The sequence below is a fragment of the Rutidosis leptorrhynchoides genome, chromosome 6, assembly GCF_046630445.1.
Source record: "Rutidosis leptorrhynchoides isolate AG116_Rl617_1_P2 chromosome 6, CSIRO_AGI_Rlap_v1, whole genome shotgun sequence".
Classification (NCBI taxonomy): domain Eukaryota; kingdom Viridiplantae; phylum Streptophyta; class Magnoliopsida; order Asterales; family Asteraceae; genus Rutidosis; species Rutidosis leptorrhynchoides.
In genome coordinates, this window is record NC_092338.1 from 278,753,609 (window position 1) to 278,825,697 (window position 72,089).

Below are 72,089 nucleotides of genomic sequence, written 5' to 3' on the forward strand. Positions count from 1 at the left end.
GTCTTTGAAAAACGTCTCATATAGAGGTCAAAACCTCGCAACGAAATCAATTAATATGGAACGTTTTTAATCAATAAGAACGGGACATTTCAGATATCCCCCATCTTTCAAACGAAAGGCATTCTTGGAACGTTCTTCGAATGTCTTACAAACTGATTTCGCCGTAAATAGTTGTGCCGAAGAATTCTGACCGACTCTAGACAAGATTTCATCAATCATGTCTCTGGGCAGGTCTCTTAAAATATTGGGCTGTCTATCCATTTTGTGTTTTTATACTGTAAAATAGACAAGTGTTAGATTCATAAAAAAATACTTATTAATACAAGCAATTTTTACATATATCATAAAGCATAAGCACATTATATTACATATATTACACCATACGAATATAACTATATTATTCCGACTCGCTCGTTTCTTCTTCTTCGGTTTTGGTTCGTTTTGCCAAGTTTCTAGGGATATATGATGTTCCCCTAATACGAGCTGTCGTTTTCCACAACGGTTTAGAAAAACCTGGTGGTTTAGAGGTTCCCGGGTCATTGTTACAACTTAAGGGCTTCGAGGGTTGACGATACATATAAAGTTCATCGGGGTTGGAATTAGATTTCTCTATTTTTATGCCCTTTCCCTTATTATTTTCTTTTGCCTTTTTAAATTCAGCTGGGGTAATTTCTATAACATCATCGGAATTCTCATCAGAATCCGATTCATCGGAGAATTGGTAATCCTCCCAATATTTTGATTCCTTGGCCGAAACACCATTGACCATAATTAACCTTGGTTGGTTGGTTGAGGATTTTCTTTTACTTAACCGTTTTATTATTTCCCCCACCGGTTCTATTTCCTCCTCCGGTTACTCCTCTTCCGGTTCTGATTCTTCTTCCGGTTCTGATTCTTCTTCCGGTTCTTCTTCGGGAACTTGTGAATCAGTCCAATATATATTCGACTCTTCGTTATTATTAGGTGAGTCAATGGGATTTGTGCTAGAGGTAGACATCTATCACACAATATCAAACATGTTAAGAGATTACTATATCACATAATATATACATGTTAATAATATATAGTCTCCAACAAAAATGTTAAGCAATCATTTTTAAAGAAAACACGGTCGAAGTCTAGACTCACTAATGTATCCTAACAAACTCGATAAGACACACTAATGCAAATTTTCTGGTTCTCTAAGACCAACGCTCGGATACCAACTAAATTGTCCCGTTCTTATTGATTAAAAACGTTCCATATTAATTGATTTCGTTGCGAGGTTTTGACCTCTATATGAGACGTTTTTCAAAGACTGCATTCATTTTTAAAACAAACCATAACCTTTATTTCATAAATAAAGGTTTAAAAAGCTTTACGTAGATTATCAAATAATGATAATCTAAAATATCCTGTTTACACACGACCATTACATAATGGTTTACAATACAAATATGTTACATCAAAATCAGTTTCTTGAATGCAGTTTTTACACAATATCATACAAACATGGACTCCAAATCTTGTCCTTATTTTAGTATGCAACATCGGAAGCTCTTAGTATTCACCTGAGAATAAACATGCTTTAAACGTCAACAAAAATGTTGGTGAGTTATAGGTTTAACCTATATATATCAAATCGCAACAATAGACCACAAGATTTCATATTTCAATACACATCCCATACATAGAAATAAAAATCATTCATATGGTGAACACCTGGTAACCGACATTAACAAGATGCATATATAAGAATATCCCCATCATTCCGGGACACCCTTCGGATATGATATAAATTTCAAAGTACTAAAGCATCCGGTACTTTGGATGGGGTTTGTTAGGCCCAATTGATCTATCTTTAGGATTTGCGTCAATTAGGGTGTCTGTTCCCTAATTCTTAGATTACCAGACTTAATAAAAAGGGGCATATTCGATTTCAATAATTCAACCATAGAATGTAGTTTCACGTACTTGTGTCTATTTTTTAAATCATTTATAAAACCTGCATGTATTCTCATCCCAAAAATATTAGATTTTAAAAGTGGGACTATAACTCACTTTCACAGATTTTTACTTCGTCGGGAAGTAAGACTTGGCCACTGGTTGATTCACGAAACTATAACAATATATACATATATATCAAAGTATGTTCAAAATATATTTACAACACTTTTAATACATTTTGATGTTTTAAGTTTATTAAGTCAGCTGTCCTCGTTAGTAACCTACAACTAGTTGTCCACAGTTAGATGTACAGAAATAAATCGATAAATATTATGTTGAATCAATCCACGACCCAGTGTATACGTATCTCAGTATTGATCACAACTCAAACTATATATATTTTGGAATCAACCTCAACCCTGTATAGCTAACTCTAACATTCACATATAGAGTGTCTATGGTTGTTCCGAAATATATATAGATGTGTCGACATGATAGGTCGAAATATTGTATACATGTCTATGGTATCTCAAGATTATATAATATACAATACAAGTTGATTAAGTTATGGTTGGAATAGATTTGTTACCAATTTTACGTAGCTAAAATGAGAAAAATTATCCAATCTTGTTTTACCCATAACTTCTTCATTTTAAATCCGTTTTGAGTGAATCAAATTGTTATGGTTTCATATTGAACTCTATTTTATGAATTAAAACAGAAAAAGTATAGGTTTATTGTCAGAAAAATAAGTTACAAGTCGTTTTTGTAAAGGTAGTCATTTCAGTCGAAAGAACGACGTCTAGATGACCATTTTAGAAAACATACTTCCACTTTGAGTTTAACCATAATTTTTGGATATAGTTTCATGTTCATAATAAAAATCATTTTCCCAGAATAAAAACTTTTAAATCAAAGTTTATCATAGTTTTTAATTAACTAACCCAAAACAGCCCGCGGTGTTACTACGACGGCGTAAATCCGGTTTTACGGTGTTTTTCGTGTTTCCAGGTTTTAAATCATTAAGTTAGCATATCATATAGATATAGAACATGTGTTTAGTTGATTTTAAAAGTCAAGTTAGAAGGATTAACTTTTATTTGCGAACAAGTTTAGAATTAACTAAACTATGTTGTAGTGATTACAAGTTTAAACCTTCGAATAAGATAGCTTTATATGTATGAATCGAATGATGTTATGAACATCATTAATACCTCAAGTTCCTTGGATAAACCTACTGGAAATGAGAAAAATAGATCTAGCTTCAAAGGATCGTTGGATGGCTTGAAAGTTCTTGAAGCAGAATCATGACACGAAAACAATTTCACGTAAGATTTCCATTCAAAATAAGATTGTTATAGTTATAGAAATTGAATTAAAGTTTCAATATGATTATTACCTTGTATTAGAAAGATAACCTACTGTAAGTAACAAAGGTTTCTTGATCTTGGATGATTACTTGGAATGGATTTAGAAAACTTGGAAGTAAACTTGCAATCTTGGAAGTATTCTTGATTTTATGAAACTAGAACTTTTGGAATTTATGAAGAACACTTAGAACTTGAAGATAGAACTTGAGAGAGATCAATTAGATGAATAAAATTGAAGAATGAAAGTGTTTGTAGGTGTTTTTGGTCGTTGGTGTATGGATTAGATATAAAGGATATGTAATTTTGTTTTCATGTAAATAAGTCATGAATGATTACTCATATTTTTGTAATTTTATGAGATATTTCATGCTAGTTTCCAAATGATGGTTCCCACATGTGTTAGGTGACTCAAATGGGCTGCTAAGAGCTGATCATTGGAGTGTATATACCAATAGTACATACATCTAAAAGCTGTGTATTGTACGAATACGAATACTGGTGCATACGAGTAGAATTGTTGATGAAACTGAACGAGGATGTAATTGTAAGCATTTTTGTTAAGTAGAAGTATTTTGATAAGTGTCTTGAAGTCTTTCAAAAGTGTATAAATACATATTAAAACACTACATGTATATACATTTTAACTGAGTCGTTAAGTCATCGTTAGTCGTTACATGTAAATGTTGTTTTGAAACCTTTAGGTTAACGATCTTGTTGAATGTTGTTAACCCATTGTTTATTATAACAAATGAGATATTAAATTTTTATATTATCATGATATTATGATATATAATATATCTTAGTATGATATATATACAGTTAAATGTCGTTACAACGATAATCGTTACATATATGTCTCGTTTCGAAATCATTAAGTTAGTAGTCTTATTTTTACATATGTATTTCATTGTTAATACACTTAATAATATATTTAATTATCATTTAACATAATTAATCAAGTGTATCAATATCTTAATATGATTCATATGTACCTAGTAAGACGTTGTTATAACGATAATCGTTATATATATCGTTTTCGAGTTTCTTAAATTAATAGTCTCATTTTTATGTATATAACTCATTATTAAAATACCTAATGAGATACATACTTATAATAAAATCATGTTAACTATATATATAACCATATATATGTCATCGTATAGTTTTTACAAGTTTTAACGTTCGTGAATCACCGGTCAACTTGGGTGGTCAATTGTCTATATGAAATCTATTTCAATTAATCAAGTCTTAATAAGTTTGATTGCTTAACATGTTGGAAACACTTAATCATGTAAATAACAATTTCATTTAATATATATATAAACATGGAAAAGTTCGGGTCACTACATCATCGGACTCTACTTTCTTAACGTGAGCAAGGATCGCAAAACAACCCTTACGGAGTAGTTTTCTAACTTTAACGAAACGATGTTGAGTCCGGTGCAACTCTTATCGCCATAGACAATCAAGGGTTCACCATTCTCGATAGGAATTCGGATTGCGTTAAGATCACAAAGGATGTGAGATTTCGTTTTGGCTAGCCAATTCATACCGATTATTACATCGAAGCTTCCTAGTTCCATGGGTATCAAGTCAATTTCAAACTCATTACCCAAAATGTTTAACATACACCCCCGGTAATATGTGTCGGCACTCAATAGTTTCATGTTGGCCACTTCAATGGTATAAGTGGTATCTAGTGGAAGTGGTGGAGTGATAAAAGAATGAGTCAAAGTCTTGGATACAAAACTCTTATCGGCACCCGAATCGAATAAACAAGTAACATAAGTGTTGTTGAGAAGAAACGTACCCGTGACTAATTCATTGTCATCTCGGGCTTCCTCGGTGTTGATGTTTAAAGCTCGGCCACGCGTATTGGGGTTATCTTTCTTCTTCGGGCATACGTTCCTATAATGGCCCGTTTGGCCACATTCATAACAAGTGACCGTTTTTGGAGGATTGGGCCCCTTTCGAGCAACGGGGGCGGCGCTTGTGCAATTGTTGGCCTTGTGACTGACTCCTTGGCATCGGTGACAAATTAGCTTGCTACATTCACCCGAGTGATGCTTGTGACATTTGTTGCAAAAAGGTTGAGTTCCGGCATAACCCTTCTTGCCATCGTTGGTGAAAGGCTTTTTGGTGAAGGTGTTGTTGTTGTAGTTGCTTGATGGAGTGGCTTCCCATTTCCTTTTGTTGCCACCCGACTTGTCCTCGGCCTTAGGAGCTGGCACTACGATTTCATCAACCGTTTCAATCAATTGGCGGGCCATGTTCAAAGCGTCTTGGTGATTAACGGGTTTGGATGACATCACTCCTTGTTTGATGCTTTTTGGAAGACCGTCCATATAGAGTTCAACCCTTTGAGATTCGGGGTTCACGAGATTAGGACACATCAAGGATAGTTCGGCGAAGCATTGGTTGTAGGCCTTGAGATCGTTTCCGACCGCCTTCAAAGTTCTTAGCTCTTGTTCGAGTTTTCGGGTTTCTTCGCGAGGGAAATATTCTACAATCATCTTTTCCCTTAAATCGGCCCAAGAGAGGGCATGAGCTTCATCGGTACCCACCGATTGAACATAGGTGTTCCACCAAGTGAGGGCAACACCGGCGAAAGTGTGAGAGGAGTATTTGACCTTGTCTTGGTCCCGAAAACCACTTATGCTAAAGACGGCCTCCGTTTGTTTGAACCATCGAGTAAGAGTAACCGGTCCCCCAGTTCCATCATAAGTGTAAGGTTTGCACCCCATAAAAACCTTGTAGGAGCACCCTTCGCTAGAGTTACCGGCTCCTTGGTTGTTGTTGTTGTGGTTGTGGTTATTGTTGTTGTTGTTGGTGGAGTGATCGGCCATGGCCGCCTCTACAGCGGTGGCCACCATGCATTGTAGTGCTTGTTCGGTGAAAGGACCCGTTCATATACATTATAAACGATTCACAATAGTTGATTACATTGTGAGGTATTTGACCTCTATATGATACATTTTACAAACATTGCATTCGTTTTTAAAAGACAAACTTTCTTTACATCGAAAATTGACAGGCATGCATACCATTTCATAATATCCACTATCCAACTATAAATTGATTTAATAATAATCTTTGATGAACTCAATGACTCGAATGCAACGTTCTTCGAAATATGCTATGAAAGACTCCAAGTAATATCTTTAAAATGAGCAAATGCACAGCGGAAGATTTCTTTAACACCTGAGAATAAACATGCTGTAAAGTGTCAACCAAAAGGTTGGTGAGTTCATTAGTTTATCATAATCATTTATTTCTATCATTTTGATAGACCACAAGAATTTCATTTCCAGTTCTCATAAATATACGTCCCATGCATAGAGACAAAAATAATCATTCATATGGTGAACACCTGGTAACCAACATTAACTAGATACATATAAGAATATCCCCTATCATTCCGGGATCCTCCTTCGGACATGATATAAATTTCGAAGTACTAAAGCATCCGGTACTTTGGATGGGGTTTGTTAGGCCCAATAGATCTATCTTTAGGATTCGTGTCAATTAGGGTGTCTGTTCCCTAATTCTTAGATTACCAGACTTTAATAAAAAGGGGCATATTCGATTTCGATAATTCAACCATAGAATATAGTTTCAATTACTTGTGTGTATTTCCTCAAACATTTATAAAAGTGCATGTATTCTCAGTCCCAAAAATATAAAGGGTAAAAAGGCAAATTAAACTCACCATACTGTATTTCGTAGTAAAAATACATATAACGTCATTGAACAAGTGCAAGGTTGGCCTCGGATTCACGAACCTAAATTAATTATATATATTTATGTGTTGGTCAATATTTGTCTAACAAATTAGGTCAAGTCATAGTGTACCACAATCCTAATGCTCGAGACTAATATGCAAAAGTCAACAAAAGTAAATTTGACTCAAAATAATTTCCAAAAATCTATACATGATTAATATATAGTTTAAATATCGTCGTTTTATATTTTTAAATATTTTTAAAAGATTTATTAGAGTAAATAATATAATTTATTTATTAATAAATAAAATTTTATATTAAATTTATATAAGAAAATATACTTTTATATATATTAAGTAATAAAATTTATAGGGTTCATTTAATATCATAAAGATAATATGATAGGTATTATTAAAGTAAGTTATTACACATAGTAAAATATGTTTGTATCACATATTTATTTGATAAAATAATATCTATAATGATAGTAAGTAAAAGTTGTATTATTTTGTAATAATAATTATTATTATTATAAAAATATCAATATTTATAATTACTAAGATGACATTATGATAAAACGATAATTCTAATTATGACAACTTTAATATTTACAATAATTTTTAATATTATCTTTAAAATAATAATTCTATTTAAAATAATAATAATAATGATATTTTATAGTAACAATGACATTTCTATTAAAATGATAATTTTTGTTAAAATGATAGTTTTAATACTAACGATACTTTTAATAATAATAGTAATGATAAAAATAATAAGAACGATAATTTTATCTAAATCAATATCTTATAATATTTTAATTTCATCATGATACTCTTACTCATTATTTTCTAATCGTTTCGTTTAATAGCTTTTAATCGTCTTTTATATCATGTTCATAATAATGATAATAATAGTAATCAAAATAATTAGGTGTTACAAATATTAGTTTTAATTACACTAATATTAATAATGATAGTTACTATAACATTATTAACGATAAAATTAATAATTATCTTAATGATAATATAGTAATAATAATAATAACAATAACAATAACCATTTTTAAATAATGATATATATATTAATAATGATAATAATAATAATAATAATAATAATAATAATAATAATAATAATAATAATAATAATAACAATAATAATAATAATAATAATAATAATAATAATAATAATACTAATAATAATAATAATAATTGGATAATAATAATAATACTAATTATAACTTTAACGATAATAATGATAGTAATAAAAAAAACAATTTTTAATGATAAATACCTTTTATTGATAAAGATAATAATAATGATAATAATAAGATAAAACTAGAACGACGATAAAAATGACGATAATAATAATCATTTTTAATAAAAATATCGAAAATTCAATTGATTATAACTTCTAATCCGTTCATCGAAACCATTCGATATCTAAAGGAAAAGTTCTTAATTTTTCGATAGCTTTCCAAGGACATGCATATCTTATACCTTATCTCAACCGCAAGTGTAACTAATTCAAGATTCAACCTAACCTGTCTAAGGGCAATATCAATAGTACAATCATGCATAATCCTAAATACTCGAGCACTAGTCAGGGATACACTATTTGTAGTGACCCGAACTTTTCCATGTTTATATATATTAATTGAGATTGATATTTACATGATTAAATGTTTCCAACATGTTAAGCAATCAAACTTGTTAAGACTTGATTAATTGAAATGTGTTTCATATTGACAATTGACCACCCAAGTTGACCGGTGATTCACGAACGTTAAAACTTGTAAAAACTATATGATGACATATATATGGATATATATATATATATATATATATATATATATATATATATATATATATATATATATATATATATATATATATATATATATATAGTTAACATGATACTATGATAAGTAAACATATCATTAAGTATATTAACAATGAACTACATATGTAAAAACAAGACTACTAACTTAATGATTTTTAAACGAGACATATATGTAACGATTATCGTTGTAAAGAAATTTAATGTATATATATCATATTAAGAGATATTCATACATGATAATATCATGATAATATAATAATTTAAAATCTCATTTGATATTATAAACATTAGGTTAACAACATTTAACAAGATCGTTAACCTAAAGGTTTCAAAACAACACTTACATGTAACGACTAACGATGACTTAACGACTCAGTTAAAATGTATATACTTGTAGTGTTTTAATATGTATTTATACACTTTTAAAAGACTTCAATACACTTATCAAAATGCTTCTACTTAACAAAAATTCTTACAATTACATCCTCGTTCAGTTTCATCAACAATTCTACTCGTATGCACCCGTATTCGTACTCGTACAATACACAGATTTTAGATGTATGTACTATTGGTATATACACTCCAATGATCAGCTCTTAGCAGCCTATGCGAGTCACCTAACACATGTGGAAACCATCATTTGGAAACTAGCATGAAATATCTCATAAAATTACAAAAACATGAGTAATCATTCATGACTTATTTACATGAAAACAAAATTACATATCCTTTATATCTAATCCATACACCAACGACCAAAAACACCTACAAACACTTTTATTCTTCAATTTTCTTCATCTAATTGATCTCTCTCAAGTTCTATCTTCAAGTTCTAAGTGTTCTTCATATATTCTACAAGTTCTAGTTACATAAAATCAAGAATACTTTCAAGTTTGCTAGCTCACTTCCAATCTTGTAAGGTGATCATCCAACCTCAAGAAATCTTTGTTTCTTACAGTAGGTTATCATTCTAATACAAGGTAATAATCATATTCAAATTTTGGTTCAATTTCTATAACTATAACAATCTTATTTCAAGTGATGATCTTACTTGAACTTGTTTTCGTGTCATGATTCTGCTTCAAGAACTTCGAGCCATCCAAGGATCCGTTGAAGCTAGATCCATTTTTCTATTTTATAGTAGGTTTATCCAAGGAACTTAAGGTAGTAATGATGTTCATAACATCATTCGATTCATACAAATAAAGCTATCTTATTCGAAGGTTTAAACTTGTAATCACTAGAACATAGTTTAGTTAATTCTAAACTTGTTCGCAAACAAAAGTTAATCCTTCTAACTTGACTTTTGAAATCAACTAAACACATGTTCTATATCTATATGATATGCTAACTTAATGATTTAAAACCTGGAAACACGAAAAACACCGTAAAACCGGATTTACGCCGTCGTAGTAACACCGCGGGCTGTTTTGGGTTAGTTAATTAAAAACTATGATCAACTTTGATTTAAAAGTTGTTATTCTGAGAAAATGATTTTTATTATGAACATGAAACTATATCCAAAAATTATGGTTAAACTCAAAGTGGAAGTATGTTTTCTAAAATGGTTATCTAGACGTCGTTCTTTCGACTGAAATGACTACCTTTACAAAAATGACTTGTAACTTATTTTTCCGACTATAAACCTATACTTTTTCTGTTTATATTCATAAAATAGAGTTCAATATGAAACCATAGCAATTTGATTCACTCAAAACGGATATAAAATGAAGAAGTTATGGGTAAAACAAGATTGGATAATTTTTCTCATTTTAGCTACGTGAAAATTGGTAACAAATCTATTCCAACCATAACTTAATCAACTTGTATTGTATATTATGTAATCTTGAGATACCATAGACACGTATACAATGTTTCGACCTATCATGTCGACACATCTATATATATTTCGGAACAACCATAGACACTCTATATGTGAATGTTGGAGTTAGCTATACAGGGTTGAGGTTGATTTCAAAATATATATAGTTTGAGTTGTGATCAATACTGAGATACGTATACACTGGGTCGTGGATTGATTCAAGATAATATTTATCGATTTATTTCTGTACATCTAACTGTGGACAACTAGTTGTAGGTTACTAACGAGGATAGCTGACTTAATAAACTTAAAACATCAAAATATATTAAAAGTGTTGTAAATATATTTTGAACATACTTTGATATATATGTATATATTGTTATAGGTTCGTGAATCAACCAGTGGCCAAGTCTTACTTCCCTACGAAGTAAAAATCTGTGAAAGTGAGTTATAGTCCCACTTTTAAAATCTAATATTTTTGGGATGAGAATACATGCAGGTTTTATAAATGATTTACAAAATAGACACAAGTACGTGAAACTACATTCTATGGTTGAATTATCGAAATCGAATATGCCCCTTTTTATTAAGTCTGGTAATCTAAGAATTAGGGAACAGACACCCTAATTGACGCGAATCCTAAAGATAGATCTATTGGGCTTAACAAACCCCATCCAAAGTACCGGATGCTTTAGTACTTCGAAATTTATATCATATCCGAAGGGTGTCCCGGAATGATGGGGATATTCTTATATATGCATCTTGTTAATGTCGGTTACCAGGTGTTCACCATATGAATGATTTTTATCTCTATGTATGGGATGTGTATTGAAATATGAAATCTTGGGGTCTATTATTATGATTTGATATATATAGGTTAAACCTATAACTCACCAACATTTTTGTTGACGTTTTAAGCATGTTTATTCTCAGGTGATTATTAAGAGCTTCTGCTGTCGCATACTTAAATAAGGACGAGATTTGGAGTCCATGCTTGTATGATATTGTGTAAAAACTGCATTCAAGAAACTTATTTTGTTGTAACATATTTATATTGTAAACCATTATGTAATGGTCGTGTGTAAACAGGATATTTTAGATTATCATTATTTGATAATCTACGTAAAGCTTTTTAAACCTTTATTGATGAAATAAAGGTTATGGTTTGTTTTAAAATGAATCCAGTCTTTGAAAAACGTCTCATATAGAGGTCAAAACCTCGCAACGAAATCAATTAATATGGAACGTTTTTAATCAATAAGAACGGGACATTTCACTATTAGTATGTGAAAGTTAAATTATGAGTACTCACGTATCAATATTGAGATTCAATATTGCAAGAAAGGTACGTAGACGCAACGGAAATGATAAACACTATATTGACCTCACGAGCATACCCATGAACCATACTCAATCACCTCCATAGCTATAACCCATAATTTCCTTAATCCTATCCTACTCGAAAAACAATTTCGAAATCACTCGGACAGCACTCCGTCGTAATATTTTATGTATACTAATAATATCTTGAAATAATACGGAGTAAATATATATATGTAAATCGATTGAGAGAGTTTAGAGAAAAATATTTTTAAGTTTCTATGAAATAATGAAACCTATTGAATTCTATTTATAATAGATTTTTGAATTATTAAAGTGAATTATTAAAGTATGAATTATTAAAGTGAATTATTAAAGTATGAATTATTAAAGTAAATTATTAAAGTATAAATTATTAAAGTGAATTATTAAAGTATGAATTATTAAAGTGAATTATTAAAGTTAAAGTAAAGTAAAAATAAAGTAAAGGTAAAGTTTAAGTATAGTAAAAGTATAAAACTATGTACGTATAATACGCGTATAAATATATATAATATTAATTTAAATCGTTATATATATTTAATAAAATAAAATATAAATATCGTTATCTTTATCATACTAGTTAAGTAATGAGTTGTCAAAAGTGGTTCTAGATATTTATAAAAGTTATATACGTTTTAATAATAAAGTTCTTTTTAAACTGAAAACGTTTTTGTACGTTTGAAACTAAATAGATCAATCGAGTCTTTATGAGATTCAATCTTCCACTATCCTTTGTCTAGTTCTCAATGATTGACAATTTGTTCTTATTTATAAATCACTTTACCATTTTCCGAATATTGTTAAAATGGAAAGATTTCTCAAATCAACGTGGGCCTTTCAACAGAGACTTGTAATCATAATTCAATATATCTGATAATTCAATCATTTGATCTTATCTTCTAATTCCATTGATAAATATTTTGAAACAGATACAATCATATAAAGTATTTAATCTAATATTTTGTTTACGTTTCAAGTTATAATATATATACACATATACATATATAATCATATTCGTTTAATGGTTCGTGAATTGTTGGAACTTGGTCGAGGTTGAATGAATGTATGAACATAGTTTAAAATTCTTGAAATTTAACTTAACAAATATTGTTTATCGTGTCGGAAACATATAAAGATTAAAGTTTAAATTTGGTTGGAAATTTCGGGTGTCGGAAACATATAAAGATTAAAGTTTAAATTTGGTTGGAAATTTCCGGGTTGTCACAGTACCTACACGTTAAAGAAATTTCGTCCCGAAATTTGAGTGGAAAGGACGTGAATGGTAATAAGTATGTTTTCATGATGCATACGGGCTGAAAATTAGAGTTTTATCATCAGCGAATAATTTGGATAAACAATCCATTTATATGAAGAGTACGAATGAAGCTAACATAGAAGAGTGAAATGAGTAAGTGTAGATTCATCTTATCAGTTGACGTAGATATGATTGATTCCCAGATTTCAAGGGATTTGAAGAAAATCTTCTTAATAAGATTTGACTCTCCGGTAATCAAGGGAATTAGGATCCGCTTTAAATGCGATCGTCCATTTTAATTGTTCTGTCAGAGATTTTCTTATAAATTCACCTCCTTCGTTTCCTTACAACTCAAACCTTCTGTTGATGCATTTTATGCAAGTCCCTAGACATCTACCCACATCCATTACAGGTACAACAGTTTAGAGGCCACCATGATTGCTCGTTATTATCCTATCCGTGTTTGTATGTGGTTACAGGAACTACAGGAATGAGATTTAGATGTTTTACTATGTTAGACTTAGTCAGACATACGAGTGAAGCCTCACTAGTACGGCTGGCAGGCTCATACGCACGGTTGATGCTGGACTAAGTCACAATTACAACCTAAATGTGAAGACACGAGTGAGTGATCACCCGTACGGCTGATGAAGCCAACTCGTACGTGTGATGAATGAATCGTATTGGTGAGTCAACAGCAGGGGTATATAAAGTCTTATGTTCTTCATTTTAGGTTAAGCCTCTTATTTGTTACACACACTCAGATCTAGTGAGCTCCTCCGATTCTCTCTCAGTCTAAATCACCCAGGTGGTGAATAATAGCTCTAGTTGTTGATCTAATCACACTTGATTTAGTTGTGATTTGACTAAATTAATCAAAAAAAAAACTTAACCTATTCACTAGAGGGTTTGATTAACCTATTCTGCCATTGTGTGAGTTAAATCTATTGATTTCTAAGTTACTATTCATGTTTCATCACCTTCTATTCTTTCCCCCTCAACTCATATTTTAAAGTATTCATCAATATGCTCCATCCAGTTCTGATTCTCGATATACTTCTAACTTTCATATCAGTCATTCTTCTTTTTCATCTACCGCCGGAAGAATCTATTTACTTCTACTATACTCTTGGGTTTATAGTGTTTCTAGTTCTCCCGTGTCTTTATATTGCTATATGCATCGATATATATGGTTTATAATTTCTGGTTTGTCGTTGGGCTTTATATGTTCCCTTATATTTCAAAGTCTCTGCTTCTGTCTTCTATAATCATTATCATTCACAGTTAATGCTCTCTTTTATTTGCTGCAATTTATACCTCAATTTCTATTTCAGAGTTTTGTCCTTTCGTTTCTTCTTCTTGCGATTAAGCACCGCTTGTAATGGTCCAGAATTCACAGATATAAATTTCGGAATGAACATTGTTAATGTTCTAGGAGGGAAATTGTGATGGCACGATATTGACTTGTCAAATTACTAGAATACCTTGGAAAAGGCCGAATCATCAAGAAATATTTTCTTGATATTTTAGAGGTTAAATAGAATACAAGAGTCGTATAACATGGCACATGATGATGTCATGATCTTTGAATCATCACGTTCCATTTAGAAACTCAGCATGACTTACTGTAATATAATCACATTGATCAAGTGTCATTATATTATACTAATTCATGCTTCAGTTCCCAACACTACTTCAAAATATTCCTATTTTAAACTTGAATGTTTCAGAATTTAGAAACTAAAATAGTTTCTTTTATGATGTAATACAGATAGCGCGAAGAGGTAAATGATTTCAAATAGGAAAAATTAAGAAAATATCTTCAGAAATATGGAGGATATTTATAATGAAAGATATGATGATATTTTAGAATTTCTAATATCAGAGGATGATGAAGAATATTGTCCGCAGGGGTTTAGAGTCAGGAGCAAGGTATTCGTTAATGACTTCAGCAGGTACTGAATCATTTGGATCCTTTGAAGTCAGGTTCAGTCTTTGTAATTTGTCCACAGCCTCCTTCCTACTTTGCTCAATCCGTTTTCCAGTTCCAAAACTTCTCCTTTTATGCGCTTTGCCAGCACACTTCATCATTATCATCCAGCTTTTACCGTTTAAAGTCGTTTATAGTTTTTGCTGCTTCATCAGCATTTTTTCCATTTTCGGAGAACCAATTCGTAGTTCGGAGTATTTTTCAGAAACTTCACATTCGAATTAAGTCCAGAAGATAGACGTTATATATACACATATAACTGTTAGCGTAGACATGCTGCGAGATTTCAAAATACTGATTGCTAATTCCCAATGATTCGTATGGCAATTCTCATTACAAGATGCGAATGAGTAAATGATGGGGTTTCAATGAATAATTATAATGACTTTTTGGAGAGGCTAAAGTCAAAGGGTAATGAAGTTGTTGGTACATCTGCTAATAATGTGGTGGAATGTAAAAGGTCCCCTGGTAACGATGGTGTATATCTCAAGGTTATAATAAGGTTAGTCTGACTGAAAAGTCAAAGTTGACTTGCTGGAGCTGTGACAAAACTAGCTACTTTGAATAGGAGTCGCAAAGTTATTTTTTCTAATAAATGCCAAAGAATCTGACGCGGATACGTTGTTTAAACTTTTACTTTGGTTTCAAGAGTTTTTCGGGTGCATAACTGTGGGTAACATGTGGTTGGATCGTCATCTCGATTGCTCATCATTCGAAGTGTCTTCAGAAATTTTCGAAGGGTTTGAACACAGATTGTAATCGTTAACATATATTTGATATTCTAACACAGTTTTGAAGTCAAAATATAGCTTGTGAAAGATGTAAGGATCTAAGAGTGATGATTTTGGTCATATCTCAAGTTGAATTTTGAGATTTCAAAATCAGAATATGTAATTAAATTTTGAATGAGTATGGTTGTTTTGATTTCTATAAAAGAATGTATATTGTTGTGAAAGTACGGAGTATAATGGATGATTTGCTGAATCGGATTCGAAGAATGTAACATATTAATTGTGAATTTATATATCTCTCGGGTATTACCTACCCGTTAAAAAAAAAATTCACAATTAATATTTTGTACAAAAGAATTTTATTACAGTCTTTATGAAAATATATATATGTATATTTTCTTCAGATGTAACATAGATTTAATGAGTTAATGTTAAATTAAACTCATTTGATTTACGGCTGAAACTAGAATTGAATATTCCCTAAAGGCTTTAAAAAGTACATAACTTTTACGCAGTATTTCTTTAATGACATTGAAATTATGAATCAATACTTCGTTATTTGTTGATGTATGATGTTCGGTTCGTGGAATTCTTGTGAATTTCGCAAAGTACGAATGATGTTATCTGAAAAGTTTCGGGTACATCGATGATGAAAGTGTAAAATCAAATATATACTTGATTTATTATGAATTGGAATTTGTTGAATTGCGACAGAGATTGTAGTTAACGCTGGTTAAGTTGCGGCCGAAGGACGTACATTATTGCATATTTGTAATATGAATTAACCGAGTAGTTAAGATTCACACACAATAGCTTAGCACGGAAAGATTTAATTCAAATATATATATATATATATATATATATATATATATATATATATATATATATATATATATATATATATATATATATATATATACATATAATTTCTTCAGAGGGAATGAGTTAATTCTTCATAACACGTTGATACAATATACACGTTATTGATTCGTAATGATGTCCACAGTGATTCTTGAACTGACGGAGTTTGTGATGTTATCGGTGTTGTTGATTCAGATGTTGACTGTCCTGACGATGCTGGTAACGCTGACGGTACTGTTGATGCTGTTGGTAAAGCAAGTTTAGCTTGTTAATCACACACCATTTTTGTCAGGGTTTCTACTCTTCCTTCTATCATTTTTGTTCGCTTAACTGATTTATGGTTAGGGCTAGATTAGATAATCTCTAAGACTTTAGAGATTACATAATCACTGCGGAATGTTTCTCCAATGAAGTTATGAATTAATACTTCGTCAGTTATTGTTGTTGGTACTCCTTGGTATCTATGGTGCGTATGACGTTGATGCTCGTAGGACAGATTGTGAAGTTGAGGTTTACGACGCGGTTTTGGTTGGAGGTGGTAATGGTACTGTTGGCATTGATGATGGTGGTACTGGTTATGCTGTTGATGCTGCTACTGGTGTTTGTAATCTCTGCACTATATTCTCTAAAGCCACTACCCGAGCGCGAAGCTCGTTGACTTCTTCTATTACACCGGGGTGATTGTCGGTTCAGACGAGCAGATAAATAAAGTCTAAAATTTGATGTAATATATAATCGTGACTAGATACTCTGGAAATGAGCGAGAAAATGGTGTTTCAGACAGGTTCGCCGGTAAGTGCTTCAGGTTCTTCGTCAAGAGGGCAATGTGGTGGATGGAAGGGATCACCTTCTTCTTGTCTCTAATGATTGAGGAGGCTATGAATCCATCCCCAATTCATCCAGAATAGGTGATGACTGATTGGTTGATCTATTCCGGTCACAATGCTTTCGGAGCTTGAATGGGATTCCATTTCGGAATCTGAGTGAATTGAACTGATGACAAATTCCATTTCGTACGATTGGATGAAGGATTTTTTTTTTCGATATGAAATGATTTTGGCTAACGGATGGTATTTTAATTACATAGAATATATATATATATATATATATATATATATATATATATATATATATATATATATATATATATATATATATATAGATCAAAAGATTTCGTAGATTATGGAGGACTTTGCGGGATATGTCAGGGAAAGTTTAAAGTAACAGATACGATAAGATATGATTTAGCAGATATGCTAAGATATGAATTTTTTATATACACTATTCATGCAATCAATGCAGCAAGACGTGTCTTAGACTAAAAATGATAAGCAGGTAATTTTCTGAGGATGATAAGTAGTTAATTTTCGACACAAAATGATAAGCAAAACTTTTGATATGCAGACACGGTCGAAGTCCAGACTCACTAATGCATCCTATCGACTTATCAGTTAGACACACTAATGCAGACCTGGTTTGCTAAGACCACCACTCTGATACCAACTGAAAGGACCCGTTCATATACATTATAAACGATTCATAATAGTTGATTACATTACGAGGTATTTGACCTCTATATGATACATTTTACAAATATTGCATTCGTTTTTAAAAGACAAACTTTCTTTACATCAAAAATTGACAGGCATGCATACCATTTCATAATATCCACTATGCAACTATAAATTGATTTAATAATAATCTTTGATGAACTCAATGACTCGAATGCAACGTTCTTCGAAATATGCTATGAAAGACTCCAAGTAATATCTTTAAAATGAGCAAATGCACAGCGAAAGATTTCTTTAACACCTGAGATTAAACATGCTTTAAAGTGTCAACCAAAAGGTTGGTGAGTTCATTAGTTTATCATAATCATTTATTTATATCATTTTAATAGACCACAAGAATTTCATTTCCAGTTCTCATAAATATACGTCCCATGCATAGAGACAAAAATAATCATTCATATGGTGAACACCTGGTAACCGACATTAACTAGATATATATAAGAATATCCCCTATCATTCCGGGATCCTCCTTCGGACATGATATAAATTTCGAAGTACTAAAGCATCCGGTACTTTGGATGGGGTTTGTTAGGCCCAATAGATCTATCTTTAGGATTCGTGTCAATTAGGGTGTCTGTTCCCTAATTCTTAGATTACCAGACTTTAATAAAAAGGGGCATATTCGATTTCGATAATTCAACCATAGAATATAGTTTCAATTACTTGTGTCTATTTCCTCAAACATTTATAAAAGCGCATGTATTCTCAGTCCCAAAAATATAAAGGGTAAAAAGGCAAATGAAACTCACCATACTGTATTTCGTAGTAAAAATACATATAACGTCATTGAACAAGTGCAAGGTTGGCCTCGGATTCATGAACCTAATTTAATTATATATATTTATGTGTTGGTCAATATTTGTCTAACAAATTAGGTCAAGTCATAGTGTACCACAATCTTAATGCTCGAGACTAATATGCAAAAGTCAACAAATGTAAATTTGACTCAAAATAATTTCCAAAAATCTATACATGATTAATATATAGTTTAAATATCGTCGTTTTATATTTTTAAATATTTTTAAAAGATTTATTAGAGTAAATAATATAATTTATTTATTAATAAATAAAATTTTATATTAAATTTATATAATAAAATATACTTTTATATATATTAAGTAATAAAATTTATAGGGTTCATTTAATATCATAAAGATAATATGATAGGTATTATTAAAATAAGTTATTACACGTAGTAAAATATGTTTGTATCACATATTTATTTGATAAAATAATATCTATAATGATAGTAAGTAAAAGTTGTATTATTTTGTAATAATAATTATTATTATTATAAAAATATCAATATTTATAATTACTAAGATGACATTATGATAAAACGATAATTCTAATTATGATAACTTTAATATTTACGATAATTTTTAATATTATCTTTAAAATAATAATTCTATTTAAAATAATAATAATAATGATATTTTATAGTAACAATGACATTTCTATTAAAATGATAATTTTTGTTAAAATGATAGTTTTAATACTAACGATACTTTTAATAATAATAGTAATGATAAAAATAATAAGAACGATAATTTTATCTAAATCAATATCTTATAATATTTTAATTTCATCATGATACTCTTACTCATTATTTTCTAATCGTTTCGTTTAATAGCTTTTAATCGTTTTTTATATCGTGTTCATAATAATGATAATAATAGTAATCAAAATAATTAGGTGTTACAAATATTTGTTTTAATTACACTAATATTAATAATGATAGTTACAATAACATTATTAACGATAATACTAATAATTATCTTAATGATAATATAGTAGTAATAATAATAATAACAATAACAATAACCATTTTTAAATAATGATATATATATTAATAATGATAATAATAAAAATAATAATAATACTAATAATAATAATAATAATAATAATAATAATAATTGGATAATAATAATAATACTAATTATAACTTTAACGATAATAATGATAGTAATAAAAAAAACAATTTTTAATGATAAATCCCTTTTATTGATAAAGATAATAATAATGATAATAATAAGATAAAACTAGAACGACGATAAAAACGACGATAATAATAATCATTTTTAATAAAAATATCGAAAATTTAATTGATTATAACTTCTAATCCGTTCATCGAAACCATTCGATATCTAAAGGAAAAGTTCTTAATTTTTCGCTAGCTTTCCAAGGACATGCATATCTTATACCTTATCTCAACCGCAAGTGTAACTAATTCAAGATTCAACCTAACCTGTCTAAGGGCAATATCAATAGTACAAGCATGCATAATCCTAAATACTCGAGCACTAGTCAGGGATACACTATTAGTATGTAAAACTTAAATTTTATGTACTCACGTATCAATATTGAGATTCAATATTGCAGGAAAGGTACGTAGACGCAACGGAAATGATAAACACTATATTGACCTCACGAGCATACCCATGAACCATACTCAATCACCTCCATAGCTATAACCCATAATTTCCTTAATCCTATCCTACTCGAAAAATAATTTCGAAATCACTCGGACAGCACTCCGTCGTAATATTTTATGTATACTAATAATTTCTTGAAATAATACGGAGTAAATATATATATGTAAATCGATTGAGAGAGTTTAGAGAAAAATATTTTCAAGTTTCTATGAAATAATGAAACCTATTGAATTCTATTTATAATAGATTTTTGAATTATTAAAGTGAATTATTAAAGTATGAATTATTAAAGTAAATTATTAAAGTATAAATTATTAAAGTATGAATTATTAAAGTGAATTATTAAAGTGAATTGTTAAAGTTAAAGTAAAGTAAAAATAAAGTAAAGGTAAAGTTTAAGTATAGTAAAAGTATAAAACTATGTACGTATAATATGCGTATAAATATATATAATATTAATTTAAATCGTTATATATATTTAATAAAATAAAATATAAATATCGTTATCTTTATCATACTAGTTAAGTAATGAGTTGTCAAAAGTGGTTCTAGATATTTATAAAAGTTATATACGTTTTAATAATAAAGTTCTTTTTAAACTGAAAACGTTTTTGTACGTTTGAAACTAAATAAATCAATCGAGTCTTTATGAGATTCAATCTTTCACTATCCTTTGTCTAGTTCTCAATGATTGATAATTTGTTCTTATTTATAAATCACTTTACCATTTTCCGAATATTGTTAAAATGGAAAGATTTCTCAAATCAACGTGGGCCTTTCAACAGAGACTTGTAATCATAATTCAATATATCTGATAATTCAATCATTTGATCTTATCTTCTAATTCCATTGATAAATATTTTGAAACAGATACAATCATATAAAGTATTTAATCTAATATTTTGTTTACGTTTCAAGTTATAATATATATACACATATACATATATAATCATATTCGTTTAATGGTTCGTGAATCATTGGAACTTGGTCGAGGTTGAATGAATGTATGAACATAGTTTAAAATTCTTGAAATTTAACTTAACAAATATTGTTTATCGTGTCGGAAACATATAAAGATTAAAGTTTAAATTTGGTTGGAAATTTCCGGTGTCAGAAACATATAAAGATTAAAGTTTAAATTTGGTTGGAAATTTTCGGGTTGTCACATTCGGGAGTTACACGGTGTGGCACACGACGAGGAGGTATTGTTCCTTCAAAACAAAAGAATACCGTTGGTTAGTATTCTAAATAATACTAACCGTGATATGGAATAAAGATAGAGAGAAAATTATCCTTGACTCGCCTCAAATTCTTTATGTTAAAATGTCAGAATGTTCAAATGAGTCACCGTAATATAATCCCGGAAATTATATTACCCTAATTCATGTGTGCATTCGACATTACTTCATATAGTCAAAGTGGCGCGTCACTCAAATTAAACAACGTGAGATTAAGATAGAAATAGAATAGATATGAGTAGGAGAGTTCGAGTATAAATGCACAAGTAGTCAAGTAATTCCTACTTCAAGTCTATATGCCGGTTGTAGTCTAGACTCACCAATGTACCCTATGACTTGGGGTCGACACCAATGAACTCTAAATCCCTACAACCAATGCTCTGATACCATCTGTAGTGACCCGACCAAATCATGTTTGACGGCGCCGTCTACGTAGGTCCCATTACATGGTCATAAGTCTTTAAGACAAAGTTTGACCGAAAATATGTCGCATTCATTTCATAAGTGTGGATGTTTCAAAGTTTAGAAAAGTAGTTTCCATAACTAGTACATAACGATGTTTAAAGTACGAATGAAACACGTGCGACACAGTTTAAAGTAGTCAAAAGACGCTCCACATATGCAAGTATACTCGACATCCAAAGCAAGTATCAAAAAGAATGTGCGGAAGCATGTATCACCTAATGTTCAAGGACCTGAGAAAAACATAGAAATCTGTCAACGAAAACGCTGGTGAAATCATAGGTTTAAGTAAGTAAGTGTGTAAAAGTAAGTCGAACCACAAGATTTGCATTATTGATAAATAGTAATACATTCTAAATGTTAATATTCACGAGCACCCAATTATCAAGGCTTAACATTTCCTTCCATAGTACCCCATCACAATAGTGTTAGAACATACACTGTTTCCCGAAAATATATTTCATCTGTGGACGGTAGCGAACCGTCCGAGATGAGGGTTTGTCAAACCCATATGGCCATACAACATAAGTTCACGCCTACACTTACACCCTGCAAGTGTAACTAATGATAATCGAATTAAGGCTTTCGTTCTAAACTCGTATGTAGAATGTTTGTTTTCATGTATTTGTGTTCACTTAGTTAAAAAGAAACGTTTATGTTTTCTCATCCCAAATATAAGTTCAAAAAGAGTAAAAGTGGGACTATGATCTCACCTTGGGCGCAAGAGTAAATAAGTACTTCGACAAGTGACGTGTGCAAAGAACAATGCTAGTCTTGACCTAAACAAATAGGTTGTATCAATAACGATAGTCACGATTGGTCAAAGATGTTCAATTAGTCATATGGCTCGTTACGACTTGATTATGTAGCATGTGAAACACATTGTCAAGTTTCATGCAAGATACAAGTAAAGAATCATGTTAGAAAGATTGAATAGTCACTTGGTTAAGTTTGACAAAAAGTCAAACTTTGGTCGGGTCAAAGTCAACGAAAAAGTCAACATGTTCGGGTCGGGTCCCGAACTATTTTTCTGAGGTTAGGAGTCATATATAAGCATGTTAGAACAAGTTACATACGAATCGGAGGTCCACAGGGTGCCAAACATTTTTCATAAAATTGACATGTTGATCAAAATCTGAACACGGCTTATGTCTGTAAGACCCAAATATTTATTGTACATAATGTATTTATGGTGTACGATGCGTGTATGAAGTGTACGTATTGCTTGCTCGAACGCCGAAGGAAACTGGATGTTGTCTGAAGTGACAAGGTGTGTGCGTATCTTTTCAACCCCAAATAAATTTTTGTTGATGTTTCAAAGCCTTACCATTGGAAAGGAAATCTTATTACGTTTCCAACGATATTTGATTCATCAAAAACGGAGCTACGGGCAAAAAGTTATGGCCAAAACAAGTTTCTAAAAACTGACCTGTAGGTTGGAGCGGTGCTCCACCTTTTGGCGCGGCGCGCCGAACCCATCTGATGCAATTTTTAGCTTTTTTAAAAGGCTTAAATGAGGGGTACTTTGGTCTTTTCATTTAGGGTCGGTTTAGGGTCACCAAAACTGATCTAGAACTCCATTGGAGCTCATTTTCACTCATCAAACACTCTCATCTTCAAACCCTAGAGTGAGAGGAGAGTTTTAGAGAGAGAGAGCTCCAATTGGAGAAGAAGAAGGGTGTTTCGGGTCAAACCTCGGGTATTAAAGTTGTTCTACTCGTCAACGGCATCATTTTGGCAGTATTGGTAAGTTCAAACTCCGAACTTCATCTTTGTAATTTGATATCCAAGTTTAGTGTTTTGAACTAGTTAGTTATAAAACCCATTTAGGAGGTGAAATGGGGAATTGTAACTAGTTATTGTTGATGTTGGTGGGTTTAGGGTTGGTTAATGATTTAACCATGTTATGTTTAAGGTTTGTATGTAGTGTGTAATCTCTAGTATTAGTGATTCTAGTAGTGTTGAAACTCTTTTGGGTATGTTTGGTTGACTAACTTTGACTAGAGTCAAAGATTAGGGTTTGGTGATGATTATAACCCAATTGTCGATTTAATAAGGTTTATAAACTTAAAATGGATTAAGTTGAAGCATAGAACCGAGTTAAATATGAAAGGACCCGTTCATATACATTATAAACGATTCACAATAGTTGATTACATCGCGAGGCATTTGACCTCTATATGATACATTTTACAAACATTGCTTCGTTTTTAAAAGACAAACTTTCTTTACAACGAAAGTTGATGGCATGCACACCATTTCATAATACATCCAACTATAATTGACATAATAATAATCTTGATGAACTCAATGACTCGAATGCAACGTCTTTCAAAATATGCCATGAATGACTCCAAGTAATATCCTTAAAATGAGCTAATGCACAGCGGAAGATTTCTTTAATACCTGAGAATAAACATGCTTTAAAGTGTCAACCAAAAAGTTGGTGAGTTCATAGGTTTATCATAACAATCATTTCAATATATTAATAGACCACAAGATTTCCGTTTATAAATATATGTACACTCGCAAGTGTATAAAAGTATTCTATAAGTTGTAGGCACCCGGTAACAAGCCTTAACGTTCATGTTTTACCCTCTGAAGTACACCAGATCAGGTGTGTTTAAAATAACCTTGAAGTACTAAAGCATCCCATAGTGAGGATGGGGTTTGTCAGGCCCAATAGATCTATCTTTAGGATTCGCGCCTACCGTACATTGACAAGTAGTTTAATGTTACCAAGCTAAGGGTATATTTCTGGTTTAAACCCACATAGAATTAGTTTTAGTACTTGTGCCTATTTCGTAAAACATTTATAAAACAGCGCATGTATTCTCAGCCCAAAAATATATATAAAAAGGGAGTAATGAAACTCACCATACTGTATTTCGTAGTAAAAATACATATAACGTCATTTAACAAGTGCAAGGTTGGCCTCGGATTCACGAACCTATATTAATTATATATATTTTTATGTTGGTCAATATTTGTCTAACAATTTTTGGTCAAGTCATAGTGTACCACAATCCTAATGCTCGAGACTAATATGCAAAAGTCAACAAAAGTCAACTTAACCCAAAATGACTTCTAAAATTTATACGTGTTTATTATATAACTTAACTATAGTCGTTTTATTTATTTAAATATATTAATTAGATTTTATAATAATAAAAGTCATTTATTAATAAAAATTTATATTAACGTTTATATATGATAAAATATACTTTTATATATCTTAAGTAGTAAAATTTATAAAGTTCACTTAATATCGTAAAACTATAGTGGTAAGTATTATTAATGTAATTATATTACGCGTGGTGTAAAATATCTTTGTATCCCCTATTTATTTGATAAAATAATATTGATCATAATAATAATAAGTAAAAGTTGTATTATTTTGTAATAATAATTATTATTATTCTATAAAAAATAACAATATTTATATTTACTAAAAATGGTATTATGATAAAATGATAATACTAACATAATAGTAATAATGAAATTTTATAATAACAATGATATTTCTATTAAAATAATAACGACGATAATAATAATAATCATTTTAACAATAATACTAAAATTCAGTTGACTATAACTTCTAATCCGTTCATCGAAACCATTCGATATCTAAATGAAAAGTTCTTAATTTTTCGCTAGCTTTCCAATGACATGCATATCATATACCCTATCTCAGTAGCATATGTATCTAATTCAGGATTCAACAAACCTATCTAAGGATAATATCGAATGTACAAGCATGCATAATCCTATATACTTGAGCACTAGTCAGGGATACACTATTGATATATAAAAGTTAAGTTATGAGTGCTCATGTATCAATATTGAGATTCAATATTGCAGGAAAGTACGTAGACGCAACGGAGATGATAAACACTAGATTGACCTCACGAGCATACCCATGAACCATACCCATCACCTCCATAGCTATAACCCATAATTTCCTTAGCTTCGACTCATTCAAAAAACTATTTTGAAATCACTCGGACATCAATCCGTCGTAATATTTTATGTATACTAATAATATCTTGAAATAATACAGAGCAAATATATATATATATATATATATATATATATATATATATATATATATATATATATATATATATATATATATATATATGTAAATCGATTGAGAGAGTTTAGAGAAATTTATTTTCAAGTTTCTATTAAATAATGAAACCTATTGAATTCTATTTATAATAGATTTTTAAATTATTAAAGTGAATTATTAAAATATGAATTATTAAAGAGAATTATTAAAGTGAATTATTAAAGAGAATTATTAAAGTGAATTATTAAAGTATGAATTATTAAAGTGAATTATTAAAGTATGAATTATTAAAGTGAATTATTAAAGTTAAAGTAAAGTAAAAGTAAGTAAAGGTAAAGTTAAAGTATAGTAAAAGTATAAAAACTATGTATGTATAATACGCGTATAAATATATATAATATTAATTTAAATCGTTATATATATTTAATGAAATAAAATATAAATATCGTTATATTTATCATACTGGTTAAGTAATGAGTTGTCAAAAGCGATTCTAGATATTTATAAAAGTTATATACGTTTTAATAATAAAGTTCTTTTTAAACTGAAAACGTTTTTGTACGTTTGAAAATAGATTAATAGAATATTATGGAAACCAATTCTCCACTAGCTTTTGTCTAACTTTCGTAAATGACACTTTTTATTTTTATTTATAAATAGCTTTACAAATTATTCCGAATATCGTTAAGAGGAATAGATTTTCTCAAATCATAGTGGACCTCTCAACAGAGACTTGTAATCATAATTCAATGTTTCTGATAATTCAATCATTTAATATATTTTTTTTTAATTTCGTCGATAATCATATTGAAACAAATACGTTCATATAAAGCATTATACGTTTAAATACTTTGTTGACATTTTCAATTTATAACATATACACATATACATACATATTCATATATGTTCATTTAATGGTTCATGAATCATTGGAATTTGGTCGAGGTTTAAATGAATGTATAAACATAATTTAAAATCCTTGAGATTTAACTTAACAAACATTTCTTATCGTGTCAGAATAATATAAAGATATAGTTTAAATTTAGTCGAAAATTTCCGGGTCGTCACAGTACCAACCCGTTAAAGAAATTTCGTCCCCGAAATTTGATAGAGGTCGTTATGGCTAACAATGAGAATGATATTATGACGTAACGATTATGAAGTTTTATCATGTCTAAGAAGTATGGATAAAATAATTCGATTACTCGAAGCGTATGAGGGAAGTTATCGTAAATGAAGGAAATAAGATTATAGTGATTCGTCATATCTTTTGACGTCATCACAATTGATCTCCGAATTTAAAGAAAATCTTTGTAATCTATGTTGGATTTGATGTTTCGGTGATTAAGGAGATTATGATTCTCTTCGAATTAATACGATAATCCATCTTGATTTCTCTGTCAGGTATTTCACTATAAATCCACCTCCTTCGTTTCCTTACAACTCACACCTTCTATTCTTTCTCCCTCAACTCATATTTTAAAGTATTTGTCAATATGCTTCATCCAGTACTGATTCTCGATATACTCTTCACTTTCATATCTGTCATTCTTCTTTTTCATCTGCCTCCGGAAGAATCTATTTACTTCTACTATACTCTCGGTTTTATAGTGTTTTTAGTTCTTCCGTGTCTTTATATTGCTATATGCATCGATATATACGGTTTATAATTTTTGGGTGGTTGTTGGGTTTTATATCTTCCCTTATATTTCAAAGCCCCTGCTTTTGTCTTCTATAATCATTGACATCCATAGTTAATGCTCCCTTCTATTTGCTGCGATTTATACTCCAATTTCTATTTTGGAGTTTTGTCCTTTCGTTTCTTCTTCTTGCGATTAAGCAACGTTTGTAGTGGTCCAGTATTCGCAGATATGAATTTCAGAATGAACATAGTTAATGTTCTAAGAAGAAAATGGTAATGGCACGATCTTGATTTGTTAATTTACCAGAATACCCTGAAAAGACCGAATCATCAAGAAAATATATTCTTGATATTTTTAGAGATTAAATAGAATACAAGAGTCGTGTAACATGGAACATGATGACGGCATGGTCTGTGAATCGTCATGTCCCATTAGAAACTTAGCATGACTTACTGTAATATAATCACGTTCATCAAGTGTCATTATATTATACTAACTCATGCTTCAGTTCCCAACACTACTTCAAAACATTCATAATTTAAACTCGAAAGTTTATAGAATATAGAAACTAATAGTTTCTTATATGATGTAACACTGATAGCGCAAAGAGATAAATGACTTCAGATAAGATTAGTTGTGAAAATATCTTCAGAAATATCGCGGATATTTATAATGAAAGATATGATAATATCTTAGAATTTCTAATATTGATGGATGATGATGAAGATTTGTCTGTAAAGGTTTAGAATAAAGAGTAAGGTATTCGTTAATGACTTTAGCAGGCACTGAATCATTTGGATTCTTTGAAGGCAGATTTAGTCTTTGTGATTTGTCCACAGCCTCCTTCATAGCCTGTTCAATCCGTTTTCCAGTTCCAAACCTTCTCTTTTTCTCAGCTTTACCACCTTACTATTCTTTGTCATCAAACTTTTTACTGTTAAGATCGTTTACAGTTTTTGATGCTTCGTCAGCAATTCAAAAACTAGTTTGCAGTTCAAAATATTTTTCAGAACTTCACATTCAAAGTATGTAAGTCCAGGAGATAGACGTTTTACGTACACATATAACTGTTGGCGTAGACATGCTGTGAGATTTCAAAATACTGGTTACTGTTTTCCGATGATTCGTATGACAATTTTCGTTACAAGATGCGAATGAGTAAATGATGTGATTTCAATAAATATAATGATTTTTTGAAAAGTCAAAGATAATTGAAGTTGTTGGTAAGTTTATTGCTAAGGTGGCGAGATATGAAAGGTCCCCAGTAACGATGACGAAAGGGCAACGTATCTATCGAGGTTATAATAAGACTAGTCTGACTGAAAATTCGAAGTTGACTTGCTGGAGCTGTGACAAAACTGTCTACTTTGAAAAGGAATTGAAAAGTCATTTTAGCTAATAAATGCCAAAGGGTCTGACACGGATACGCGTCGAACTATGACTTTGGATTCGAGAGCTTTTTATGTACATAAATGTGGGTAATATGTGGTTAGATCATCATCTCGATTGTTCATTGTTTGAAGTGTCTTCGAAAACTTCGGAAAGTTTGAACACAGTTTGTAATCGTTAATATACATATGATGTTATAACACAGTTTTGAAGTCAAAGTATAGCTTTGAAAGATGTAGGAATCTAAGAGTGATGTCTTCTGTTAAATCTCGACTTGGATTTTGATTTGTCAAAATCAGAATGCGTAATCAAATTTGGGTGAGAATGGTTGTTTTGATTTCTATACAAGAATATATATTGTTATGAGATTTTGGGAGTATAGTTGATGATTTGCTTAATCAGATTCGAAAAATGTAACATATTAATTGTAAATTTATATATCTCTCGGGTATTACCTACCCGTTAAAAAAAAATTTCACAATTAATATTTTGTACAACAGAATTTTATTACAGTCTTTATGAAAATATATATGTGCATATTTTCTTCAGATGTAACATAGATTTAATGAGTTAATATTAAATTAAACTCATTTGATTTACGGTTGAAACTAGAACTGAATAATCCCTAAAGACTTTAGAAATTACATAACTTTTACGGAGTATTTATTCAATAAAATTGAAATTATGAATTAATACTTCGTTATTTGTTGGTGTTTGTGGAATTCTTGTGAATTTCGCAAGGTACGAATAATGTTATTTGAAAAGTTTCGAGTACATCGACGATGAAAGTGAAAAATCAAACTTATATTTGAATAATTCATTTGATTTATTATGAATTGGGATTTATTGAATTGAGGCAGAGATTGTAGTTAATGATGGTTAAGTTGTGGACGAAGGACGTACATTATTGCATATTAGTAATATGAATTAACCGAGTAGTTAAGATTCACACATAATAGCTTAGTACGGAAATATTTATTATGGTCTAAAAATTTATATATATAAGATATACATATAAATCCTTCAGTGGAAATGAGTTAATACTTCATAACTCATTGATATGACATACTTCTTGTTGATTTATAATGATGTCCACGGTGATTCTTGAACTGACGGAGTTTGTGATGTTATAGGTGCTGCTGATTCTGACAACGCTGATGGCACTGACTGTACTGGTGATGTTCATTGTACTGTTGATGCTGTTGGTAAATCAAGTCTAGCTTGTAAACCACACATCATTCTTGTCAGGGTTTCCACTCTTCCTTCTATCATTTAGGTTCACTCATCTAATTTATGGTTAGGGCTAGAATAGATAATCTCTAAGACTTTAGAGACTACATAATCGTCGCAAAATGTTTCTCCAGTGAAGTTATGAATCAATACTTCATCGTTTATTGTTGTTGGTATTCCTTGGTATCTATAGAGTGTATGTCATTGGTACTCGTGGGATATAGGTTGTGATGTTGAAGTGTGAGATGCGGATGTTACTGTTGGTGGTGGTGATGGTACTGTTGGTGTTGCTGATGGTGGTACTGGTTATGCTGCTAGTGCTGTGGTTGGTGTTTGTAACCCTTGCACCATATTATCTAAAGCCACTACTCGAGCGAAGCGCGTTGACTTCTTCTATTACACAGGGGTGATTGTCGGTTCGGACAAGCGGATAAATAAAATCTAGAATTTGATGTAGTATATAATTGTGACGAGATACTCTAGAAATGAGAGAGAAAATGGTGTTTCGGACCGGTTTACCGGTAAGTGCTTCAGGTTCATCGCCAAGAGGGCAATGTGGTGGATGGAAGGGATCACCTTCTTCTTGTCTCCAATTATTGAGGAGGCTACGAACCTATCCCCAATTCATTTAGAATAGATGATGGCTAATTGGTTGATCCATTCCGGTCACACTGCTTTCGGAGCTTGAGTGGGATTCCATATCAGAATTCGAGAGACTTGAACTAATGACGAATTCTATTTCGTTCGATTGAATAAAGGATTTTTCGATATGAAATAATTTTTCGGCTATCGGGTGGTATTCTAATTACATAGAATATCTATATATATAGCGCAAAAGATTTCGTAGATTACGGTGGAATTTACGGGATATGTCAGGCAAAGTTTACAGTAACAGATACGCTAAGATATGGATTAGCAGATACGCTAAGATAAGAATTTTGTCTATACACTATTCATGTAATCAATGCAGTAAGACGTGTCTAGACTAAGAATGATAAGCAGGTAATTTCCGACAAAAATGATGAGCAAAACTTTTGACATGCAGACACGGTCGAAGTCCAGACTCACTAATGCATCCTAACGACTATCAGTTAGACACACTAATGCAGACCTGGTTCGCTAAGACCACCGCTCTGATACCAACTGAAAGGACCCGTTCATATACATTATAAACGATTCACAATAGTTGATTACATCGCGAGGTATTTGACATCTATATGATACATTTTACAAACATTGCATTCGTTTTTAAAAGACAAACTTTCTTTACAACGAAAGTTGATGGCATGCACACCATTTCATAATACATCCAACTATAATTGACATAATAATAATCTTGATGAACTCAAAACTCGAATGCAACGTCTTTCAAAATATGCCATGAATGACTCCAAGTAATATCCTTAAAATGAGCTAATGCACAGCGGAAGATTTCTTTAATACCTGAGAATAAACATGCTTTAAAGTGTCAACCAAAAAGTTGGTGAGTTCATAGCTTTATCATAACAATCATTTCAATATATTAATAGACCACAAGATTTCCGTTTATAAATATATGTACACTAAAGCATCCCATAGTCAGGATGGGGTTTGTCAGGCCCAATAGATCTATCTTTAGGATTTGCGCCTACCGTACATAGACAAGTAGTTTAATGTTACCAAGCTAAGGGTATATTTCTGGTTTAAACCCACATAGAATTAGTTTTAGTACTTGTGCCTATTTCGTAAAACATTTATAAAACATCGCATGTATTCTCAGCCCAAAAATATATATAAAAAGGGAGTAATGAAACTCACCATACTGTATTTCATAGTAAAAATACATATAACGTCATTTAACAATTGCAAGGTTGGCCTCGGATTCATGAACCTATATTAATTATATATATTTATATGTTGGTCAATATTTGTCTAACAATTTTTGGTCAAGTCATAGTGTACCACAATCCTAATGCTCGAGACTAATATGCAAAAGTCAACAAAAGTCAACTTGACCCAAAATGACTTCTAAAATTTATACGTGTTTATTATATAACTTAACTATAGTCATTTTATATATTTAAATATATTAATTAGATTTTATAATAATAAAAGTCATTTATTAATAAAAATTTATATTAACGTTTATATATGATAAAATATACTTTTATATATCTTAAGTAGTAAAATTTATAAAGAGCAAATATATACATATATATATATATATATATATATATATATATATATATATATATATATATATATATATATATATATATATATATATGTAAATCGATTGAGAGAGTTTAAAGAAATATATTTTCAAGTTTCTATGAAATAATGAAACCTATTGAATTCTATTTATAATAGATTTTTGAATTATTAAAGTGAATTATTAAAGTATGAATTATTAAAGAGAATTATTAAAGTGAATTATTAAAGTATGAATTATTAAAGTGAATTATTAAAGTATGAATTATTAAAGTGAATTATTAAAGTTAAAGTAAAGTAAAAGTAAAGTAAAGGTAAAGTTAAAGTATAGTAAAAGTATAAAAACTATGTATGTATAATACGCGTATAAATATATATAATATTAATTTAAATCGTTATATATATTTAATGAAATAAAATATAAATATCGTTATATTTATCATACTGGTTAAGTAATGAGTTGTCAAAAGCGATTCTAGATATTTATAAAACTTATATACGTTTTAATAATAAAGTTCTTTTTAAACTGAAAACGTTTTTGTACGTTTGAAAATAGATTAATAGAATATTATGGAAACCAATTCTCCACTAGCTTTTGTCTAACTTTCGTAAATGATACTTTTTATTTTTATTTATAAATAGCTTTACAAATTATTCCTAATATCGTTAAGAGGAATATATTTTCTCAAATCATAGTGGACCTCTCAACAGAGACTTGTAATCATAATTCAATGTTTCTGATAATTCAATCATTTAATATATTTTTTTTAATTTCGTCGATAATCATATTGAAACAAATACGTTAATATAAAGCATTATACGTTTAAATACTTTGTTGACATTTTCAATTTATAACATATACACATATACATACATATTCATATATGTTCATTTAATGGTTCGTGAATCATTGGAATTTGGTCGAGGTTTAAATGAATGTATAAACATAATTTAAAATCCTTGAGATTTAACTTAACAAACATTTCATATCGTGTCAGAATAATATAAAGATAAAGCTTAAATTTAGTCGAAAATTTCCGGGTCGTCACAAAATATGTTTTGGTGTCAAAACTTGCTAATGGCGTGATATTGACTTCTTATGGGTCAAATTAAGGTTGATGTGTCATTTTGGGCAAGATAGGTGTTTAACACCTATGATTGGGTTTGATTGGCATATTAGGACCATTCTCACTTGTGTTAGTGATTATTGGTTAGTTTGGGCGCGGTTTGGGCGCGGTTTGTGCTTGGAAGTGCATTTGGGTCGAAATTGCACTAGTTGTCAATTTGGGTTGATTTGTATATCCACCCTAATTATGTTACTTGTTATGTGATAAATGGATTAGGTACATTCCATCGGCGATTGCGGATTATTCGGTAGCATTCTTCAAGACGACAAGGTGAGTGTTAATATCCTATATGCATATGTATGTGTAAGATGGTGCAGGTCGGGTGAAGAGGTTCTCGGTTATAGAGCTCACTTCTCATATAGGTGGAATTGTTGGACTTGTCTATAGGTCCAATTGGCACGGTTGTGCATTTTGGTTGACTACCTTGGCGAGGTGCACACTTTGTGTGTACGTTATCACATGGGCGTGTGATGTGGACTTATATAACCCCAATGACGAAGGGTTAATATAGTGAGTGGAATAATTATATGTGTAAGTATATAATATATCTATTTGTGGTAGCGTGAAATGTGTAGTGTCGAGGTGTTAAGACACCACGTTTCACGTGACGAGTGAAGTGTCGAGGTGTTAAGACGCCACTCGGAGTGAAGCATCGAGGTGTTAAGATGCCACTCTAAGTAATTGATGGGTGAAGCATCGAGGTGTTAAGATGCCACTCGGGGTGAAGCATCGAGGTGTTAAGATGCCACCTAGGGGTGTAGTGTCGAGGTGTTAAGACACCACTCCGTAAAATAATGAGTGAAGCATCGAGGTGTTAAGATGCCACTCGGGGTGAAGTACCGAGGTGTTAAGGTGCCACCCTAGGGTTTAGTGATACGAGGTGTTAAGTATACTAAAGAATGTTATGAACATCGATGACTTGTTTCGCGAAGTCATTCTCTTGTGAAGATTTGGTTAACCATGGTTATTGTGATGTAAGCGTAAGCAATTATGCTATTCGAGATATATATATATATATATATATATATATATATATATATATATATATATATATATATATATATATATATATATATATATATATATTGTATACGTATAATGTCGTTTATATTAATGAATTGTTGTGATGTAACTAACCCTCCGGGTGTGGCTTATTGGCGTTGTTCACATCGTCGTTAGTGAACTCACTTTATTTATTGTTAGCTTGTTGCTTAGTGATGTTACGGTATGCTTAGACTAGCTTGCCTTTATGCTTGGATGCTTCGGTATGCGGTATTTGATATTTGTGTGGCGTGTCCATTTTATACATATATATGCATGTAGTATGTTATCATTCACTAAGCGTTAGCTTACCCACTCGTTGTTGACTTTTTATATAGATTGCATAGATGCGGAGGCTCGGGTAAGCGGGGACTAGTGGACTTGCGTAGTTGCTTTAGAAGGCTTGCTTTTGGATTGATTAGGATTGGGTAGCGTATCCCCAATCGCCATGCTCGGCCTTTATTTTGTATTACAAATCATGTGGTTGAAAACTTGTATTTTCGTACGAAATTCGTAAAATGGCCGATGTGGGCCCGGTCTTCGTAAAACTAATTTTATTAATGGAACGTGTTAGTTCTACATATATTTATGTATGGTTAAAATTGTTTTGTCTAAATACGTCGGGAAGTGGTCATACATTTTCGCATTTCATGACTTTTTTGGACAGGCCACTTTGGCACGCCGCGCGGCCATATGGCGCGCCGCGCCATATGCTGTTCCAGCAAATTTTTTTTTTAATTGATATTTCCATGTGATCGTTTGTATTACGGGTTGGGATGTTACAAGTGGTATCAGAGCATGGTCTAAGGGATTTAGGTGACTTGCTATAGGTGCCTAGACTTAGACTTGTGTGTGTGCTTAATTTGTTGCGGGACTTGTAGGGATTACGGGTCGGAATAGGTTATAGTTAGTGCCTTGTTTGTAGGTGGACTAACGTTTATATTAGTAATGTGGATATTATTAATATATTAATTGTGTTGTGATAATAATTCTCGCGTATGTGCATATCGCGTAGAATTTTGTTTGTGTTTATTTATATCATCGAGCGAGGCGGTCGTTGTACTAACGAGTTGATACGATGTGTGTGCGTAATAAGGAATTGCAAACCTTATTACGGGTGCAAATCATGTCTAACAAGTGATGTACGACGAGTGTTAGTAAGATGGGACGGTGTTGTGCGTGTGGTTTATACGTTCGTGATCTAATCGTTTGCATTCCTTAGAATGAAAACGGAAGATGGATGCGGAAAGAGTGAGCCTATTCACGAAGGGAAGGATGAGTTAACGTTAAATATTGAGGCCGTGTTTGAACAATATATCTCGGTTTTCACCGGCAAAGTTAGGGAAGTAACCAAGGAGTTGGTGGAAGGACAAATGACGGAAATGGTCCGAGACCAAGTGACTAAAGCTGTAAAGGAAGAGTTTGAAAATAGGTTTCCCAAACCTCGAGGTAGTGATGATGAAGATGTACTTTCAAGGTTAGGATTACATGGTGCTCATGGTAAGAGGGCACGAAGTACGCCTGAAGGCGTCGGGAATGTGAAGAAGAAGAGTAAGAAGGGTTACAAGCTCACGTGCTTTAAGTGTGGGGAACGGGGTCATTTGGCACAAGATTGTACGGTGGTGCCTTTAGGTTCAATCAGGTGTTTCATTTGCCGAATGGAGGGACACCGGAAGTCAGAGTGTTCCGAATCGCATGACGATCGGGTCAGGAGGTTAGAGCGCGAATACATGATGGGTAGTGGAGCGCGGAAGCCCAACAGCGCTACATCAGGTACTTTTAGTACGAAATTATATGTTGTTCGCTTGTAATAACATGCGGTAAGTGCGTAATTCTTAGCTAAACTTTATTCTCCATTGGAGATAATTCGTAGCGAGTGGGGGGTTTACGTTTATGGATCCGATTTGCTCTCACTAGAGCGTATAAGTGGTGTGTTGTGCCTTGACTCTATGGTGCGAATCCTTGGGTGCTTAGGCATTTTGGTTGGTATCGGGTCGTTAAACTCGTTCGAGTGAGACCCTTAAGGTCTCAATTGTGTTGTGCATATTATTGATATGGGTGACGTTCCTAATGGAAGTACCCTATGGTGACGTTTGATTGTCGGGCGAAGGGCGTAAGACTTGGTGTAACCAAGCATTCCTTAGTATTTGGGAGGTGTTTTTACCAAGCCATGGAAATGAGTTTTGGTGTTCGGTTGTTAAGCGCGTGTTCGCTTTTGTATTGAAGTTGATGAACCATGAGGTTCGACGGGTGGGATGAAACCCGAGAAATCGAGTGTTGATCTCGATGTATGTTGGTAAAGGAGTCTACGTAACGCGACATTAGGTGCCTCTTTTATACCTACTAGCATGGTGTTCGACTCTGATTGTGTTGCGGTTACATTATACTTGGGGTACCGAGGAGAAACCCTTAGGTACATGAGTGACTAGGTGGAATTCGACAAACTAAAGCAATTGGATGATTGCGAGTGTATAGTTCGTGTAATTTGTGGTACACTTTTCGTTCGAAGTGTTTAAGGATAGGTTAGGATCCTTGGTATGCTCAAAGTTGAAGCAAGACATGGTGATGGGCCGTGTGAACCCAATTATTGGTAAAGTCTACCTTTGGTAGCATTGTGCGGGTGTACGAGATGCGGTTATGGAACGTAGTTTCAAGTGGGGGAGTTACACTCCCGCACGCGGAGGTTTTAGTGTGAGATTTCAGACAATGCTTTTGGTAGATTCGAAATTTGTGTCGGGACCTAGATTTGGTCGGTAATGGTAGAGTACAATTTCGGTTAAATTGTACTTATGATTTTGGATTTGAATTATCACCAAGGTGGTAATGTGGTAAATCTCGTTGAGAGATAATGGACGTGTTTGGCAAGCAAGGTGAAATCCCTCGGTTAAGGGATGTGTGTGTCGGATTCTCTTTTAGAGAATTAATATTTTGTGTCTATGTTTGATATAGGTGGTTCTTGCTCGATTGTGTGAATGGTTAGTGGTATCCGTTAGGATTCACTATGGCGTAGCAGAGCGCGATGTTACGCTACTCGTCGTTCGAGGCCAAAAGGGCGTTGATTGATGAAGCATGACCTTTGGGATCCGCTGACTTCATCATGGTATTGATGATTGATGAAGCATGACCATCAGGGTCCGCTGACTTCATCATGGGATTATTGATTGGTGGAGCATGACCTTCGGGGTCCGCTGACTTCATCATGAGATCGTTGATTGGTGAAGCATGACCTTCGGGGTCCGCTGACTTCATCATGGGTGTAGTGTTATATCGGTGAAGCATGACCGTCTACGGGGTCCGCTGACTTCATCCGGTGTTGAGGGATCTATCGGTTGTTTTATACACCGATGGTGGGGTCATAAGGACCATGTGGTGTGATCTATTGGCTGTTTTATACACCGATGGTGGGATAGTGAGGACCATGTCGTGGGATTAGTGAGGCGATAGCCGTGTTTCGCTCACATGTTGTTACGGGTGTGACAATAGTCGATTTTGTACACCTTAGGTTTAGCGTTGCCATAGTTGTTTTAGGCGCTTTTGGTTTTAGCCGTTATGATGTTAGGATAGTGGCATATTGGTTGTATTGCACACTACAAAGGATGTTTAGTGGTAAGTGTAATCCGTAAGGATTCATGTGGTTCGATCTTCAACGTTCAGATCGTTGATTTTAGGTTGAGACTTGGTCACTTTTAGCGTTGTCCTTGGTAAAGGTACGCTAAAGAATTGATATCTCGGTACGAGATTGGTTGAGTTTTTCCCGATATGGGGAAAAGAGCACGTTTTAGTGCTCGGATAGTGGTTTTGATAAATCGCGGGTGACGATTTTTTTGTTAAAGGTGATTCATTGGGAAGAATTGTCTAGGAAAGTTCGGATTGGAACTTCTGATTGAGGGCCGTTGAGTAGTTCCGGATTGGTTAAGTGGAGAAGATCACGAGGACGTGATCGAGTTTAAGTGGGGGAGGGTTGTAAGACCCAAATATTTATTGTACATAATGTATTTATGGTGTACGATGCGTGTATGAAGTGTACGTGTTGCTTGCTCGAACGCCGAAGGAAACTGGATGTTGTCTGAAGTGACAAGGTGTGTACGTATCTTTTCAACCCCAAATAAAGTTTGTGTTGATGTTTCAAAGCCTTACCATTGGAAAGGAAATCTTATTACGTTTCCAACGATATTTGATTCATCGAAAAAGGAGCTACGGTCAAAAAGTTATGGCCAAAACAAGTTTCTGAAAACTGACCTGTAGGTTGGAGCGGCGCTCCACCTTTTGGAGCGGCGCGCCGAACCCGTTTGATGCAATTTTCAGCCTTTTTAAAAGGCTTAAATGAGGGGTACTTTGGTCTTTTCATTTAGGGTCGGTTTAGGGACACCAAAACAGATCTAGAACTCCATTGGAGCTCATTTTCACTCATCAAACACTCTCATCTTCAAACCCTAGAGTGAGAGGAGAGTTTTAGAGAGAGAGAGAGCTCCAATTGGAGAAGAAGAAGGGTGTTTCGGGTCAAACCTCGGGTATTAAAGTTGTTCTACTCGTCAACGGCATCATTTTGGCGGTATTGGTAAGTTCAAACTCCGAACTTCATCTTTGTAATTTGATATCCAAGTTTAGGGTTTTGAACTAGTTAGTTATAAAACCCATTTAGGAGGTGAAATGGGTAATTGTAACTAGTTATTGTTGATGTTGGTGGGTTTAGGGTTGGTTAATGATTTAACCATGTTTAAGGCTTGTATGTAGTGTGTAATCTCTAGTATTAGTGATTCTATTAGTGTTGAAACTCTTTTGGGTATGTTTGGTTGACTAACTTTGACTAGAGTCAAAGATTAGGGTTTGGTGATGATTATAACCCAATTGTCGATTTAATAAGGTTTATAAACTTAAAATGGATTAAGTTGAAGCATAGAACCGAGTTAAATATGTTTTGGTGTCAAAACTTCCTAATGGCGTGATATTGACTTCTTATGGGTTAAATTAGGGTTTAAGTGTCATTTTGGGCAAGACAGGTGTTTAACACCTATGATTGGGTTTGATTGGCATATTAGGACCATTCTCATTGTGTTAGTGATTATTGGTTAGTTTGGGCGCGGTTTGGGCTTGAAAGTGCATTTGGGTCGAAATTGCACTAGTTGTCAATTTGGGTTGATTTGTATATCCACCCTAATTGTGTTACTTGTTATGTGATAAATGGATTAGGTACATTCCATCGGCGATTGCGGATTATTCGGTAGCATTCTTCAAGACGATAAGGTGAGTGTTAATATCCTATATGCATATGTATGTGTAAGATGGGTGCGGGTCGGGTGAAGGGGTTCTCGGTTATAGAGCTCACTTCTCATATAGGTGAAATTGTTGGACTTGTGTATAGGTCCAATTGGCACGGTTGTGCATTTTAGTTGACTAACTTAGCGAGGTGCACACTTTGTGTGTACGTTATCACATGGGCGTGTGATGTGGACTTATATAACCCCAATGACGAAGGGTTAATATAGTGAGTGGAATAATTATACGTGTAAGTATATAATATATCTATTTGTGGTAGCGTGAAATGTGTAGTGTCGAGGTGTTAAGACACCACGTTTCACGTGACGAGTGAAGTGTCGAGGTGTTAAGACGCCACTCGGAGTGAAGCATCGAGGTGTTAAGATGCCACTCTAAGTAATTGACGGGTGAAGCATCGAGGTGTTAAGATGCCACTCGGGGTGAAGCATCGAGGTTTTAAGATGCCACCTAGGGGTGTAGTGTCGAGGTGTTAAGACACCACTCCGTAAAATAATGAGTGAAGCATCGAGGTGTTAAGATGCCACTCGGGGTGAAGTACCGAGGTGTTAAGGTGCCACCCTAGGGTTTAGTGATACGAGGTGTTAAGTATACTAAAGAATGTTATGAACATCGATGACTTGTTTCGCGAAGTGATTCCCTTGCGAAGATTTGCTTAACCATGGTTATTGTGATGTAAGCATAAGCAATTATGCTATTCGAGATATTATATATATATATATATATATATATATATATATATATATATATATATATATTGTATACGTATAATCTCGTTTATATTAATGAATTGTTGTCATGTAGCTGACCCTCCGGGTGTGGCTTATTGGCGTTGTTCACATCGTCGTTGGTGAACTCACTTTATTTATTGTTAGCTTGTTGCTTAGTGATGTTACGGTATGCTTAGACTAACTTGCCTTTATGCTTGGATGCTTCGGTATGCGGTATTTGATATTTGTGTGGCGTGTCCATTTTATATATATATATATGCATGTAGTATGTTATCATTCACTAAGCGTTAGCTTACCCTCTCGTTGTTGACTTTTTATATAGATTGCATGGATGCGGAGGCTCGGGTAAGCGGGGACTAGTGGACTTGCGTAGTTGCTTTAGAAGGCTTGCTTTTGGATTGATTAGGATTGGGTAGCGTATCCCCAAATGCCATGCTCAGCCTTTATTTTGTATTACAAATCATGTGGTTGAAAACTTGTATTTTCGTACGAAAGTCGTAAAACGGCCGATGTGGGCCCGGTCTTCGTAAAACTAATTCTATTAATTAAACGTGTTAGTTCTACATATATTAATGTATGGTTAAAATCGTTTTGTCTAAATACGTCGGGAAGTGGTCAAACATTTTCGCATTTCATGACTTTTTGGACAGGCCACTTTGGCGCGCCGCGCGGCCATATGGCTCGTCGCGCCATATGCTGTTCCAGCAAAAAATTTTTTTTTTAATTGATATTTCCGTGTGATCGTTTGTATTACGGGTTGGGATGTTACAATGTCGCGCCGCGACATAAGCTGGCCGCGCCGCGGCACATAACGTGTGCTGGTGCCTGGTTGGTTTCAATTGATCAAGTCTTTTTCCGAACTCCGATCAAACACAAATCACAACCCGCAACCACTTATGACACTCATTATATATCGTTGGAAAGCTAATTTGAAAAAGAACACAACTAAACACATTTCACCAATCGAAGACATTATTTGCAATAATCAACATTTCAAATCAAAAGATCAATCAATGCACACATTTAATGCAAGTGCACATTTATGATTCGGGCATTTAATGCATACATACAACACGCCGTTTTGTAGGTAATCGAGCATACAATACAACTAACTACTTACTAACAATAGTTTATGGCATTCAATGCAACAAATATTCATTTCAAGCTTATCAAACTCTAACCCGAATTCACCAAAATCACTAATCAAGTTTATGGAGTTTTCTCAAGCAACCTACACATCAAATTGAAGCTAGTGATACTAGGAACACATTTAATACATGCATTTATAACATTTAACAACATTCAAGCAACCAAATTACCAAATTAAATACACCAAAGTTCATATTCAAGCTAGTTACTTCAAATGACGAAATCGAGCATATAAATCATATAATCATGTTAGACTTGAGCTATAGACACTAATTAACAACTTTATAAGTTAAAAACATCAAGAACACAAAATCTAGTGATTTTAGAAAGTTACCCAAACTTGATGAAATCGGTATGGAATCGAAGAGGAAGATGAGAGGATTCCGAATATGCAATTTGTTTAGATGGATGCTTGCTCGATTTGATTTGGATGATGAATCCTTGAAGTGGTGTTTGAGAGATTTGGTGAAAGTATTAGAGAAAAAGGAAAAAGAAAAAGGAAATAAATGAAAGGATGAGAGTGAAGGGTTGACTAGTTGACCTAGTCACCTCTTTGCTCTCTTGGCAACAATGGTCCCTCTAGTTTCATTCAGGTGCATGAATTACCTAAACAAGATATTTAAAAATGCGTATCAACGGGAGATGTTATAAACATATAACGGACTTTAAATAACTAAACGGAAAAGTAAACGAAAAAAGGCGGGATGTTACATCTATGGGCTCAACAAACCCCATCCGAGTTACGGATGCTTTAGTACTTCGATTTTATCATGTTCGATGTAGAGTCCCAGAATGATGAGGATATTCCATATGCATCCTTGTTAGTTTGGTTACCAGGTGTTCACCATATGAATGATTTTTATCTCTGCAGTTTGCGAAATGCCTGATGTGAGATGGTTGTTATGAAAAATGAAATCTTGTGGTCTATTATTATGATTTGATAAATGTAGAAAATAAACCTATAACTCACCAACATTTTTGTTGACGTTTAAAGCATGTTTATTCTCATGTGATTATTAAGAGCTTCCATTGTCGCATACTTAAATAAGGACAAGATTTGGAGTCCATGCTTGTACGATATTGTGTAAAAACTGCATTCAAGAAACTTATTTCGATGTAACATATTTGTATTGTAAACCATTATGTAATGGTCGTGTGTAAACGGAATATATGAGATTATCATTATTTGATAATCTACGTAAAGCTTTTTAAACCTTTAATGAAGAAATAAAGTTTATGGTTTGTTTTAAAAATGAATGCAGTCTTTGAAAAACGTCTCATATATAGGTCAAAACCTCGCAACGAAATCAATTAATATGGAACGTTTTTAAATCAATAAGAACGGGACATTTCAGTTGGTATCCGAGTGTTGGTCTTAGAGAACCAGAATTTTGCATTAGTGTGTCTTATCGAGTTTGTTAGGATGCATTAGTGAGTCTGGACTTCAACTGTGCCTTTCGTTAAAAATGATTGCTTAACAAATTTTGTTGGAAACTATATATTTTTAACATGTAAACATTATGTGAAATATTAATCTCTTAACATGTTTGATATTGTGTGATAGATGTCTAACTCTAGTACAAATCCCATCGACTCACCTAATAATAATGAAGAGTCGAATATATATTGGGAAGATTCACAAATTCCCGAAGAGGAACCGGAAGAAGAGGAACCGGAAGAAGAGGAACCGGAAGAAGAAGAGGTTCCGGTGGGGGATGAAATGTCCCGTTCTTATTGATTAAAAACGTTCCATATTAATTGATTTCGTTGCGAGGTTTTGACCTCTATATGAGACGTTTTTCAAAGACTGCATTCATTTTTAAAACAAACCATAACCTTTATTTCATAAATAAAGGTTTAAAAAGCTTTACGTGGATTATCAAATAATGATAATCTAAAATATCTTGTTTACACACGACCATTACATAATGATTTACAATACAAATATGTTACATCGAAATCAGTTTCTTGAATGCAGTTTTTACACAATATCATACAAACATGGACTCCAAATCCTGTCCTTATTTTAGTATGCAACAGCGGAAGCTCTTAGTATTCACCTGAGAATAAACATGCTTTAAACGTCAACAAAAATGTTGGTGAGTTATAGGTTTAACCTATATATATCAAATCGTAACAATAGACCACAAGATTTCATATTTCAATACACATCCCATACATAGAGATAAAAATCATTCATATGATGAACACCTGGTAATCGACATTAACAAGATGCATATATAAGAATATCCCCATCATTCCGGGACACCCTTCGGATATGATATAAATTTCAAAGTACTAAAGCATCCGGTATTTGGATGGGGTTTGTTAGTCCCAATAGATCTATCTTTAGGATTCGCGTCAATTAGGGTGTCTGTTCCCTAATTCTTAGATTACCAGACTTAATAAAAAGGGGCATATTCGATTTCGATAATTCAACCATAGAATGTATTTTCACGTACTTGTGTCTATTTTGTAAATCATTTATAAAACCTGCATGTATTCTCATCCCAAAAATATTAGATTTTAAAAGTGAGACTATAACTCACTTTCACAGATTTTTACTTCGTCGGGAAGTAAGACTTGGCCACTGGTTGATTCACGAACCTATAACAATATATACATATATATATATCAAAGTATGTTCAAAATATATTTACAATACTTTTAATACATTTTGATGTTTTAAGTTTATTAAGTCAGCTGTCCTCGTTAGTAAACTACAACTAGTTGTCCACAGTTAGATGTACAGAAATAAATCGATAAATATTATCTTGAATCAATCCACGACCCAGTGTATACATATCTCAGTATTGATCACAACTCAAAATATATATATATTTTGGAATCAACCTCAACCCTGTATAGCTAACTCCAACATTCACATATAGAGTGTCTATGGTTGTTCCACAATATATATATATAGATGGGTCGACATGATCGGTCGAAACATTGTATACATGTCTATGGTATCTCAAGATTACATAATATACAATATAAGTTGATTAGTTATGGTTGGAATAGATTTATCACTAACTTTCACGTAGGTAAAATGAGTAGTTTTTATCAATCTTGTTTTACTCGCCATTTCTTCGTTTCTAATCCGTTTTGAGTAATTCCAGTGGCCACGGTTTCGTATTGAACTTAAGTTTATGAATCTAATTAGAAAAAGTATAAGTTTATAGTCTGAAATACAAGTTACAAGTCATTTTTGAAAGAGGTAGTCATTTCCGTCGAAAAAACGACATCTGGATGACCATTTTGAAAAACATACTTTCACTTTGAGTTTAACAATGATTTTTGGATATAGTTTCATGTTCATAAGAAAAATCATTTTTCCAGAAGTATAGCTTTTAAATCAAAGTTCTTCTTAGCTTTTAATTATCCCAACCAAAATAGCCCCCGGTTTTACTACGACGGCGTATATCCAGTTTTATGGTGTTTATCGTGTTTCCGGATTTTAAATCATTAAATTAGTATATCATATAGATATAGAACATGTGTTTAGTTGATTTTAAAAGTCTATTTATAAGGATTAACTTTATTTGCGAACAAGTTTAGAATTAACTAAACTATGTTCTAGTGATTACAAGTTTATAACGTTGAAAAAGACAGCTTTTTAAGTATGAATCGAATGAAGTTATGAACATCATTACTACCTAAAGTTCCTTGGATAAACCTACTGGAAATGATAAAAATGGATCTAGCATCAAAGGATCCTTGGATGGCTTGAAAGTTCTTGAAGCAGAATCATGACACGAAACAATTTCAAGTAAGATTTCCACTCGAAATAAGATTGTTATAGTTATAGAAATTGAAATAAAGTTTGAATATGATTATTACCTTGTATTAGAAAGATAACCAACTGTAAGTAACAAAGGTTTCTTGATCTTGGATGATTACTTGGAACGGATTTAGAAAACTTGGAAGTAAACTTGCAATCTTGGAAGTATTCTTGATTTTATGAAACTAGAACTTTTGGAATTTATGAAGAACACTTAGAAATTGAAGATAGAACTTGAGAGAGATTAATTAGATGAAGAAAATTGAAGAATGAAAGTGTTTGTAGGTGTTTTTGGTCGTTGGTGTATGGATTAGACATAAAGGATATGTAATTTTGTTTTTATGTAAATAAGTCATGAATGATTACTCATGAATGATTACTCATATTTTTGTAATTTTATGAGATATTTCATGCTAGTTGTCAAATGATGGTTCCCAAATGTGTTAGGTGACTCACATGGGCTACTAAGAGCTGATCATTGGAGTGTATATACCAATAGTACATACATCTAAAAGCTGTGTATTGTACGAGTACGAATACGGGTGCATACGAGTAGAATTGTTGATGAAACTGAACGAGGATGTAATTGTAAGCATTTTTGTTAAGTAGAAGTATTTTGATAAGTGTCTTGAAGTCTTTAAAAAGTGTATGAATACATATTAAAACACTACATGTATATACATTTTAACTGAGTCGTTAAGTCATCGTTAGTCGTTACATGTAAATGTTGTTTTGAAACCTTTAGGTTAACGATCTTGTTGAATGTTGTTAACCCATTGTTTATTATAACAAATGAGATGTTAAATTGTTATATTATCATGATATTATGATATATAATATATCTTAGTATGATATATATACAGTTAAATGTCGTTACAACGATAATCGTTACATATATGTCTCGTTTCGAAATCATTAAGTTAGTAGTCTTATTTTTACATATGTATTTCATTGTTAATACACTTAATAATATATTTACTTATCATTTAACATAATTAAACAAGTGTATAAATATCCTAATATGATTCATATGTACCTAGTAAGACGTTGTTATAACGATAATCGTTATATATATCGTTTTCGAGTTTCTTAAATTAATAGTCTCATTTTTATGTATATAACTCATTGTTAAAATACCTAATGAGATACATAATTATAATAAAATCATGTTAACTATATATATAACCATATATATATCATCGTATAGTTTTTACAAGTTTTAACGTTCGTGAATCACCGGTCAACTTGGGTGGTCAATTGTCTATATGAAACCTATTTCAATTAATCAAGTCTTAACAAGTTTGATTGCTTAACATGTTGGAAACACTTAATCATGTAAATAACAATTTCATTTAATATATATATAAACATGGAAAAGTTCGGGTCACTACAGTACCTACCCGTTAAATAAATTTCGTCCCGAAATTTTAAGCAGTTGGAGGTGTTGACGTATCTTCTGGAAATAAATGCGGGTATTTCTTCTTCATTTGATCTTTACTCTCCCAAGTGAACTCAGGTCCTCTACGAGTATTCCATTGAACCTTAACAATCGGTATCTTGTTTTGTTTAAGTCTCTTAACCTCACGATCTATTATTTCGATGGGTTCTTCAATGAATTGAAGTTTTTCATTGATTTGGATTTCGTCCAACGGAATAGTGAGATCTTCTTTAGCAAAACATTTCTTCAAATTTGAGACGTGGAAAGTGTTATGCACAGCCGCGAGTTGTTGAGGTAGCTCCAGTTGGTAAGCTACTGGTCCGACACGATCTATAATCTTGAATGGTCCAATGTACCTTGGATTTAGTTTCCCCCGTTTACCAAATTGAACAACGCCTTTCCAAGGTGAAACCTTAAGCATGACCATTTCTCCAATTTCAAACTCTATATCTTTTCTTTTACTGTCTGCGTAGCTCTTTTGTCGACTCTGGGCGGTTTTCAATCTTTGTTGAATTTGGATGATTTTCTTGGTAGTTTCTTGTATTATCTTCGGACCCGTAATCTGTCTATCCCCCACTTCACTCCAACAAATCGGAGACCTGCACTTTCTACCATAAAGTGCTTCAAACGGCGCCATCTCAATGCTTGAATGGTAGCTGTTGTTGTAGGAAAATTCCGCTAACGGTAGATGTCGATCCCAACTGTTTCCGAAATCAATAACACAAGCTCGTAGCATGTCTTCAAGCGTTTGTATCGTCCTTTTGCTCTGCCCATCAGTTTGTGGATGATAGGCAGTACTCATGTCTAGACGAGTTCCCAATGCTTGCTGTAATGTCTGCCAGAATCTTGAAATAAATTTGCCATCCCTATCAGAGATAATAGAGATTGGTATTCCATGTCTGGAGACGACTTACTTCAAATACAGTCGTGCTAACTTCTCCATCTTGTCATCTTCTCTTATTGGCAGGAAGTGTGCTGACTTGGTGAGACGATCAACTATTACCCAAATAGTATCATAACCACTTGCAGTCCTTGGCAATTTAGTAATGAAATCCATGGTAATGTTTTCCCATTTCCATTCCGGGATTTCAGGTTGTTGTAGTAGACCTGATGGTTTCTGATGTTCAGCTTTGACCTTAGAACACGTTAAATATTCTCCTACATATTTAGCAATATTGGCTTTCATACCTGGCCACCAAAAATGTTTCTTAAGATCCTTGTACATCTTCCCCGTTCCAGGATGTATTGAGTATCTGGTTTTATGAGCTTCTCTAAGTACCATTTCTCTCATATCTCCAAATTTTGGTACCCAAATTCTTTCAGCCCTATACCGGGTTCCATCTTCCTGAATATTAAGATGCTTCTCCGATCCTTTGGGTATTTCATCCTTTAAATTTCCCTCTTTTAAAACTCCTTGTTGCGCCTCTTTTATTTGAGTAGTAAGGTTAGTGTGAATCATTATATTCATAGATTTTACTCGAATGGGTTCTCTGTCCTTTCTGCTCAAGGCGTCGGCTACCACATTTGCCTTCCCCGGGTGATAACGAATCTCAAAGTCGTAATCATTCAACAATTCAATCCACCTACGCTACCTCATATTCAGTTGTTTCTGATTAAATATGTGTTGAAGACTTTTGTGGTCGGTATATATAATACTTTTGAACCCATATAAGTAGTGCCTCCAAGTCTTTAATGCAAAAACAACCGCGCCTAATTCCAAATCATGCGTCGTATAACTTTGCTCGTGAATCTTCAATTGTCTAGACGCATAAGCAATCACCTTCGTTCATTGCATTAATACACAACCGAGACCTTTCTTTGATGCGTCACAATAAATCACAAAATCATCATTCCCTTCAGGCAATGACAATATAGGTGCCGTAGTTAGCTTTTTCTTCAATAATTGAAACGCCTCCTCTTGTTCATCCTTCCATTCAAATTTCTTCCCTTTATGCGTTAATGCAGTCAAGAGTTTTGCTATTTTGGAGAAATCTTGGATGAATCTTCTGCAGTAACCAGCCAATCCTAAAAATTGACGTATATGCTTCGGAGTTTTTGGGGTTTCCCACTTTTCAACGGTTTCGATCTTTGCCGGGTCCACCTGGATACCTTCTTTGTTCACTATGTGACCGAGGAATTGAACTTCTTCCAACCAAAATGCACACTTTGAAAACTTAGCGTACAGTTTTTCTTTCCTCAATACTTCTAGCACTTTTCTCAAATGTTCTTCGTCCTCTTGATCATTCTTTGAGTAAATAAGTATGTCATCGATGAAAACAATGACAAACTTGTCAAGATATGGCCCACACACTCGGTTCATAAGGTCCATGAACACAGCTGGTGCGTTCGTCAATCCAAACGGCATAACCATAAACTCGTAATGACCATAACGCGTCCTAAAAGCAGTTTTTGGAATATCATCCTCCTTTACTCGCATTTGATGATATCCATAACGTAAATCGATCTTCGAATAAACTGACGAGCCTTGTAGTTGATCAAATAAGTCGTCAATTCTCGGCAGTGGATAACGGTTTTTGATCGTAAGTTTGTTCAACTCTCTGTAGTCAATACACAACCGAAATGTACCATCCTTCTTCTTGACAAACAAAACAGGAGCTCCCCATCGTGATGTGCTTGGTCGAATGAAACCACGCTCTAAAAGTTCTTGTAATTGGCTTTGCAGTTCTTTCATCTCGCTGGGTGCGAGTCTGTAAGGAGCACGAGCTATTGGTGCAGCTCCTTGTACAAGATCTATTTGAAATTCAACAGACCGATGTAGAGGTAGTCCCGGTAATTCTTTCGAAAATACATCGGGAAATTCTTTTGCGACGGGAACATCATTGATGCTCTTTTTTTCAGTTTGTACTTTCTCAACGTGTGCTAGAACAGCATAGCAACCTTTTCTTATTAGTTTTTGTGCCTTCAAATTACTAATAAGATGTAGCTTCATGTTGCCCTTTTCTCCGTACACCATTAAGGGTTCTCCTTCTTCTCGTACAATGCGAATTGCATTTTTATAACATACGATCTCTGCTTTCACCTTCTTCAGCCAGTCCATGCCAACTATTACATCAAAACTCCCTAACTCTACTGGTATCAAATCAATCTTAAATATTTCGCTACCCAGTTTAATTGCTCGATTCGGGCATATATTATCTGCTGAAATTAATTTACCGTTTGCTAATTCGAGTAAAAATTTACTATCCAACAGCGTCAATGGACAACTTAATTTAGCACAAAAATCTCTACTCATATAGCTTCTATCCGCACCCGAATCAAATAAAACGTAAGCAGATTTATTGTCAATAAGAAACGTACCCGTAACAAGCTTCGGGTCTTCCTGTGCGTCTGCCGCATTAATATTGAAAACTCTTCCGCGGCCTTGTCCATTCGTGTTCTCCTGGTTCGGGCAATTTCTAATAATGTGGCCCGATTTTCCACATTTATAACAAACTACATTGGCATAACTTGCTCCGACGCTACTTGCTCCGCCATTACTCGTTCCGACAACATTTGTTCCTTTCGTTCTGTTAACCCCTGGTCCGTAGACCTCACACTTCTCCGCGCTATGACCATTTCTTTTACACTTGTTGCAAAATTTGGTGCAGAACCCCGAGTGATACTTCTCACACCTTTGGCATAGCTGCTTCTGATTGTTGTTGTTGTTGCGGTTGTTATTGTTGTTGGGATGATTGTTGTAGTTGCTGTTGTTGTTGTTGTTGTTGTTGTTGTTGTTGGGCCGTTTATTGTAGTTGCGATTGATGTTGCGATTGTTGGGATAATTGTTGCGATTATTATTGTAATTGCTGTTGTTGTTGTGTTGGTGATTCTTATCACCGTTTTACTCCCACTTTCTTTTGACTTGCTTCACATTGGCCTCTTCAGCCGTCTGTTCTTTAATTCTTTCCTCAATCTGGTTCACTAGTTTGTGAGCCATTCTACATGCCTGTTGTATGGAGGCGGGCTCGTGTGAACTTATATCTTCTTGGATTATTTCCGGTAATCCTTTCACAAACGCGTCGATCTTCTCTTCCTCATCTTCGAACGCTCCCGAATACAATAGGCACAATTCTGTGAATTGTCTTTCGTACGTGGTAATATCAAATCCTTGGGTTCGTAACCCTCTAAGTTCTGTCTTGAGCTTATTGACCTCGGTTCTGGGATGGTACTTCTCGTTCATCAAGTGCTTGAATGCTGACCACGGTAGTGCGTACGCATCATCTTGTCCCACTTGCTCTAGATAGGTATTCCACCATGTTAATACATACCCTGTGAAGGTATGCGTAGCGTACTTCACTTTGTCCTCTTTAGTACACTTACTTATGGCAAACACTGATTCGACCTTCTCGGTCCACCATTTCAATCCGATCGGTCCTTCAGTTCCATCAAATTCCAAAGGTTTGCAGGCAGTGAATTCTTTGTAGGTGCATCCTACACGATTTCCTGTACTGCTAGATCCAAGGTTATTGTTGGTATGTAGTGCAGCCTGTACTGCGGCTATGTTTGAAGCTAGAAAAGTACGGAATTCCTCTTCATTCATATTCACGGTGTGTCGAGTAGTCGGTGCCATTTCCTTCAAAATAGTCAAATGGAACAAGTTAATCATACTGAATATTAAGAGTAGTTAATAGTGTTTCGTAGCATAATATGAACTCATTTATAAAAGGTTTTTCTTCATATTAGCGTTTTATAAGTTTAAATTCGGGTAGTACCTACCCGTTAAGTTCATACTTAGTAGCTAATATACAATTCAACTACTACAATTCTATATGAAAAACTGATTATAATAATATTTCGCGTTCAAACTTTTATACAATATTTTACAAACTTACAATACCGCTTATTTTACATAAAGCATGAAATATAGCACACAATAACTTTGATACAAGATAGTTGTGAAGATAATTCTAACTAGTACACAAGTCGTTCAGCAAAGGCAATAAAGACACGTAATTCATACGTCCAGAAATAAGTCATGCATTCTGGTTTTACTAGGACTACTTCCTATCCTTGGTCTTGTGGAACATAACCGTTATGGCCGTTGATAATACAGCATGTTGTAACGTCGTCAAAGGGACGAGGGTTACGTAATGACCAACAGTCTCGTAATAACCTAAAAACCTCATTTCTTACCCCAATTACCGACTCCGTCACTTGTGGGAATGTTTTGTTTAATAGTTGTAGCCCGATGTTCTTTTTCTCACTTTGGTGAGAAGCAAACATTACTAACCCGTAAGCATAGCATGCTTCTTTATGTTGCATGTTAGCCGCTTTTTCTAAATCATGAAGTCCTATATTCGGATACATTGAGTCAAAATAATTTCTTAACCCGTTGCGTAAAATAGCATTTGGGTTCCCCGCAATATATGCGTCAAAGTAAACACATCGTAACTTATGGGTTTCCCAATGTGATATCCCCAATCCTTCAAACGAAAGTCTCTTATAAACCAAGACATTCTTGGAATGTTCTTCGAATGTCTTACAAACTGATTTCGCCGTAAATAGTTGTGCCGAAGAATTCTGACCGACTCTAGACAAGATTTCATCAATCATGTCTCCGGGTAGGTCTCTTAAAATATTGGGTTGTCTATCCATTTTGTGTTTTTATACTTTAAATAGACAAGAGTTAGATTCATAAAAAAAAAATACTTATTAATACAAGCAATTTTTACATATATAATAAAGCATAAGCACACTATATTACATATATTACACCACACGAATACAACTATCTTATTCCGACTCGCTCGTTTCTTCTTCTTCGGTTTTGGTTCGTTTTGCCAAGTTTCTAGGGATATATGATGTTCCCCTAATACGAGCTATCGTTTTCCACAACGGTTTAGAAAAACCTGGTGGTTTAGAGGTTCCCGGGTCATTGTTACAACTTAAGGGCTTCGGGGGTTGACGATACATATAAAGTTCATCGGGGTTGAAATTAGATTTCTCTATTTTTATGCACTTTCCCTTATTATTTTCTTTTGCCTTTTTAAATTAAGTTGGGGTAATTTGTATAACATCATCGGAATTCTCGTCGGAATCCGATTCAACGGAGTATTGGTAATCCTCCTAATATTTTGCTTCCTTGGCGGAAACACCATTGACCATAATTAACCTTGGTCGGTTGGTTGAGGATTTTCTTTTACTTAACCGTTTTATTATTTCCCCCACCGGTTCTATTTCCTCCTCCGGTTACTCCTCTTCCGGTTCTGATTCTTCTTCCGGTTCTGATTCTTCTTCCGGTTCTTCTTCGGGAACTTGTGAATCAGTCCAATATATATTCGACTCTTCGTTATTATTAGGTGAGTCAATGGGATTTGTGCTAGAGGTAGACATCTATCACATAATATCAAACATGTTAAGAGATTAATATATCACATAATATATACATGTTAATAATATATAGTTTCCAACAAAAATGTTAAGCAATCATTTTTAAAGAAAACACGGTCGAAGTCCAGACTCACTAATGCATCCTAACAAACTCGATAAGACACACTAATGCAAATTTTCTGGTTCTCTAAGACCAACGCTCGGATACCAACTGAAATGTCCCGTTCTTATTGATTAAAAATGTTCCATATTAATTGATTTCGTTGCGAGGTTTTGACCTCTGTATGAGACATTTTTCAAAGACTGCATTCATTTTTAAAACAAACCATAACCTTTATTTCATAAATAAAGGTTTAAAAAGCTTTACGTAGATTATCAAATAATGATAATCTAAAATATCCTGTTTACACACGACCATTACACAATGGTTTACAATACAAATATGTTACATCGAAATCAGTTTCTTGAATGCAGTTTTTACACAATATCATACAAACATGGACTCCAAATCTTGTCCTTATTTTAGTATGCAACAGCGGAAGCTCTTAGTATTCACCTGAGAATAAACATGCTTTAAACGTCAACAAAAATGTTGGTGAGTTATAGGCTTAACCTATATATATATCAAATCGTAACAATAGACCACAAGATTTCATATTTCAATACACATCTCATACATAGAGATAAAAATCATTCATATGGTGAACACCTGGTAATCGACATTAACAAGATGCATATATAAGAATATCCCCATCATTTCGGGACACCCTTCGGATATGATATAAATTTTGAAGTACTAAAGCATCCGGTACTTTGGATGGGGTTTGTTAGGCCCAATAGATCTATCTTTAGGATTCGCGTCAATTAAGGTGTCTGTTCCCTAATTCTTAGATTACCAGACTTAATAAAAAGGGGCATATTCGATTTCGATAATTCAACCATAGAATGTAGTTTCACGTACTTGTGTCAATTTTGTAAATCATTTATATAACCTGCATGTATTCTCATCCCAAAAATATTAGATTTTAAAAGTGGGACTATAACTCACTTTCACAGATTTTTACTTCGTCGGGAAGTAAGACTTGGCCACTGGTTGATTCACGAACCTATAACAATATATACATATATATCAAAGTATGTTCAAAATATATTTACAATACTTTTAATACATTTTTGATGTTTTAAGTTTATTAAGTCAGCTGTCCTCGTTAGTAACCTACAACTAGTTGTTCACAGTTAGATGTACAGAAATAAATCGATAAATATTATCTTGAATCAATCCACGACCCAGTGTATACATATCTCAGTATTGATCACAACTCAAACTATATATATATTTTGGAATCAATCTCAACCCTGTATAGCTAACTCCAACATTCACATATAGAGTGTCTATGGTTGTTCCGCAATATATATATAGATGGGTCTACATGATAGGTCGAAACATTGTATACGTGTCTATGGTATCTCAAGATTACATAATATACAATATAAGTTGATTAGGTTATGGTTGGAATAGATTTATTACTAACTTTCACGTAGGTAAAATGAGTAGTTTTTATCAATCTTGTTTTACTCGCCATTTCTTCGTTTCTAATCCGTTTTGAATAATTCCAGTGGCCACGGTTTTGTATTGAACTTAACTTTATGAATCTAAATAGAAAAAGTATAAGTTTATAGTCGGAAATACAAGTTACAAGTCGTTTTTGAAAGAGGTAGTCATTTCCGTCGAAAGAACGACATCTTGATGACCATTTTGAAAAACATACTTTCACTTTGAGTTTAACCATGATTTTTGGATATAGTTTCATGTTCATAAGAAAAATTATTTTTCCAGAAGTATAGATTTTAAATCAAAGTTCTTCTTAGCTTTTAATTATCCCAACCAAAACAGCCCCCGGTTTTACTACGACGGCGTATATCCAGTTTTATGGTGTTTATCGTGTTTCCGGCTTTTAAATCATTAAGTTAGCATATCATATAGATATAGAACATGTGTTTAGTTGATTTTAAAAGTCTAGTTAGAAGGATTAACTTTATTTGCGAACAAGTTTAGAATTAACTAAACTATGTTCTAGTGATTACAAGTTTATAACGTTGAATAAGACAGCTTTTTATGTATGAATCGAATGATGTTATGAACATCATTACTACCTCAAGTTCCTTGGATAAACCTACTGGAAATGAGAAAAATGGATCTAGATTCAAAGGATCCTTGGATGGCTTGAAAGTTCTTGAAGCAGAATCATGACACGAAAACAATTTCAAGTAAGATTTCCACTCGAAAAAAGATTGTTATAGTTATAGAAATTGAATTAAAGTTTGAATATGATTATTACCTTGTATTAGAAAGATAACCTACTGTAAGTAACAAAGGTTTCTTGATCTTGGATGATTACTTGGAATGGATTTAGAAAACTTGGAAGTAAACTTGCAATCTTGAAAGTATTCTTGATTTTATGAAACTAGAACTTTTGGAATTTATGAAGAACACTTAGAACTTGAAGATAAAACTTGAGAGAGATCAATTAGATGAAGAAAATTGAAGAATGAAAGTGTTTGAAGGTGTTTTTTGTGATGACCGGGGATTTTCGACCAAATTTAAACTTAATCTTATTATGATTTCGGCACGATAAGCAAAGTATGTAACGTTGAAGTCTCCAAAAACTGAGAACTGTGTTTATGTATTCATTTAACCATGCTCGACGATTCACGAACAACTATTTGTAAATAGATATATACATATATAAAATATATAAATATAAGTATATATATAATAATTTGAAATAATAGAAAACAATTTAATCATTTAAATTGAATATGTAAAATAATATATAAATCTATATGAAATTATATATATGATTTCTATACATAGTTAATGTTATATGTATATTGTAATATATATAAATATTAGGTGTTATATATATATTATTATATATATGACATAATTAATAATATGTAATATTAAGTTTGATTACCGGGTAAAAATATAATTAAATTCTTATTATTGTTAGTATTAATATTAATATTATCACACCATCATTATTATTATTAATATTATTAATATATTCATAATTGTTAGTTTTAAAAATTAAGAATTTGATATACATATATATATATATATATATATATATATATATATATATATATATATATATATATATATATATATAAAGATATATAAACAAGAAATTTAATCATAGATATATATAAATACTTATACATACATAAAATACAGAGTTATATACAAAATCTCATATACATATACAGATAAATATATATATATATATATATATATATATATATATATATATATATGTATATATATATATATATGAATACATACACATACATACGTATTCTGTTACATATCATTATCAAGCTAGGTAAGATTTTGTTTTGTGTCTCTAAAACTGATTACAACATCAATTCAATTACGATTAAAAGTAAAGGTAGTACAAATCATTATGAAACTTTATTTGTTCTTTTCCTCAACTTGTTCATCTGTCAAGATTATTGTCAAAGTTTTGTTATATGTCTACATCTTAAATAATTACACAATAATTAAGGATCGATTATAATTAACATAAACCACCATAAATTGATTGTCGTGTGTTCCTATTATTCATCCCCAACTCATCACCACTTTTAACTTCTATTTGTAAAACCATTAGATCAAAACTCCCTCTTGTGAACTCGCCACCACCACTACTACTACAATTTTTCTATTTCTTGATTCAAACGCCAACACAACACATCTGTCCTTGCTTTCTCTCCTTGATCATCACCTTACGGCTCACACCACACCCACCTTGCAACCCACTTCGTTTCCTTGTAATCAAGCCAAAACCAAAAACCATGCAACCCATGATTTACATTTTTTTTTGCTGATGTACTTTCTGTCTTTCTGGTTCGAAATAATCACAACAACCAAACAAGTAACTTGAATAAAATTACGGTTGCCAATTTCTTCCTTGTTTCTTTCTGCTACTTGTTTCAATTCGCCATAAAACCTTCACACCATGCTCCTGTTACTGCTGCAGATCGTTTTCTGTTCCAATTGCTATTAAAGAAAACGATAATGATGGTGAAGAATAAAAGGTGAGGAAGATGACTACTTGTGGAATTTTTTTGTTGCAGCTATTGTTGTGTTTCTATCTTTTGTTTGTAAACCAACCACTACACATCCTTGTTATGCCATTATTGATGTTGCGTAACTTTTCTTGTTCTCTTTTCCCTTTATGGCCGACATTTACTTATGGAACCAACACCTCACTTGCAATAAAGTATTTGATAGTGGGATGATAATGTTAATGGTGGGACATTGGATGAAAACGAACCATAAGATAAAGGTTCAACAAGTCAGCGATTCATCAGGTTTGAGCTGTATAATTATTGATATGTGACGGGCTGTTGATAATTACATGTTGGACTCCTATTTGTTACTTGGGCTTAGTAAATTAATGGGCTTAAGTTATGTGATGGACCGTGAAATCTTTTCCCCTCAGTTTTGGGCCTTCATGATTTCCAAACACCGCTGCAAATCGAGTTGATGATATTTGTCTGTCACGATGATGGAAACGATGGTACACGGTGGAAGATGGTGTCCACTAAATGATGATAAAGATGATGTTAATTAGTGATGATTACAACCGGATGAATCATGATGATGAGTTGAAGAAGATACCATGATGATAACTATGATGTCGTTATAAAAAGTATCGATGTTCAATAATAATGATTAATCGATAATGAACGAATGATTATAATAATGATACATGAGATAATAATAAGTTCAGGATGTTATAATACTTGAAATTAATGAAAATAATGACGATGAGACTAAGAAAGTTGATGAAGGTATACGAGGGAGATAGAGAAGAAATAGTGAAACAGCAGAATACGGTTTATAAATAATTAGTAACGGGTTATAATTAGAAATGTAAAGCAGTTGGACTGGTTTGGGTGTTGGATTGCTTAACGAGAGGTCGAGGGTTCGAACCCGAGCAAGGGCTGTTTTTCTTTAAAAACTCATTCTGTTGAGGTAGTTTATTTTTTTTTATTTGTTATTATTATACGTTTTGTATTATTACTATTATTGTTATTGTTATTATTATTAGTTAATGTATTATTGTTAAGATAACCGTGATTACTACCAACATAATACAAGTTAATATTATTACAAGTATTAGATTGTTATTATTATTATTATTATTATTATTATTATTATTATTATTATTATTATTATTATTATTATTATTATTATTATTATTATTATTATTATTAGTAAAACATTAATAGCAAAACTATCATTTTTAAACAAATAAATATTTTGTACACAAAACACAGTTATTATATATACGATAATTATATATAAAACATATTAACATTTCTTATATAAAGACTTATATACAACAAATTAGGTATTTATAATATAATACTAAATATATATAGATTTTAATATAACCATATTAACCACTTTATATACATATACAAAATAAATATATATAACATATAATCTAAGATATAAAATAAAGTATATGTTTTAAAATAAAATCTAGTATAAATCTTATATAATTACGAAATATATATAAATAATATATTTAAATAAATAAAATTATGAGATTTTTATTATATGTTTTAATAGAAATACAATTGATATAGGTTCGTGAATCCGAGGCCAACCCTATACTTGTTCAATGTCGTTTTATGTATTTTTTACTACAGAATACATTATGTGAGTTTCATTATTCCCTTTTTAATGCTTTTGCAATATATATTTTTGGGACTGAGAATGCATGCGCTTTTATAAATGTTTTTACGAAATAGACACAAGTAATCGAAACTACATTATATAGTTGAATGATCGAAATCGAATATGCCCCTTTTTATTAAGTCTGGTAATCTAAGAATTTGAGAACAGACACCCTAATTGACGCGAACTCTAAAGATAGATCTATCGGGCCCAACAAGCCCCATCCAAAGTACCGGATGCTTTAGTACTTCGAAATTTATATCATGTCCGAAGGAGGATCCCGGAATTATGGGGATATTCTTATATACATATTGTGAATGTCGGTTACCAGGTGTTCAATCCATATGAATGATATTTTTGTCTCTATGCATGGGACGTATGTTTATGAGAAATGGAAATATGAAATCTTGTGGTCTATTAAAATTATGAAATGATTATTATGTTAAACTAATGAACTCACCAACCTTTTGGTTGACACTTGAAAGCATGTTCATTCTCAGGTATAAAATAAATCTTCCGTTGTGCATTTGCTCATTTTATAGATGTTACTTGGAGTCATTCATGGCATATTTCAAAAGACGTTGCATTCGAGTCATTGATGTCATAACCCAACCTTAACCATAAGGACGAATACAATAACATATGATTTCATCGCGAGGTATTGACCTCTATATGCGAGATTTTTCAAAAACTGCATTCGTTTTTACAATACTAACCATAGCTTTTATTACAAATACAAGGTTTAAACAACTTAATAATGATTATCGTTTAGCGATAATCTTAGACTTACAAACTTTACATGTGATAATAACAATACGACCTCCAACATATTTTACATTACAAATCCTCCGATATGCAGTTTTATTTTTGACACAAATATGCATACTCAAGATCTTGCTTAAATTCAACATGTTGCAGCGGAAGCTTTTAGTTATCACCTGAGAATAAACATGCTTAAAAGGTCAACATAAAGTTGGTGAGATATAGGTTTAATGTCGGCAGCGTTATAAATATAGACCACAAGATTTCATATATAAACGTTTCAATAAAAATATTCTAAGTTGTTGAGCACTTGATAACCATACTTAACATTTAATCAACGTCGCATATTCCCTTTATTATGAAATCTTACTACACCGTACCAAGTGTAGTCACCGAAACGAAGTACTGTGCAACCGTTGAATACTGGTCGTCCAGTCCGGTTGGGGTTGTCAGGCCCGATAGATCTATCAACAGGATTCGCGTTTACAATACCGCATGTAAATAGTAGTTACCAAGTTACAGGGAGATATGCCAGTGGTACAACTCAACGTAGAATATATTTTTAAGTACTTGTGTCTATAACGTAAATCATAAAATGCATGTATTCTCATCCCGAAATATTTAGAGTTTAAAAGTGGGACTATATACTCACCTTTTCCTTGAAGGTATTTAACTCGACTTGGTCTCCGATAGATATCACAAACCTAACCATATATATGATATATCAACATATTTTCTTTTTAAGAAATAAACGTTTCATATATATACTTTTAATACTTTTAATAATTTCTTAGTCCGTAGTTAGCAGTCCGATGTTAGTAGTCCACAATTAGTTGCTAAAAAAAATAAAGACCCCATCGTATTCATGTTGATCGGAATTAATCTTGACCCACGGTACCGTGTTGTCAAATGACGTGTTGCGTACATAAAGTACCGTGTTGTCAAATGACGTGTTGCGTACGTACATGAGGTCTTATGATTAATCTTCTCGTGTTGTTTACGGGTGGTCCTGAAATATATAAAATTAAATCATGAGTAAATATATATGAAATATCATATTAATTAGGAAAGATATGATTTATTTAATTTTTCTCCAATTATTTTCGTTGTTAAACAAGCTTTGGATACCCGATCTTATTTTAGTCGTAGTTTCTTCGTTACAACCCCGTTTTTGTTGATTCAACTTGCCACTTCCTTGAACCGAGTCAAATTTTAAGAATATGAACTGTAAATACCTTGGTTTACATTCGGAATCACAGGTTATAGTCCAAACTCTAGGTGAATCTTATGAAAGTAATCATTTTTGTCATAAAAACAACATTTAATGGTCATTTTTCTAAAAATACTTATACTTTGAATTAAACCATGAAATTTTTATGTGTTAACATATTCATAAGAAATATCATTTTTCCAGAACATGAACTTCTAATTCAAAGTTCAAGATGGTTTTTAATTATCCAACCCAAAACAGCCTCCGGTTACACTCCGACGACATAGATTCAGTTTTAAGGTGTTCTTTGTAAAAACAAGTTGTATCTTGTTAAATTAGCATATCATTATGATATATTACAAGTCTTGAAGTATTTTAAAAGTTAAGTTAGAAGGATCTATTTAGTTTGCGAACAAATTTGAAATCATTCAAACTATGTTCTTGTTGTTAAAATTTTATATCACAAAATAAGATAGCTATATAAATATGAATCGAATAAAATTATGAACAAGGTTACTACCTCAAGTTACTTGGACAAGATTGCTGTAAAAGATGAGTAAAATCCTAGAACCAAAAGAGTGGTGGAGTTGGATCAAAAGGTTGGAAGTAAACTTGTAAATTTGGAAGGATTTTTGAAGTGTTCTTGGAAAGATTTTCTTATGATGTTTAAGTGTTGTTTTTGAAGCTAGATCTTCATGGTTGTTTGCTGAGATGTTTAAGGTGTTTAAGGCTCATGAATATGTGTGTGTTTAGCTAGGAAATGAAGGTAAAAGATTGAATTAGAAATGGAATGGGGGGAGGTCTTAAAAATATGAAAATGGGGAACAAGAGCTGAATAGATGTTGATTTGACATGTATATACCAATAGTAAATACATCTAGAAGATGGGTATGATACCGGTACATATACCCTAGGTATACGTATAGAAATCTTTGAGAAAACGGAACGAGGATTCAAATATAGCTATCTTTTGTAAATATACTTATATTGTTTTATGTATGTAAGCCCTTTAAAAGTGATTAAATACATATCTATACGATGCATGTATAAGTATTATAGATTATAAGTATTTATGTCAAAGAACGTTACGTATAGTTATCGTTTTGAAAACTTAAGTTAGTAGTTTCAAAATATACCTACAACTCATTGTTATTAGTACACAATGAGATGTTAAACATCCTTAGATCATGTTAAATATATATAGATACATATATATACCCAGACATATAATTATCGTATGTTATATAGTTCGTGATATCATCGGTCAAATTGAACGGTCAAACGTTGTGTAAAACTCTTTTCAAAAACATAAATCTCAACAATTTAGATTGCTTATCATGTTAGTAAGGTTTAATTTATGTAAATATTAATCTTATATGCAATAAACGATCGGAAAAATCCGGGTCGTTACAATTGAGTTCATCAAGATTATTATTAAGTCAATTATAGTTAGATGTATTATGAAATGGTATGCATGCCGTCAACTTTCGATGTAATGAAAGATTGTCTTTTCAAAAATGAATGCAATGTTTGTAAAATGTATCATATAGAGGTCAAGTACCTCGCGATGAAATCAACTATTGTAAATCGTTTATAATCGATGTGGACTTTGTCCGGATGGATTAGGACGGGTCCTTTCAATTGGTATCAGAGCGGTGGTCTTAGTGAACCGGGTCTTGCATTAGTGTGTCTAACTGATAGTCGTTAGGATGCATTAGTGAGTCTGGACTTCGACCGTGTCTGCAAGTCAAAAGTTTTGCTTATCATTTTTGTCGGAAATCATCTGCTTATCATCCTTAGGAAATTACCTGCTTATCATTCTTAGTCTAGACACATCTTACTGCAATGATTGCATGAATAGTGTATAGAGAAAATTCGTATCTTAGGGTACCTACTAATTCATATCTTAGCGTATCTGTTACTGTAAACTTTGCCTGACAGCTTCCGTAGATTCCTCCGTAACTTATGGAATTTTAGTATTATATATGCATATGTAAATTATGTATTGCAGGGTACTAATCTACATCCTATAATCTATTTCCTATCGAAAATCCTGTATCTGATCGTACGAGATGAATCCTTCAACCAGTTCGGGTCCCTCAGATTCCGATAGCTATTCCGATAGTTATTCCGACAGCTATTCCGATATAGATGTTCACCTAAGCTCCAAAAGCAGCGTCACCAGAATGAATCAACCAATTCATCTAATGGGTTCGTAGTTGACCTAACCAATGGAGACGCGAAGAAAGCTATCCCTTCCACCAACCGAATTCACCTATTGGCAAAGAACCTGACGCACTTACCGGCGAACCAGTCCGAAACACTATTTTCACCATCATTTCCCGAATATCTCGCCATGATTATATAATATCTCAAAATTCGAAACCTTATTCATCCGCTCGTTCCGACCGACAATCATCCCAGAGTAATACAAGAAGTCAACGAACTTCACGCTCGAGTAATCAATTTAGAGAATATGGTGCAAAATGTACCAGCTTCAGCAACATCACCGACACCAACAGTACCATCAGTAACAGCACCAGTACCATCAACAATTCATGTCTCAACATCTCATTCTGTACCTCGAGTATAAACATCGTACTATGTATCGTTCTATCTATTTTATCTTCGTTCGACATAGCGATTATGCAATCTCTAATGTTTTAGAGATTATATATTCTTGTTCTAACGGTAAATCAAATGAGATTAATATCATATTAACTCATTAAATCCATGATTACATCTGAAGAGGATATATATGTAAGTATATTTTCATAAAGATTGTAATTAAAAATTCTTTCGTACAAACTGTTAATGGTGAAAATATTTTAACGGGTAGGTAATACCCGAGGAATATTTAGATTTCACATTAATAAGTTAAAATGTACATTCTTCGAATCTGATTCAACAATTATTTACTATCATATTTACATCCACCGATATACAAATCCGTTCACCACAGAATAACCATATTCATCCACTTTCAAATTTGGATTTTGATTTATCAGAATCCAACAAGTGGCATAATGAAGAAATAATGGACACAATAAAAATTGATTAGAAACAGACTAATTAACAATATGAAATTTTGTTAAGAAACCACGCTAACAAGATCCTAGCTAACTGTTCCTAGCTAACTATTCCTAGCTAACTGGTTACATTTTATTTATCGCAATTTAATTATCGCAATTTACATTCTCGCAATTTTATTTATCGTCATTTAATTTCTGTTATTTATTTTACGCACTTTATTTATCGTCATTCTGTTATTTACACATTTTAAATATCGGGACACGTATACAATGTTTTGACATATCATATCGACCCATCTATATATATATATATATATATATATATATATATATATATATATATATATATATATATATATATATATATATATATATATATAGTTTGTGTTGTGATCGAGTTTGAGACATGTACTCGGGTCACGATACGTATTAATTAATTCGAATACTATATATTAAATTATATATGAATTATTGGACTGTTATTTGTGGACTATCGACCGTGGACTAATAACATTGAACAATTAAAATGAATTAAAATATTGATTAAAACATATAAAACTAAACAATTCTTCAAGTCTGCCACTTGATTTCATCTTAAACCTCAATTGTATCTTGACGATTACAATCCGCGTTCAAACCTTTCATGATTCTTGAAAACACCTCAATCGAGAGGATAAACCAACCACACTTCATTTACGGAAGAAAAGATTTATGCATATAGTTATGCACATAAGAAACTCTCGGTAACTGGGTAAAAGTTTAACACGTAGCCGCGTCAGAACCTTTGGCAATTATTAGCAAAAATAACTTTGCGATCCCTTTTCAAAGTAGCCAATTTTGTCACAGCTCCAGCAAGTCAACTTCGACTTTTCATTCGAAGTAGCCTTACTATAATCCTGATATATACAATTACCCTTTTTAATACCGGAGAATTCTTTTATATTCCACTATATTACCAGCAGACGTACCAGCAACCTCGTTGTCTTTTTTTGGCTTAAATCTCTCTGACAAATCATTATATTTATTCATTGAAACCCAATCATATACTCATCCGCATCTTGTAATGAGAACTGCCATAATAATTACCGAGAATCAACAATCAGTACTTTGAAGACTCACAACATATCTACATCAACAGTTATATGTATGACATTTACCTCTAGGAATTATGATCTCTCATTCTGAAATTCTGAAAATTACTCAGTCACAAGTCAATACTCTGAATGTTGAAAAAGCTGAATGAAGCAGCAGAAACTGTAGGCAACCGTAAACGACCTCAGTCGTCGGAAGTTTGATGATAAAGAGCAATATGTTGGAAAAGCTCAGAAACGTTGGAACTGGAAAACGGATAGAGTTAACCGTGAAGGAGACAAAGGACAAATACAAGGACCATACCCTATATTCAAAGAATCTAAATAATTCTGGATCTGTTGAAATCTTTAGAGAATATCTTGCTCCGAAGTCATGTTAAAATCTTATGAAAAATCTTTCTCCATCAACCATAGAACTTAGAAATTCCAAAATATCATCATCAATATCTTCAATATTTCTGAGGATATTTTCATAAATATTATCGTCCGAAATTATATACCTCTTCGTACTTCCTGTGTATCATTATATTGAAAACATTCAATAGAAAATTTAGTACCAAAGAACAGATTATGCGAAAATATGAAGAAAGCCGTGGACAAATCACAAAGAATTTTGACTTCAAAGAATCCAAATGATTCAATGTCTGCTAAAGTCTTTAGTGAATATCTTGCTCCTTACTCTAAACCCTTGCAGACAATAGTTTCTATAATCCGCTGATCTTAGATATTCCGAGATATTATCATATCTTTCATTATAAATATCCTCCATATTTCTGGAGATGTTTTTATAACTATTCTTATCTGAAATCATTAATCTCTTCGTGCTATCAGTATTACATCATATAGAAACTATTAGTTTCCATATTCTGTAAAATTTCGAGCTTAAAATAGGAATGTTATTGAAGTAATGTTGGGAACTAATGCATGAGTTAGTATAATATAATGACAGTTGATCAACGTGATTATATTACAGTAAGTCATGCTGAGTTTCTAAATGGAACAGGATGATTCACAGATTATAACATCATCATGTGCCATGTTACATAACTCTTTCATTCTGCTTAACTTCTGAACATATCAAGAAAATATATTCTTGATAGTTCTATTCTCAGTGATTCAGGTAATTTGACAAAACAAATCGTGCTACTACCTTTCCTTTCTACCTTGTATATTATGATAATTCGAAACTCCATACCTATGAATTCTGGACCGTTACTTGCGAAAAGTAAACAAAAGCATGAAGCTCCGAAATAGAAAGGGGGTATAAATCGCAGCAAATAAGAGAGCGCATTAACTGTAGATGTCAATAATTATAGGAGACAGAAGTAGGGACATTGAAATATAAAGGAAGATATAAAACCCAATAACAACACAGAAGTTACAAACCGTGGATATTAATACGAATAGCAATATAAAGACACGGTATAATTAAGAATAGTATTCCCCCAAGGCAATAGTAGAAGTAAACAGATTTTCCGGTGGAAGATTGAAAAGAATGATGACAGATACATAGATAGGAAAATATCAAGAATCAGAACTGGATGGGGCATTTCCACAACATTTTAGAAGTAGGAATAGAGGAAGAAAGTATAGGAATGGTGAAAGTAATGGAACGGAAGAAGTTCATTTATAGTGAAAATACCAGACAAAGAAATCAAGGCAGATTTCCACATTAATTATAGAGATCTTAATTTCCTTACCCGCCGAAGAATCAAATCTTTTAGATTTCGAAGATTTTCTTCAAATCCCTTAAATTCCGGAATTCAACCAAAACAACATCAAAAGTTAAAACGCACCCTGTATTCTAAATTCAATCGTGACTACGTTAAAAAGTTAAGATGCATCTTACTATCAAAATTCAACCCTGACTCTGTCAAAAGTTACGACGAATCTTTACTTATCCTAATTCAATCTTTTGGGATAATTTCACTCGTACGCTTCGAATAATTGAGTTGTTTTTATTCAAATCACCTGGTGGTGATAAAACTTTAATTATTGACTCATATTCGTCATGAAAACATTTTTATTGTTAGCCATGACGACCACACTCAAATTTCGGGACGAAATTTCTTTAACGGGTAGGTACTGTGATGACCCGGGGATTTTCGACCAAATTTAAACTTAATCTTATTATAATTTCGGCACGATAAGCAAAGTCTGTAATGTTGAAGTCTCCAAAAACTGAGAACTGTGTTTATGTATTCATTTAACCATGCTCGACGATTCACGAACAACTGTTTGTAAATAGATATATACATATATAAAATATATAAATATAAGTATATATATAATAATTTGAAATAATAGAAAACAATTTAATCATTTAAATTGAATATGTAAAATAATATATAAATCTATATGAAATTATATATATGATTTCTATACACAGTTAATGTTATATGTATATTGTAATATATATAAATATTAGGTGTTATATATATATTATTATATATATGACATAATTAATAATATGTAATATTAAGTTTGATTACCGGGTAAAAATATAATTAAATTCTTATTATTATTAGTATTAATATTAATATTATCACACCATCATTATTATTAATAATATTATTAATATATTCATAATTGTTAGTTTTAAAAATTAAGAATTTGATATACATATATATATATATATATATATATATATATATATATATATATATATATATATATATATATATATATATATATATATATATATATATATATATATATATATATATAAAGATATATAAAAAAGAAATTTAATCATAGATATATATAAATACTTATACATACATAAAATACAGAGTTATATACAAAATCTCATATACATATACAGATAAATATATATATATATATATATATATATATATATACGAATACATACACATACATACGTATTCTGTTACATATCATTATCAAGCTAGGTAAGATTTTGTTTTGTGTCTCTAAAACTGATTACAACATCAATTCAATTACGATTAAAAGTAAAGGTAGTACAAATCATTATGAAACTTTATTTGTTCTTTTCCTCAACTTGTTCATCTGTCAAGATTATTGTCAAGGTTTTGTTATATGTCTACATCTTAAATAATTACACAATAATTTAGGATCGATTATAATTAACATAAACCACCATAAATTGATTGTCGTGTGTTCCTATTATTCAACCCCAACTCATCACCACTTTTAACTTCTATTTGTAAAACCATTAGATCAAAACACCCTCTTGTGAACTCGCCACCACCACTGCTACTACAATTTTTCTATTTCTTGATTCAAACGCCAACACAACACATCTGTCCTTGCTTTCTCTCCTTGATCATCACCTTACGGCTCACACCACACCCACCTTGCAACCCACTTCGTTTCCTTGTAACCAAGCCAAAACCAAAAACCATGCAACCCATGATTTACATTTTTTTTTTTGCTGATGTACTTTCTGTCTTTCTGGTTTGAAATAATCACAACAACCAAACAAGTAACTTGAATAAAATTACGGTTGCTAATTTCTTCCTTGTTTCTTACTGCTACTTGTTTCAATTCGCCATAAAACCTTCACACCATGCTCCTGTTACTGCTGCAGATCGTTTTCTGTTCCGATTGCTATTAAAGAAAACGATAATGATGGTGAAGAATAAAAGGTGAGGAAGATGACGACTTGTGGAATTTTTTTGTTGCAGCTATTGTTGTGTATCTATCTTTTGTTTGTAAACCAACCACTACACATCCTTGTTATGCCATTATTGATGTTGCGTAACTTTTCTTGTTCTCTTTTCCCTTTATGGCCGACATTTACTTATGGAACCAACACCTCACTTGCAATAAAGTATTTGATAGTGGGATGATAATGTTAATGGTGGGACATTGGATGAAAACGAACCATAAGATGAAGGTTCCACAAGTCAGCGATTCATCAGGTTTGAGCTGTATAATTTTTGATATGTGACGGGCTGTTGATAATTACATGTTGGACTCCTATTTGTTACTTGGGCTTAGTAAATTAACGGGCTTAAGTTATGTGATGGACCATGAAATCTTTTCCCCTCAGTTTTGGGCCTTCATGATTTCCAAACACCGCTGCAAATTGAGTTGATGATATTTGTCTGTCACGATGATGGAAATGATGGTACACGGTGGAAGATGGTGTCCACTAAATGATGATAAAGATGATGTTAATTAGTGATGATTACAACCGGATGAATCATGATGATGAGTTGAAGAAGATACCGTGATGATAACTATGATGTCATTATAAAAAGTATCGATGTTCAATAATAATGATTAATCGATAATGAACGAATGATTATAATAATGATACATGAGATAATAATAAGTTCAGGATGTTATAATACTTGAAATTAATGAAAATAATGACGATGAGATTAAGAAAGTTGATGAAGGTATACGAGGGAGATAGAGAAGAAATAGGGAAACAGCAGAATACGGTTTATAAATAATTAGTAACGGGTTATAATCAGAAATGTAAAGCAGTTGGACGGGTTTAGGTGTTGGATTGCTTAACGAGAGGTCGAGGGTTCGAACCCGAGCAAGGGCTGTTTTTCTTTAAAAACTCATTCTGTTGAGGTAGTTTATTTTTTTATTTGTTATTATTATACGTTTTGTATTATTACTATTATTGTTATTGTTATTATTATTAGTTAATGTATTATTGTTAAGATAACCATGATTACTACCAACATAATACAAGTTAATATTATTACAAGTATTATATTGTTATTATTATTATTATTATTATTATTATTATTATTATTATTATTATTATTATTATTATTATTAGTAGTAAAACATTAATAGCAAAACTATCATTTTTAAACAAATAAATATTTTGTACACAAAACACAGTTATTATATATACGATAATTATATATAAAACATATTAACATTTCTTATATAAAGAATTATATACAACAAATTAGGTATTTATAATATAATACTAAATATATATAGATATTAATATAACCATATTAACCACTTTATATACATATACAAAATAAATATATATAACATATAATCTAAGATATAAAATAAAGTATATGTTTTAAAATAAAATCTAGTATAAATCTTATATAATTACGAAATATATATAAATAATATATTTAAATAAATAAAATTATGAGATTTTTATTATATGTTTTAATAGAAATACAATTGATATAGGTTCGTGAATCCGAGGCCAACCCTATACTTGTTCAATGTCGTTCTATGTATTTTTTACTACAGAATACATTAGGTGAGTTTCATTATTCCCTTTTTAATGCTTTTGCAATATATATTTTTGGGACTGAGAATGCATGCGCTTTTATAAATGTTTTTACGAAATAGACACAAGTAATCGAAACTACATTATATGGTTCAATTATGAACTGTGTTTATTTATTCATTTAACCATGCTCGACGATTCACGAACAACTGTTTGTAAATAGATATATACATATATAAAATATATAAATATAAGTATATATATAATAATTTGAAATAATAGAAAACAATTTAATCATTTAAATTGAATATGTAAAATAATATATAAATCTATATGAAATTATATATATGATTTCTATACATAGTTAATGTTATATGTATATTGTAATATATATAAATATTAGGTGTTATATATATATTATTATATATATGACATAATTAATAATATGTAATATTAAGTTTGATTACCGGGTAAAAATATAATTAAATTCTTATTATTGTTAGTATTAATATTAATATTATCACACCATCATTATTATTAATAATATTATTAATATATTCATAATTGTTAGTTTTAAAAATTAAGAATTTGATATACATATATATATATATATATATATATATATATATATATATATATATATATATATATATATATATATATATATATAAAGATATATAAAAAAGAAATTTAATCATAGATATATATAAATACTTATACATACATAAAATACAGAGTTATATACAAAATCTCATATACATATACAGATAAATATATATATATATATATATATATATATATATATATATATATATATATATATATATATATATATATATATATATATATATACGAATACATACACATACATACGTATTCTGTTACATATCATTTTCAAGCTAGGTAAGATTTTGTTTTGTGTCTCTAAAACTGATTACAACATCAATTCAATTACGATTAAAAGTAAAGGTAGTACAAATCATTATGAAACTTTATTTGTTCTTTTCCTCAACTTGTTCATCTGTCAAGATTATTGTCAAAGTTT